General features: G+C 50.6%; 2 long non-coding RNA genes across 2 annotated transcripts in view; both read left to right on the forward strand.

Moving 5' to 3' along the window:
• The window catches only part of LOC307181220, an 11,386-nt gene extending 9,176 nt beyond the window's left edge, over nucleotides 1-2,210 (forward strand). Inside the window, exon 3 of the long non-coding RNA XR_013826123.1 lies at nucleotides 1,842-2,210. This is a non-coding gene — a long non-coding RNA (uncharacterized lncRNA). The remainder of the gene's footprint in view (nucleotides 1-1,841) is intronic.
• A 4,349-nt stretch (nucleotides 2,211-6,559) lies between these two features.
• On the forward strand, nucleotides 6,560-36,935 carry LOC307181219. The gene is made up of 4 exons (XR_013826122.1): nucleotides 6,560-6,641; nucleotides 8,140-8,225; nucleotides 29,922-29,986; nucleotides 33,550-36,935. It is a non-coding gene; the product is annotated as an uncharacterized lncRNA (long non-coding RNA).
• Nucleotides 36,936-69,645: the final 32,710 nt, after the last annotated feature.

The raw sequence follows: 69,645 nt of genomic DNA on the forward strand, positions 1-69,645 counted from the left end.
TGCGGTGTTGAGTCCATTTCGTTGAGCAAGGAGTAGCTCTTGTCTATTCCATATTTGGCTTAAGGAACTTTATCTGTGCTCATTTCAATCTCTGGTTTTATGCAGCACCCCAACTCACCTTTCCCCTTAAGCAAGCATAAGTTGATTTTCTAAATTTGAGACCCTGTTCTGTTCTGTAATTCAGTTCCTGTGTAGCCAAGTATACATTCCGTGTATTACTGATATCTTATGATGTTTCTTTTTCTGTGTGACTTATTTCAGTTAGAATCATCATACCTGAATCCACTCATTGTGCTGCTAAGGGCCTGATGACATAGATTTCATTGCTGAGTGATATTGCTTTGTAAGTAAATACCACAACTTCTTTATCCATTTTTCACTTTCTGCGATGTTGAACTTGTACTGTAAATGAGGTTCTTGTAAACATAGGCGTCCTAAACTTTGGGGTGGCTGTGTCTTTTTGATTTTAATTTCCCTAAGCTATAGGACCATAAGTGGAAGTGCTCTAGGGTCTGTTGCTTTGTTTTTTAGATGTTTCAGGAAACACCATACACTTCTCCCGAGTGTCTGTTGGCAATTTACATCCCGCCCATCAGCACAACAAGGCTCCCAGTTCTCCATGGCCTGTCCTGCCTTTCTGGATTTTACACTTTTTTCAGATGGCCCTTTTGACTGGGGCGAAGTGAGACTTCATTTTAGTGCAGATTTCCTTTGCAAGCTTGCTTGGTTGGCCAAAAAGGGCGTATGCGTTTTTTCCTGAATATATTCAGGAAAAAACGCATACGCCCTTTTTGGCCAAGTGCATCATTGTGGACGTTCTGCCTCTTTTCCTATGCTTTCAATGCAATTCCAGTCTACCTCCTGAAATCGGTTTCCTGCAATTCTGCCCCGCTTTCAAGTCCTCTTGGCAGCCTTACTTCAGTCTATTTTTGGACGATAGCTGTCATTTATAACTCTGCAGGTTTGTGAATTACAGTGCCCCTGAGCTCCTTTCTTCAACTCGCTTTCTTTTGAGCTGGCCGCAACACCGCAGGATGGCTTCAGGCCCTAATCTGGTTCTGGCACGGCACGCTGAGCCTTTGGTTATTTCCTCTTCCTGGTGGGAAATGAGAGTTATATTTGCCCGTCCAGACACCTCCAGCTAGTCTCTCATTGGTTCTCGCTATTCCTGTTCATCTTCCGCAGAAATTGCAAACTGGGCCAAACAGGAGGTTAAAGGCGCTGACTCTCCAAGTGGGGAGAGTGTTAGTAAAGCATGTGGAATGTTGCACCCGAGTGCCAGGGGAGGAAAACTGAGACATATTTGAACACGTCTCCCGTTCACACGGTTGATCATACTCTGGGTTCCACATGCATGTTTTAGCTGAAGGAAGAATACCTTAAACCTGGGTAGTTGAAACCCGTGGAATGGGTACCATGCAATATGACCTCACAGGGTCTTCATTTGCTCACCGAACCTCTCCAATCCTATCACTGCTGCGTTTATGCCCCTGCACGCACGCTTGATTCTCTTTTGGAGACATAGCAATCCATAGGTTTTAAGATACTTACTAGTCAGGTACATTCTTAGGCGTTTAATATGGGGTGTTGAGTCCATTTCGTTGAGCAAGGAGTAGCTCTTGTCTATTCCATATTTGGCTTAAGGAACTTTATCTGTGCTCATTTCAATCTCTGGTTTTATGCAGCACCCCAACTCACCTTTCCCCTTAAGCAAGCATAAGTTGGTTTTCTAAATTTGAGACCCTGTTCTGTTTTGGAATTCAGTTCCTGTGTAGCCAAGTTTACATTCCGTGTATTAGTGATATCTTATGATGTTTCTTTTTCTGTGTGACTTATTTCAGTTAGAATCATCATACCTGAATCCACTCACTCTGCTGTTAAGGGCCTGATGACATAGATTTCATTGCTGAGTGATATTGCTTTGTAAGTAAATACCACAACTTCTTTATCCATTTTTCACTTTATGCGATGTTGAACTTGTACTGTAAACGAGGTTCTTGTAAACCAAGGCGTCCCAAACTTTGGGGTGGCTGTGTCTTTTTGATTTTAATTTCCCTAAGCTATAGGACCATAAGTGGAAGTGCCCTAGGGTCTGTTGCTTTGTTTTTTAGAAGTTTCAGGAAACACCATACACTTCTACCAAGTGTCTGTTGGCAATTTACATCCCGCCCATCAGCATAACAAGGCTCCCAGTTCTCCATGGCCTGTCCTGCCTTTCTGGATTTTACACTTTTTTCAGATGGCCCTTTTGACTGGGGGGAAGTGAGACTTCATTGTAGTGCAGATTTCCTTTGCAAGCTTGCTTGGTTGGCCAAAAAGGGCGTATGCATTTTTTCCTGAAAAAAACGCATACGCCCTTTTTGGCCAAGTGCATCATTGTGGACGTTCTGCCTCTTTTCCTATGCTTGAAATGCAATTCCAGTCTACCTCCTGAAATTGGTTTCCTGCAATTCTGCCCCGCTTTCAAGTCCTCTTGGCAGCCTTACTTCAGTATATTTTTGGACCATAGCTGTCATTTATAACTCTGCAGGTTTGTGAATTACAGTGCCCCTGAGCTCCTTTCTTCAACTTGCTTTCTTGTGACCTTGCCGCAACACCGCAGGATGGCTTCAGGCCCTAATCTGGTTCCGGCACGGCATGCTAAGCCTTTGGTTAATTCCTCTTCCTGGTGGGAAATGAGAGTTAAATTTGTCAGTCCAGACACCTCCAGCTAGTCTCTCATTGGTTCTCGCTATTCCTGTTCATCTTCCGCAGAAATTGCAAACTGGGCCAAACAGGAGGTTAAAGGGACTGACTCTCCAAGTCGGGAGAGTGTTAGTAAAGCGTCTGGAATGTTGCACCCGAGTACCAGGGTACGAAAACTGAGACATATTTGAACACGTCTCCCGATCACATGGTTGATCATACTCTAGGTTCCACATGCATGTTTTAGCTGAAGGAAGAATACCTTAAACCTGGGTAGTTGAAACCCGTGGAATGGGTACCATGCAATATGACTTCAAAGGGTCTTCATTTGCTCACTGAACCTCTCCAATCCTATCACTGCTGCGTTTATGCCCCTGTACACATGCTTGATTCTCTTTCAGAGACATAGCAATCCATAGGTTTTAAGATACTCACTAGTCAGGTACATTCATAGGCGTTTAATATGCGGTGTTGAGTCCATTTCGTTGAGCAAGGAGTAGCTCTTGTCTATTCCATATTTGGCTTAAGGAACTTTATCTGTGCTCATTTCAATCTCTGGTTTTATGCAGCACCCCAACTCACCTTTCCCCTTAAGCAAGCATAAGTTGATTTTCTAAATTTGAGACCCTGTTCTGTTCTGTAATTCAGTTCCTGTGTAGCCAAGTATACATTCCGTGTATTACTGATATCTTATGATGTTTCTTTTTCTGTGTGACTTATTTCAGTTAGAATCATCATACCTGAATCCACTCATTGTGCTGCTAAGGGCCTGATGACATAGATTTCATTGCTGAGTGATATTGCTTTGTAAGTAAATACCACAACTTCTTTATCCATTTTTCACTTTCTGCGATGTTGAACTTGTACTGTAAATGAGGTTCTTGTAAACATAGGCGTCCTAAACTTTGGGGTGGCTGTGTCTTTTTGATTTTAATTTCCCTAAGCTATAGGACCATAAGTGGAAGTGCTCTAGGGTCTGTTGCTTTGTTTTTTAGATGTTTCAGGAAACACCATACACTTCTCCCGAGTGTCTGTTGGCAATTTACATCCCGCCCATCAGCACAACAAGGCTCCCAGTTCTCCATGGCCTGTCCTGCCTTTCTGGATTTTACACTTTTTTCAGATGGCCCTTTTGACTGGGGCGAAGTGAGACTTCATTTTAGTGCAGATTTCCTTTGCAAGCTTGCTTGGTTGGCCAAAAAGGGCGTATGCGTTTTTTCCTGAATATATTCAGGAAAAAACGCATACGCCCTTTTTGGCCAAGTGCATCATTGTGGACGTTCTGCCTCTTTTCCTATGCTTTCAATGCAATTCCAGTCTACCTCCTGAAATCGGTTTCCTGCAATTCTGCCCCGCTTTCAAGTCCTCTTGGCAGCCTTACTTCAGTCTATTTTTGGACGATAGCTGTCATTTATAACTCTGCAGGTTTGTGAATTACAGTGCCCCTGAGCTCCTTTCTTCAACTCGCTTTCTTTTGAGCTGGCCGCAACACCGCAGGATGGCTTCAGGCCCTAATCTGGTTCTGGCACGGCACGCTGAGCCTTTGGTTATTTCCTCTTCCTGGTGGGAAATGAGAGTTATATTTGCCCGTCCAGACACCTCCAGCTAGTCTCTCATTGGTTCTCGCTATTCCTGTTCATCTTCCGCAGAAATTGCAAACTGGGCCAAACAGGAGGTTAAAGGCGCTGACTCTCCAAGTGGGGAGAGTGTTAGTAAAGCATGTGGAATGTTGCACCCGAGTGCCAGGGGAGGAAAACTGAGACATATTTGAACACGTCTCCCGTTCACACGGTTGATCATACTCTGGGTTCCACATGCATGTTTTAGCTGAAGGAAGAATACCTTAAACCTGGGTAGTTGAAACCCGTGGAATGGGTACCATGCAATATGACCTCACAGGGTCTTCATTTGCTCACCGAACCTCTCCAATCCTATCACTGCTGCGTTTATGCCCCTGCACGCACGCTTGATTCTCTTTTGGAGACATAGCAATCCATAGGTTTTAAGATACTTACTAGTCAGGTACATTCTTAGGCGTTTAATATGGGGTGTTGAGTCCATTTCGTTGAGCAAGGAGTAGCTCTTGTCTATTCCATATTTGGCTTAAGGAACTTTATCTGTGCTCATTTCAATCTCTGGTTTTATGCAGCACCCCAACTCACCTTTCCCCTTAAGCAAGCATAAGTTGGTTTTCTAAATTTGAGACCCTGTTCTGTTTTGGAATTCAGTTCCTGTGTAGCCAAGTTTACATTCCGTGTATTAGTGATATCTTATGATGTTTCTTTTTCTGTGTGACTTATTTCAGTTAGAATCATCATACCTGAATCCACTCACTCTGCTGTTAAGGGCCTGATGACATAGATTTCATTGCTGAGTGATATTGCTTTGTAAGTAAATACCACAACTTCTTTATCCATTTTTCACTTTATGCGATGTTGAACTTGTACTGTAAACGAGGTTCTTGTAAACCAAGGCGTCCCAAACTTTGGGGTGGCTGTGTCTTTTTGATTTTAATTTCCCTAAGCTATAGGACCATAAGTGGAAGTGCCCTAGGGTCTGTTGCTTTGTTTTTTAGAAGTTTCAGGAAACACCATACACTTCTACCAAGTGTCTGTTGGCAATTTACATCCCGCCCATCAGCATAACAAGGCTCCCAGTTCTCCATGGCCTGTCCTGCCTTTCTGGATTTTACACTTTTTTCAGATGGCCCTTTTGACTGGGGGGAAGTGAGACTTCATTGTAGTGCAGATTTCCTTTGCAAGCTTGCTTGGTTGGCCAAAAAGGGCGTATGCATTTTTTCCTGAAAAAAACGCATACGCCCTTTTTGGCCAAGTGCATCATTGTGGACGTTCTGCCTCTTTTCCTATGCTTGAAATGCAATTCCAGTCTACCTCCTGAAATTGGTTTCCTGCAATTCTGCCCCGCTTTCAAGTCCTCTTGGCAGCCTTACTTCAGTATATTTTTGGACCATAGCTGTCATTTATAACTCTGCAGGTTTGTGAATTACAGTGCCCCTGAGCTCCTTTCTTCAACTTGCTTTCTTGTGACCTTGCCGCAACACCGCAGGATGGCTTCAGGCCCTAATCTGGTTCCGGCACGGCATGCTAAGCCTTTGGTTAATTCCTCTTCCTGGTGGGAAATGAGAGTTAAATTTGTCAGTCCAGACACCTCCAGCTAGTCTCTCATTGGTTCTCGCTATTCCTGTTCATCTTCCGCAGAAATTGCAAACTGGGCCAAACAGGAGGTTAAAGGGACTGACTCTCCAAGTCGGGAGAGTGTTAGTAAAGCGTCTGGAATGTTGCACCCGAGTACCAGGGTACGAAAACTGAGACATATTTGAACACGTCTCCCGATCACATGGTTGATCATACTCTAGGTTCCACATGCATGTTTTAGCTGAAGGAAGAATACCTTAAACCTGGGTAGTTGAAACCCGTGGAATGGGTACCATGCAATATGACTTCAAAGGGTCTTCATTTGCTCACTGAACCTCTCCAATCCTATCACTGCTGCGTTTATGCCCCTGTACACATGCTTGATTCTCTTTCAGAGACATAGCAATCCATAGGTTTTAAGATACTCACTAGTCAGGTACATTCATAGGCGTTTAATATGCGGTGTTGTGTCCATTTCGTTGAGCAAGGAGTAGCTCTTGTCTATTCCATATTTGGCTTAAGGAACTTTATCTGTGCTCATTTCAATCTCTGGTTTTATGCAGCACCCCAACTCACCTTTCCCCTTAAGCAAGCATAAGTTGGTTTTCTAAATTTGAGACCCTGTTCTGTTCTGTAATTCAGTTCCTGTGTAGCCAAGTTTACATTCCATGTATTACTGATATCTTATGATGTTTCTTTTTCTGTGTGACTTATTTCAGTTAGAATCATCATACCTGAATCCACTCATTGTGCTGCTAAGGGCCTGATGACATAGACTTCATTGCTGAGTGATATTGCTTCGTAAGTAAATACCACAACTTCTTTATCCATTTTTCACTTTCTGCGATGTTGAACTTGTACTTTAAATGAGGGTCTTGTAAACATAGGCGTCCTAAACTTTGGGGTGGCTGTGTCTTTTTGATTTTAATTTCCCTAAGCTATAGGACCATAAGTGGAAGTGCTCTAGGGTCTGTTGCTTTGTTTTTTAGATGTTTCAGGAAACACCATACACTTCTCCCGAGTGTCTGTTGGCAATTTACATCCCGCCCATCAGCACAACAAGGCTCCCAGTTCTCCATGGCCTGTCCTGCCTTTCTGGATTTTACACTTTTTTCAGATGGCCCTTTTGACTGGGGCGAAGTGAGACTTCATTGTAGTGCAGATTTCCTTTGCAAGCTTGCTTGGTTGGCCAAAAAGGGCGTATGCGTTTTTTCCTGAATATATTCAGGAAAAAACGCATACGCCCTTTTTGGCCAAGTGCATCATTGTGGACGTTCTGCCTCTTTTCCTATGCTTTCAATGCAATTCCAGTCTACCTCCTGAAATCGGTTTCCTGCAATTCTGCCCCGCTTTCAAGTCCTCTTGGCAGCCTTACTTCAGTATATTTTTGGACGATAGCTGTCATTTATAACTCTGAAGGTATGTGAATTACAGTGTCCCTGAGCTCCTTTCTTCAACTCGCTTTCTTTTGAGCTGGCCGCAACACTGCAGGATGGCTTCAGGCCCTAATCTGGTTCCGGCACGGCACACTGAGCCTTTGTTTATTTCCTCTTCCTGGTGGGAAATGAGAGTTAAATTTGCCGGTCCAGACACCTCCAGCTAGTCTCTCATTGGGTCTCCCTATTCCTGTTCATCTTCCGCAGAAATTGCAAACTGGGCCAAACAGGAGGTTAAAGGCACTGACTCTCCAAGATGGGAGAGTGTTAGTAAAGCGTCTGGAATGTTGCACCCGATTACCAGGGTACGAAAACTGAGACATATTTGAACACGTCTCCCGATCACACGGTTGATGATACTCTGGTTTCCACATGCATGTTTTTGCTGAAGGAAGAATCCCTTAAACCTGGAGAGTTGAGACCCGTGGAATGGGTACCATGCAATATGACTTCAAAGGGTCTTCATTTGCTCACCGAACCTCTCCAATCCTATCACTGCTGCGTTTATGCCCCTGTACACACGCTTGATTCTCTTTCGGAGACATAGCAATCCATAGGTTTTCAGATACTTACTAGTCAGGTACATTCTTAGGCGTTTAATATGGGGTGTTGAGTCTATTTCGTTGAGCAAGGAGTAGCTCTTGTCCATTCCATATTTGGCTTAAGGAAATTTATCTGTGCTCATTTCAATCCCTGGTTTTATGCAGCACCCCAACTCACCTTTCCTCTTAAGCAAGCATAAGTTGGTTTTCTAAATTTGAGACCCTGTTCTGTTTTGCAATCCAGTTCCTGTGTAGCCAAGTTTCCATTCCGTGTATTAGTGATATCTTATGATGTTTCTTTTTCTGTGTGACTTATTTCAGTTAGAATTATCATACCTGAATCCACTCATTATGCTGCTACGGGCCTGATGACATAGATTTCATTGTTGAGTGATATTGCATTCTACGTAAGTACCACAGCTTCTTTATCCATTTTTCACTTTGTGCGATATTGAACTTTTACCGTAAATGAGGTTCTTGTAAACAGAGCTGTCCCAAACTTTGGGGTGGCTGTGTCTTTTTGATTTTAATTTCCCTAAGCTATAGGACCATAAGTGGAAGTGCCCTAGGCTCTGTTGCTTTGTTTTTTAGATGTTTCAGGAAACACCATACAGTTCTCCCCGAGTGGCTGTTGGCAATTTACATCCCGCCCATCAGCATAACAAGGCTCCCAGTTCTCCATGGCCTGTCCTGCCTTTCTGGATTTTACACTTTTCTCAGATGGCCCTTTTAACCAGTGGGAAGTGAGACTTCATTGTAGTGCAGATTTCCTTTGCAAGCTTGCTTGGTTGGCCAAAAAGTGCATATGCGTTTTTTCCTGAATATATTCAGGAAAAAACACATACGCCCTTTTTGGCCAAGTGCATCATTGTCGACGTTCTGCCTCTTTTCCTATGCTTTAAATGCAATTCCAGTCTACCTCCTGAAATCGGTTTCCTGCAATTCTGCCTTTCTTTCAATGCCTCTTCATAGCCTTTCCTCAATATCCTTTTTGAAAATTGTTGGCCTTTATAACTCTGCACGTTTTTGAATTGCAGTGGCCCTGAGCTCCATTTTTCAGCTCTTATTTTTGTGATCTTGCCTCATAACCGCAGGATTCCTTCAGGCCCTATTGTTCTTGTGGGACACCTTGCTGTGCCTTTGGTTAATTCTTCTTACTGATGTGAAATTAGAGTGACATGTGCCCATTGAAACCACTACATTAGTTTCTCACTGGTTCCCCCTAACCCATTCATCCTCCGCACTATCTGCAGACTGTGCGGTACTGGGACTTAAAGGCATTGACTCTCCATGTGAGGTTGTTGTTAGTAAAGCGGCTGGAATGTCGATCCGGAGCCCCAGGAGAGGAACAATGAGGTGTGTTTTAGAAACCTTTCCTGATCATATGGTATACAAGTCGCTGGGTTTCCCAAGCATGGTTTAGCTGTAGGAAGATTCCCTTCAACCTGGAGTGTTGGGACCCTTGGAATGAGTAGCATGAAGTATTGCATTAAACTTTTGGCAGTTGCTCACCAAAGCTCACCAATCCTCTCAGCCCCAAGTGTCCAGCCTTATGTCTTATCCAGCTGTGGGTTTATATGTGGTCAATCCAGGTTGCATCACAGCCCCTGAGCGAATTTTGTAAGAATTTTTCTCTCTTTCATTGTTTCTGCGTTTTGTTTTTAAAATTTATTTCTATAATGGGGTTTAGCTCATCTTCACTGCTGTGTTTGTGCCGCTCTGCACACACTTGATTCCCTTATGGAGATATATCAATACATGGGTTTTAAGATTCTTATTACTCAGATATATTTCTCTGCGGTGTATAGGGTGTGTTGAGGCCAGTTCATTGAGCAAGGTGTAGATCTTGTCTAATACCTATTTGGTTTATTGAACGGTATCTGTGCTAATTTCAAACTCTGGTTTTATGCATCACCCCACCTCTCCTTTCCCCTTAAGCTGACATAAGTGTGTTTTCTAAATGTGAGACACTGTTCTGTTCTGTAATTCATTTCTTGTGCAGCCATATTTACCCTCCCTCTATAAGTGATATCTTATGATATGTTTCTTTTTCTGTTTGACTTATTTCAAGTAGTATTATCGGACCTAAATCCACTCTTTATCCTTCTACTAGCCTTATTACATTGATTTCATGGTGAAGAGATATTCCATTGTACATAAGTACCACATCTTCTTTATCCATTGTTCTCTTTCCTGGGATATTTAAGGTGTACTGAAGTTGAGGTTCTTGTAAACAGAGTAGCCCTAAACTGTGGTGTGCTTGTGTCTTGTTGATTTTTAGACTTCCCTAGATATACTCCCATGATTGGAAGTGTCCTATGCTCTGTAGCTCTGTTTTTTAGATGATTTAGGAACCACCATACACTCCTCCAGAGTGGCTCTCGGCAGTTCACACACTGCCCATCAGCGTATAAAGGCTCCCTGTTCTCCATGGCCTGTCCTGCATTTCTGGTTTTTACAATTTTTTAGGATGGCCCTTTTGACCGGTGGGAAGTGAGACTTCTTTGTTGTGCACATTTGCATTGCTTGCTTGGTTCCTTGCCCATAAGGTGCATATGCGTTTTTTCCTGGATATAATCAGGAAAAAACGCATATGCCCTTTTGGGCCAACTGCATCATTGTCGAAATTCTGCCGCTTTTCATGTGCTTTAAAGACGAGTCCAATCTATCTCTTGAAATCTGTTTCTTGCAATTCTGTCTTGCATTCAGATCCTCTTCTTTGCCTTACCTCAACATATTTTTGGACGTTAGTTTTCATTTATAACTCTGCAGGTTTGTGAATTGCAGTGACCCTGAGCTCCATTTTTTAAGCTGCTCTTTTGTGAGCTGGCCTCAAACCCACAGGATTGCTTCAGGCCCTATTTTGGCTCCGGCGAGGCAGGCTGAGCCTTTCTTTAATTCTTATTCTTAATGGGAAATTAGAGTGATATGTGCCCGTCCAAACCCCTACAACTCTTCTCTCATTGGTTCCACCTCTTCCCGTTCATCCTCCTCACAATTTGCAAAATGTGTGAAACAGAAGTTTAAATGTGCTGATTCTCCAAGTGGGGAGATTCTAAGTAGCGTGGCTGGAATGGTGAACAGGAGCACCAGGAGAGGATAAATGAGGTGCATTTTAGACACATCTCCCGATCACATGGTGTACAGTCCTCTGGGTTTTCCATGCATGTTTTAGCTGTAGGAAGATCCCTTGAACCTGCAGATTTGGGACCCATTGAATGGGCACCAGGTAGTATTACTTTAAAGGGTGTGCATTTCCTCACCCAAGCTCACATTTCTCTTAGCGCGAACAGTTTCCAGCCTTATGTCTCATCCTGCTGTGGGTCTAGACGTGTTCAATCCATGTTGCATCACCGTCCCTGAGGAAAAGTTGTAAGAGGTTTTCTCTGTCTCTCTGTCGTTTATTTTTTTCAATTTATTACTATATTGGTTACAGCTGATTTTCAAAGCTCTGTTTCTTGCTGCTGTACATCCACTTGATTCACGTACAGAGAGACATCAGTAAATTCTTTTTCAGATTCTTACCAGTCGTATATATTCTTTTCCGGTGACTTGAGTGTGCTGAGTGTAGTTCTTTTAGCTACCGTGTAGGCCTTGTTGATTATCAGTTTGGTATTTGGAATGGTATCTTTGCTAATTTCAACCTCCTGGATGATGCCTCACCCCTCCCCACCTTTCCCGTTTAGCAGCCTTATGCGTGTTTTCTACATATTTGACTATGTTTTTGTTTTGTAATTTATTTCATGTGTAGCTATTTTGGATTCCACCTTTAAGTGATATCTTATGATATGTGTCTTTTTCTTTTTGAATTCTGTCACTTAGAATGATCATACGTAACTCCTCCAGAGTTGTTACAACTGGCCATATTTCATTGATTTCCAGGCTGAGTAATATTCCACTCTACATAAGTACCTCATCTCTATCCATTTTTTCCCTCCAGAGACATTTAAGTTATATCCTAGTCGAGGATCTTTTAAACAGAGAGGGGGTAAACATTGGGGTGCCTGTGTCCTCTCGATTTTTGTTTTTCCCAAGATATACGCCCATGAGTGCAAGTGCCCTATGCTCTGTAGCTCATTTTTTAGATGCTTTAGTAAACACAATATACTTCTCCAGAATGGCCGTTGGCAATATACATTTCCACTATAAGTCTCACAGGGCTCCCTCTTCTCATTGCCCTGTCCTGCATTTCTGTTGTTTACGCTTTATGAGGATGGCTCTTCTGACTGATGCGAAGTGATATCTTTTGTAGTATTGATTTCCAGTGCCCACCTGTTTGGTTGGCTAAAAAAGTGTATGCCCTTTTCTTGAATATATACAGAAAAAAACGCATACACCCTTTTTGGCCAACTGCAATGTTGGCAATGTTCAGCTCCTTTTCTTGTGCTTAATGGCGAGTCCTTTCTACCTCCTCAAATCCCTTTCCTGCCATTCTCCCTTGCTTACAAGTCCTTTTCTCTGACTTTCCTCAAGACATTTTTCAGTGATGGATATTTTCAACTCTGCAGTTTCGTGAATTTTACTGCCCCTGAGTTCCATTGTTCAACTTGTGTTTATGGGAACTGGCCACAAAGCAGCGGGATTTCCTCAAGCCCTATACTGTTTCCATGGGCAACCCTAGCCTTTGGTCAATTCGTCTTCCTGATTGGAAATTAGAGTGACATGTGCCTGTCTGAACACCTAGGACTTGTCTCTCATTGTTCCTCATCCTTCCGCTTCATCCTCTGGACAAATTCCAAACTGTACGCAACAGGATGTTGACAGTGCTGACATCTCCAAGTGGGGAGACTGTTAGTAAAGACGCTGGAGGGGTGAACCCGAGCACCAGGAGATGAGGAGATGAGATGCCTTTTCCAAACTCTTCCCGATCAGACGGTATACCATCCTCTGGGTGTGACAGACATGTTTTAGCAGTAGGAAGAGTCCCATTCATGTAAGGAGAACACCAGGGCTTTTTCAAAATCAGTGTCTCCCCGAAACCCAAACTGGGGAATTTTTTAAGCTACGGCTACACATATGTTCATTAAGGGCCTTGGGAAGTAGGCAGAGTCCAAACTTTAGATGATTGAAGTCTTCAGGGTCAGAAGCACTCACCACCAGCTTCCCTTAGGCTACACTTTAACTGTCATTGATAGATGATGTCAATAAAAATATCTATTCTTTTTCAGATTATTTCCCCTTATAGGTTATTGCAAAATGTTGAGTGTAGTTCCCTGTGCTATACAGTAGTTCCTTGTTGATGATCTATTTTATACATAGCAGTGTGTATGTGTTAATCCCAAACTGTTAATTTATCCCTCCTCCCACCTTTCCCCTTTGGTAATAATAAATTATAAGATTTTATACTTCTCAGAAATGGGGGAGCTGAAAGAGAGGTATCATTTTCAATGGAAAAGCATTTAAAACAAGATTGAAGGTTTAACCAAGATTATTAGATGTACATCCTTGGAAAGAAATCACTTCGTTTCTCTAATATTGACCTGACAAATAAGACAAACCCTTTCACTGAACTTGCTTATAATAAAGTGATGGAAATATCAAATGGAAGTGTTAGAAACATCTTATTTTACCCGAGCCTTATACACTGTTCTATGTTAACTACAGTTTGGCTCACACATCTGTTCATTGAGGTTACAATAGTCTCAATTTCTGTTACTGATCCTCCAGAGTGGACCCCAACAAGTGTTCCCCTGCCCAGTGTCATTGGGGCCAACAGATCGAGACTGAGTTTGGTTCACAAGCAAAGGAAACTTTATATTTTGATCAGAGAATGGAGAGGTGAGAGCATGCACTACCCCGTGAGCTGTGGGCTGGGCTGCTGTGTAGAGATCCTGTCAGAGTCATTGGGAGGGAGGGGACAGAGCTTTCAAGGGCTGGGTTGGCTGCAGCTCAGGCTCTATATCGTGGAGTCTGCACTGGGCCCCAGGAGCTGAGGTGTCGACCCAGCCATTCTGCACTAGGAAATCTGGTCTGAAGTGGCGGGTGTGGAGCCTCTGCATGCGAGACCCTAGGAGTACGTGAAATTAGACAAAGCACAAAGGATAAAAAAGTTAGACTTGACTTTATTGCACAGATTCTATTTTTATCTCCCAGGGATTTTTAATGGGCTTTGCTGGGGACAAACCCCTCCTCTGCCTTTTGTCCCGTTCCTCATTCTTGGAGTTCTGAGGGTGCAGACCCTTCTTCTGTAACTGCTGAGTGCTGAGTTGGGAGCCCTCATACCCAGGGGCGAGGGTCAGAACTTCTCCCCAGCAGCCTCCAGGTGACGTTGATTTTCCCCAGGCCCCCTGCCTCCTTGCTCGTCCACCTGAACACCAGCATTGGAAGTGTTATAGATTCTAATGACCTTTAAGGGTCCAGGAAAGAGATGTGCAGAGACGTTGTGGGGGCCGGTTTCACCCCGCCCCACATTTGTTCGGCCACCTTAGGCTGACCGTTTCTGCCAGCCTAGATGCTCTGACCAGTAGTCTGTGCTTTCTTCAATTAGGCCCCTGAATTAACGTACAAACAGCACCAGGTGTCAGAGCCCTGCCCACTCAACTCCCAGACAGTCCAGGGTCAGTGGTGATCAAGGACCATGATGGCCACTGAGTCAACAGCCTTTTGAAGTAAACAGGAGTCCAGCCGGTCTTATTGGCCACCATCATCACGGTGTCTGTAGGCTTTTCTATAGTGACAGTGTGATATACGGTTCCCCCGCCAAGATTATTAGCTCCCCTCTGGGTGCAGTAAGTCCTGCAAGCAGTAGTCTACTCTTTTGGGACACACTCTTGTTGTTTTATGAGAAAAACTCCAGGTCAAGTGATGTTCACACGAGTCGTCATGGTGCCCTGTTGCCCCCGGTTATCTCTCTGGATGTTGGAGTTGGAAGGCCTCCTCACTCGAGGTCGGTGTGCCAACGGAACGAACCCTGCAACTTCAGGGCATGGTTGGTGGTTAGGATCACCACGTGGGGTCCTTTTCCCTTAGGAGGGAGGTGGCCTTTTGGGCTGCTGATTTCCAGGTTTTTAGATACCGCCAGTATCTTGGCCAGATGTGGCAGTGGGTCAAGCCCCTTGGTGACCATAGTTTATCCTACCTGGATGGCATTCTTGCATTGTTCCATTTCAAGTGGTCCCAGTTTTTGCACTAATTCTCCAATGGCGATTCACCTTTCACCGGGAATGTAAAGGTCAAAGGGTTTAGCTAAATTAGGGAGTTCCAGGGCAAGGGTCTGAATTGACTGCTCTTTCCATTCTTGAAAGGCCACTTCTGGATTCTATTCAAAAGGATCATCATCTTTTCCTTTCAGTGTTTCATATAGAGGCCCAGCTAGTAGACTGTAGTTAGGGATCCAGAAGCAGCAAACCCTGGCCTCCCCAGGAACCCCTAAGCTGTCTTCTAGTTTTAGAAAGGGGTAAGGCTGAAAATGGTTTCTTCCCTTTCCTGGGATGGGCTTCTCTGACCTTCTGTGAGAATGAAGCCCAGGCAGGTCACCGCAGTCTGTGATATTTGAGCTTCTTTTTGGACGACTTCTATCCTTTATTGGCTTGGTAGTTCAGAGGCCTCCTTAGTAGGGCTGGCGATCAGAATGTCATCTGCGTATTGAAGGAGGGTTTCCTTTTCCAGAGGTAGAACTTTTAGGTCTTTACCTAAGCTTTCCCCAAAGACGGTGTGGGAATTTTTGCACCCTTGGGGCAAGACGGCCCGGAAGTATTGTTTTAGTTGTATGTTGAGTCCTGCCACTCACAAGCCAAAATTTCTTGTGACTCTGGGACTAATGGAATACAAAAGAAGGCATCATTGAAGACTAATACAGAATACCATGTCCTGGTGGTTGGTAGAATGACCAGCAGGGTGTAGGAATTAGGAGCAGCTGGAGGTATATCCTCGGTGGCTTCACTGACTGTCCTGACATTCTTTACCAGGTCCCCAGCAGCCCATGGGGCTCTCGTGGTCAGACCAATCCCCGGATACAGAGCTACCCTTGCAGGTACCGTGGCAGGGCTGGGCACACAGGAACCATGCACATAGCCCTCATTGCAGAGCACCCCCAGCTCACCTGTCACTCAGAGCTGACACAGAGCACCTCAGAGCAGGACTTGAACTAACAAACAGCAGCTGCGACAGGTCTGTGACCCTGGTCATCACTCTGTACGGCCTCCCTCCACCTGGTCTTCCAGAGACTTCCACTGCACCCGGGGCACCAGGCCTCTGTCTCCAACCACCACCCACCCCTCCTCTCCCTGACTCCTGGGTTCCTCTCATTAGGAGAGTGTTTTCTTGAAGTTGTCTCCCACTCATGGGCCAGATAAAATGATTAGAAAACAAGCCAAAGCTGCAGCCCCTTGTCTATCTTGACTCTCAGGAGCCCACACCTGTTCCTTGGACCTGGCCGGTTCAGCAAGTTCCATTTTCTGCAACTGTGAGCCCCTGAGGGGTGATGATTGGCTGACCTGGGCAGCCTTACCGTGCCGGCCAGCCCTCCCCAGGTGTGCCTGGGTTGAGATCAATATAAATACCACTCCAGGCAGCAAGAGCCCCTGCAGCCGTGCCTGACGTCATTTTCTCTGCCCTGTCAGCAGTCTCGGGGCTGGGCTGGTGGGAGGGAGTGAGAGGCCACAGCTTTGTGGGTGGCCCAGTGTGAGTGGGGCTCTGTTGGACTTTCTGCAGCAGTTGCCAGGCTGCCACCTGCTAAGGAAGAGGATGTGTCACCCATACCTGCTGCTGGAATTTCTCCCTGGGCAGAGGTGAGGAAGGAAAAAAGCAGTGGGGGCAGGGACAGGACGGGTATCTCAGGCAGGGAAATGGAAATCTTCCAGAAGAGCACCCAGGGCCAGTACCATCCTGGCTGGCCTGCAGGCACCAAGTCGGCTGGCATGCTGTCACTCGTGTGGCTCCATGGCCCTTCCTCTAGGCTTTCAAGTCCTTGTACATATTCAGGTGTTTTACCTGGGAAGGTTGGGAACAGTTCAGCAGCAGCTGGCCTGGGGCTCATCTCACGTTTACTCACAGATGCCTCGGCACGGTCCCCCAGGCTTGTAATGAGGACACTCCTTGCGGGGGGGCTGCTGGCTGCATGCGAGATGATTCCCCACCTCTGACCAACTTCAGAATTGTCTACCACTGAAGCAAGTGCCCTGATAGGGTTTTCATCTGTATAACTGGTGGGTTCTGTTTTGTTTTTTCTTTTTTGTTTCAAGGTAGGTTTTATTCCTCTTTTTTGTACTTATGGATGTAAGCATGGAAATAATTCATTCATATAAATACATGTATGTGAAGGGAATAACTTTTTTCCGTTTTTTAAAAAATTTTATTTTTCATTTTATTTTATTTATTTTTATACAGCAGGTTCTTATTGGTTATCTATTTTATACATATAAATGTATACATGTCAATCCCAATCTCCCAACTCCTCCCACCGCCACCCCCCCCATGGTTTTCCCCTCTTTGTGTCCATACATTTGTTCTCTACATCTGTGTCTCTATTTCTGCCCTTCAAACTGGTTCATCTGTACCATTTTTCTAGGTTCCACATATATGCGTTAATATACAATATTTGTTTTTCTCTCTCTGACTTACTCCACTCTGTATGACAGTCTCTAGATCCATCGACGTCTCTACAAATGACACAATTTCATTCCTTTTTATGGCTAATAGTCCATTTTATATATGTACCACATCTTTATCCATTCGTCTGTCTGTGGGCATTTAGGTTGCTTCCATTACCTGGCTATTGTAAATAGTGCTGCAATGAACATTGTGGTGAATGTGTCTTTTTGATTTATGGTTTTCTCTGGGTATATGCCCAGTAGTGGGTTGCTGGATCATATGGTAATTCTATTTTTAGTTTTTTAAGGAACCTCCATACTGTTCTCCATAGTGACTATCAATTTACATTCCCACCAATCGTGGAAGAGGGTTCCTTTTCTCCACACCCTCTCCAGCATTTGTTGTTTGTAGATTTTCTGATGATGCCCATTCTAACAGGTGTGAGGTGATACCTCATTGTAGTTTTGATTTGCATTTCTCTAATAATTAGTGATGTAGAGCAGCTTTTCATGTGCTCCTTGGCCATCTCTACATCTTTTTGGAAGAAATGTCTATTTAGATCTTCTGCCCATTTTTGTATTGGGTTGTTTGTTTTTTTAATATTGAGCTGCATCAGCTGTTTATATATATTGGAGATTAATCCTTTGTCCATTGATTCAGTTGCAAATATATTCTCCCATTCTGAGGGTTGTCTTTTTGTGTTTGTAGTTTCCATTGCTTTGCAAAAGCTTTTACGTTTCATTAGGTCCCATTTGTTTAGTTTTCTTTTTTATGTCATTACTCTAGGAGGTGGATCAAAAAAGATCTTGCTGTGATTTATGTTAGAGTATTCTTCCTATGTTTTCCTCTAAGAGTTTTATACTGTCCGGTCTTACATTAAGGTCTCTAATCCATTTTGAATTTATTTTTGTGTATGGTGTTAGGGGGTGTTCTAATTTCATTCTTTTACATGTAGCTGTCCATTTTTCCCAGCACCACTGATTGAAGACACTGTCTTTTCTCCATTGTATAGTCTTGCCTACTTTGTCATAGATTAGTTGACCATAGGTGTGTAGGTTTATCTCTGGGCTTCTTTCTTTTTTATTTTCCTTTTACACCTTTATTGGAGTATAATTGCTTTACAATGGAGTGTTAGTTTCTGCTGTATAACAAAGTGAGTCAATTATACATATACATATATCACCATATCCCCTCCCTCTTACATCTCCCTCCCACCCTCCACATCCCACCCCTTTAGGTGGTCGCAAAGCACCGAGCTGATCTCCCTGTGCTATGTGGCTGCTTCCCAGTAGCTATCGATGTTACATTTGGTAATGTATATATGTCCATGGCACTCTCTCACTTCGTCCCAGCTTACCCTTCCCCCTCCCCGTGTCCTCAAGTCCTTTCTCTATGTCTGTGTCCTTAATCCTGTCCTGCCCCTAGGTTCTTCATAAACTTTTTTCTTTAGATTCCATATATCTCTGTTAGTACACGGTATTTATTTTTCTCTTTCTGACTTACTTCACTGTGTAGGACAGACTCTAAGTCCATCCCCCTCACTACAAATAACTCAGTTTTGTTTCTTTTTATGGCTGAGTAATATTCCATTTATATATGTGCCAGATATTCTTTATCCATTTATCTGTCGATGGACACTTAGGTTGCTTCCATGTCCTGGCTATTGTAAGTAGAACTGCAATGAACATTGTTGTATATAACTCTTTTTGAATTATGGTTTTCTCAGGGCAAATGCCCAGTAGTTGGATTGCTGGGTCGTATGGTACTTCTATTTTTAGTTTTTTCAGGAACCTCTATACTGTTATCCCTAGTGGGTATAGCAATTTACATTCCCAGCAACAGTGCAAGAACGTTCCCTTTTCTCCAGTAAATGCCTCTCCAGCATTTATTGTTTGTAGATTTTTTGATGATTGCCATTCTGACTGCTGGGAGTTGATACCTCACTGTAGTTTTGATTTGCATTTCTCTAATGATTAGTGATGTTCAGCATCCTTTCACGTGTTTATTGGCAATCTGTATATCTCCTTTGGAGAAATGTCTATTTAGGTCTTCTGCCCATTTTTGGATTGTGTTGTTTGTTTTTGTGATATTGAGCTACACGAGCTGCTTGTAAATTTTGGAGATTAATCTTTTGTCATTTGCTTCATTTGAAAACATTTTCTCCCATTCTGAGGGTTGTATTTTCGTCTTGTTTATGTTTTCCTTTGCTGTGCAAAAGCTTTGAAGTTTCATTAGGTCCCATTTGTTTATTTTTGTTTTTATTTCCACTTCTCTAGGAGGTGGGTCAAAAAGGATCTTGCTGTGATTTATGTCATAGAGTGTTCTGCCTATGTTTTCCTCTAATAATTTTATAGTGTCTGGTCTAACATTTAGATCTCTAATTCATTTTGAGTTTATTTTTGTGTATGGTGTTATGGAGTGTTCTAATTTCATTCTTTCACGTGCAGTTGTCCAGTTTTCCCAGCACCACTTACTGAAGAGACTGTCTTTTCTTCATTGTATATCTTTGCCTCCTTTGTCATAGATGAGTTAGCCATAGGTACGTAGGTTTATCTCTGGGCTTTCTATCTTGTTCAATTGATCTATATTTCTGTTTTTGTGCCAGTACCATATAGTCTTGATTAATGTAGCTTTGTAGTATAGTCTGAAGTTAGGAAGTCTGATTCCTCCAGCTCTTTTAATTTCCCTCAAGACTGCTTTGGCTATTCGGGGTCTTTTGTGTCTCCATACAAATTTTAAGATTTTTTTGTTCTAGTTCTGTAGAAAATGCCAGTGGTATTTGATAGGGATTGCATTGAATCTGTAGCTTGCTTTGGGTACTATAGTCATTTTCACAATATTGATTCTTCTAATCCAAGAACATGGTTTATACCTCCATATGTTTATATCATCTTTGATTTCTTTCAGCAGTGTCTTATAGTTTTCTGAGTACAGGTCTTTTACCTCCTTATGTAGGGTCATTCCTCCGTATTTTATTCTTTTTGTTGCAATGGTGAATGAGATTGTTTCCTTAATTTCTCTTTCTGATCTTTCATTGTTAGTGTATAGGAATGCAAGAGATTTCTGTGCATTAATTTTGTATCCTGCAACTTTACCAAATTCATTGATTAGCTCTGGTAGTTTTCTGGTGGCATCTTTAGGATTCACTATGTGTAGTATCGTGTCATTTGCAAACAGTGACAATTTTACTTCTTCTTTTCCAATTTGTATTCCTTTTATTTCTTTTTCTTCTCTGATTACTGTGTCTAGGACTTCCAAAAACTATGTTGAGTAATAGTGGTGAGAGTGGACATCCTTGTCTTGTTCCTGATCTTAGAGGAAATGCTTTTAGTTTTTCACTATTGAGAATGATGTTTGCTGTGGGTTTGTCATATACTGCCTTTATTATGTTGAGGTAGATTCCCTCTATGCCCACTTTTTGGAGACTTTTAATCATAAATTGGTGTTGAATTTTGTCAAAAGCTTTTCCTGCATCTATTGGGATGATCATATTTTTATTCTACAATTTGTTAATATGGTGTATCACATTGATTGATTTGTGTATATTGAAGAATTCTTGCATCCCTGGGATAAACCCCACCTGATCATGGTGCATGATCCTTTTAATGTGTTGTTTAATTCTGTTTCCTAGTATTTTGTTGAGGATTTTTACATCTATATTAATCAGTGATATTGGTCTTTAATTTTCTTTTTCTGTAGTATCTTTGTCTGGTTTTGGTATCAGGGTGATTGTGGCCTCATATAATGAGTTTGGGAGTGTTCCTTCCCCTGAAAAGTTCTGAAGAGTTTGAGAAGATTGGGTGTTAGCTCTTGTCTAAATGTTTGATAGAATTCACTTCTGATGCCATCTCGTTCTGGACTTTTGTTTGTTGGAAGATTTTTAATCACACTTTCAATTTCATTACTTGTGATTGGTCTGTTCATATTTTCTATTTCTTCCCGGTTCAGTCTTGGAAGGTTATACCTTTCTAAGAATTTGTCCATTTCTTCCAGGTTGTCCATTTTATTGGCATAGAGTTGCTTGTAGAGGTCTCTTAGGATGCTTTGTATTTCTGTGGTGTCTGTTACAACTTCTCCTGTTTCATTTCTAATTTTATTGATTTGAGTCCTCTCCCTCTTTTACTTGAGTCTGGCTAAAGGTTTATCATTTTTGTTTATCTTCTCAAAGAACCAGCTTTTAGTTTTATTGATCTTTGCTATTGTTTTTATTTCATTTATTTCTGCTCTGATCTTTATGATTTCTTTCCTTCTATTAACTTTGGGTTTTGTTCTTCATTCTCTAGTTCCTTTAGGTGTAGGGTTAGATTGTTTATTTGAGATTTTTCTGGTTTCTTGAGGTAGGCTTTTATTGCTATAAACTTCCCTCTTAGAACTGTTTTTGCTGCATCCCATAGGTTTTGGATCATCGTGTTTTTGTTGTCATTTGTCTCTAGGTATTTTTTGATTTCCTCTTTGATTTCCTCAGTGATCTCTTGGTTATTTAGAAATGTATTGTTTAGCCTCCATGTGTTTGTTTTTTACGTTACTTTCCCTGTAATTGATTTCTAATCTCATAGCATTGTGGTCGGAACAGCTGCTTGATATGATTTCAGTTTTCTTAAATTTACTGAGGCTTTATTTGTGACCCAAGATGTGATCTATCCCGGAGAATGTTCCGTGTGCCATTGAGAAGAACTTGTAGTCTGCTGTTTTTGGATGGAATGTCCTATAAATATCCATTAAATCTATCTGGTCTATTGTGTCATTTAAAGCTTGTGTTTCCTTATTAATTTTCTGTCTGGATGATCTCCATTGGTGTAAGTGAGGTGTTAAAGTCCCTTGCTATTATTGTGTTACTGTTGATTTCCTCTTTTATAGCTGTTAGCAGTTGCCTTATGTATTGAGGTGTTCCTGTGTTGGGTACATATATATTTATAATTGTTATATCTTGGATTGATCCCTTGATCATTATGTAGTGTCCTTCCTTGTCTCTTGTAACATTCTTTATTTTAAAATCTATTTTATCTGATATGAGTATTGCTACTCCAGCTTTCTTTTGATTTTCATTTGCATGGAATATATTTTTCCATCCTCTCACTTTCAGTCTGTATGTGTCCCTAGGTCTGAAATGGGTCTCTTGTAGACAGCATATATATGGATCTTGTTTTTGTATCCATTCAGTGAGCCTGTGTCATTTGGTTGGAGCATTTAATCCATTCACGTTTAAGGTAATTATCAATATGTATGTTCCTATTATTATTTTCTTAATTGTTATGGGTTTGTCTTAGTGGGTCCTTTTCTTCTCTTGTGTTTCCCACTTAGAGAAGTTCCTTTAGCATTTGTTGTAGAGCTGGTTTCGTGGTGCTGAATTCTCTTAGCTTTTGCTTGTCTGTAAAGCTTTTGATTTCTCCATCAAATCTGAATGAGATACTTGCTGGGTGGAGTACTCTTGGTGGTAGGTTCTTCCCTTTCATCACGTTAAATTTATCATGCCACTCCCTTCTGGCTTGTAGATTTTCTGCTGAGAAATCAGCTGTTAACCTTATGGGAATTCCGTTGTATGTTGTCATTTTTCCCTTGTTGCTTTCAATAATTTTTCTTTGTCTTTAATTTTTTCAATTTGATTACTGTGTGTCTCGGCATTTTTCTCCTTTGGTTTATCCTGCCTGGGACTCTCTGCGCTTCGTGGACTTCGGTGGCTATTTCTTTTCCCATGCTAGGGAAGTTTTCAACTATAATCTCTTCAGATATTTTCTCGAGTCCTTTCTCTCTCTGTTCTCCATCTGGGACCCCTATAATGCGAATGTTGTTGCATTTAATGTTGTCCCAGAAGTCTCTTAGGTTGTCTTCATTTATTTTCATTCTTTTTCTTTATTTTGTTCCATGGCAGTGATTTCCACCTTTCTGTCTTCCAGGTCACTTATCCGTTCTTCTGTCACAGTTATTCTGCTACTGATTCCTTCTAGTGTATTTTTCATTTCAGTTATTGTATTGTTCATCTCTGTTTGTTTGTTCTTTAATTCTTCTAGGTGTTTGTTCCTTAATTCTTCTAGGTCTTTGTTAAGCATTTCTTGCATCTTCTCGATCTTTGCCTCCATTATTTTTCTAAGGTTTTGGATCATCTTCACTATCATTATTCTGAATTCTTTTACTGGAAGGTTACCTATCCCCACTTCATTTCGTTGTTTTTCTGAGGATTTATCTTGTTCCTTGATCTGGTATAAAGTCCTCTGCCTTTTCATTTTCTCTATCTTTCTGTGAATGTGGTTTTCCTTCCACAGGCTGCAGAATTGTAGTTCTTCTTGCTTCTGCTGTCTGCTCTCCAGTGATTGAGTCTATCTGAGAGGCTTGTGCAAGCTTCCTTATGCGAGGGACTGGTGGTGGGTAGAGCTGGGTGTTGTTCTGGTGGGCAGAGCTTTAATCTGCTTGTCTGTGGATTAAATAAAAGTTTAATAAAAAGTTTAATCCACTTGTCTGCTAATGCATGGGGCTGGGTTCCCTCCCTGTTGGTTGTTTGGACTGAGGCGACCCAGCACTGGAGCCTACCTTGCTCTTGGTGGGGCTAATGGTGGACTCTGGGAGAGTTCACGCCAAGGAGTATTTCCCAGAACTTCTGCTGTCAGTGTCGTTGTCCCCATGGTGAGCTGCAGCCACACCCCACCTCTGCAGGAGACCCTCTAAAACTAGCAGCTAGGTATGATCATTCACCTACGGGGTGACTGCTCCTTCCCTTGGGTCCTGATGTGCACACTACTTTGTGTGTGTCCTCCAAGAGTGGAGTCTCTGTTGAGACTCTGAGTCTCTGAATGCAGTTGAGACTCTGAGTGGAGTCGCACAGACTCTGGGTCCTGTGAAGCTTCGATGTTTTGTGGTTCTAGAAATCCTATAGGAGACAGTCCACAGCAGGTGAAGCTAATGCTGTCATAGAGGTGGTGAAACCAAAGATCTGCAGTTCCGACTAGAGGTGCTGATGTACAAACAGGACAAAATCATCTCATGTGAATGTAGTTCAGGCACGTTTAAAATGAATGCAGTCATGTTAATGCCTAACATCTTCTATCTTGTGCCTCTCCTCAAGGACCCCCTCCTCAGTTCCTGAGGCTCCTGTAAGTCATGTACAGGGGAATGGAGAGTGGGCTCTGTCCAGTCTGAGCCCTGAGTTACCCTGTGTGTATCTTAGGATACTTTGTATTTCTGTGGTGGCTCTTGTAACATCATCTCTTTCAGTTCTGATTTATTTGGCCCCTCTCTTTAAAAAAAATACTACTGTTGTCTTTTATTCTTTACAGAAGTTTAATAAGTGTTTGATCTACTACCCTTACTCTATGTATACTTTTTGCCGTGAGATTTTTACTTTTGTTTGTTTTCTTGTTACTGTCAATAATTAGTGAGAATTCTTTTAAGCTACCTTCAACATTGCTTATAAAGCTGCTTTATTAGTGATGACAGAGCTTTAATGGAAGTCGTGTTCTGGTTGTAAATTAGAATGCAATGTGCCAGCAAAAAGCCCCTTAAGTGTATGTCTCATTACTTCTCGTTCTTTTTTTCCCCTTTTTTTCTCTCTTTTTTTTCTTGTTCTTTTTTTAATGTTTATTTTTTATCAGAGCAAATTTGATTAAAATGTTTTGTTTGTTCTAGGTGTGTAAGATGTTGTTCTTTTACACATATACATGTATCTATACTTCTTCAGATCGTTTTCTCATGTAGCTTGTGACACAATGTTGAGTAGTCTTCTCTTGGTATTCCATAGGTCTTTGGTGATTATATATTTCACATGTGTTTCTATATCTATGTTAACCCCAATATCCTAATGTATCCAGTCCTCACACCTTTCCATTTGGTGAACCATAACTTTGTTTAATGAATCTGTGATTGCCTTTCTCTGTGGAAATATCTTCATTGGTATCAATTTTTAACTAACACCTATAAGTGATATTATAGGATATGTGTCTTTTGCTGTCTGACTTAGTACAATTTGCCTGATTACCTCTAGAATCATCTACGGTGCTGCAAATGGCATTGTTTCATTTTTTTCCCTAGATAATATTCCATCTGTACATGTACCAGTTCTTCTTTGTCCACTCACCTGTTGATGGACTTTTTGGTTGCCTCCATGTCTTGGCTATTGTAATACTGCTGCACTGCACATTTGCCTGCCTGTGTCTTTACAATTCTGTCTTCTTATGTTATAGGCCCAGGAGTGGGCATCCTGTATCATATGGTATCTCGGGGTTTACCGTTTAAATGCACCACGATTCTGTGCTCATTATTGGCTCTTTCCAGGTTACATCCCACTTAAAGTTGAGGGTATGCATTTCTCCACAACACCTTCAGCATTTATTTATTTATTTATTTTTAATATCTTTATTGAAGTATAATTGCTTTACAATGGTGTGCTAGCTTGTGCTTTACAACAAAATGAATCAGTTATACATATACATATGTTCCCATATCACTTCCCTCTTGCGTCTCCCTCCCTCCCACCCTCCCTCCCCTCCAGGCGGTCACAAAGCACGGAGCTGATCTCCCTGTGCCATGCTGCTGCTTCCCACTAGCTATCTACCTTACGTTTGGTAGTGTATATATGTCCATGCCTCTCTCTCCCTTTGTCACAGCTTACCCTTCCCCCTCCCCATATCCTCAAGTCCATTCTCTAGTAGATCTCTGTCTTTATTCCTGTTTTACCCCTAGGTTCTTCATGACATTTTTTTCCCTTAAATTCCAGGTATATGTGTTAGCATACGGTATTTGTCTCTCTCTTTCTGACTTACTTCACTGTGTATGACAGACTCTAGGTCTATCCACCTCATTACAAATAGCTCAATTTCGTTTCTTTTTATGGCTTCAGCATTTATTGTTTGTAGTTTTCTTGCTGATGGATATTCTGACTGGTGTGAGCTGATACCTCTTTGTGGTTGAATTTGCATATGACTCATAATCCTTTGAAATTGAGCTTTAAGTCATGTCCTTTTTATTTTTCAAACTGTGATTACAGCTTAGCTCTTCAAAGTGTTTTCTAAAGTATGTGTTACATTTTGAAATTTATTGGCCATTACCTCCCTCAAAACATTTTGAGGGCAGGTTTCATTTACAGCCCTGCAGTACTTGTTCACATGAAGTGACCATTAGCACAGGCTTTAAAGCTGCTTTTGCAGGTAACGGCCAGATTGCGGCAGCCTTTCTTTGTTCCCCATGCTGGTACTAGGGAAACAGAGCTTCCGGCCGGTGGTCTTCCTCGGTTATAAATTAGAGTGGAATGTGCCCGGATAAACCCCCAAAGGCTGATGTCTCCTTACTTTTGTTTGTTTTTTTAATTTAATTTATATTTTTATCGGAATAATATTCCATTTTGTATATGGACCACTTCTTGGTGCATTGCTCTGTTGAGGGACATTTTCGTTGCTTCCAAGTGTTGGCTATATTAAATATTGCTGGAGTGCAAGATTGCCAGCTTGTGACTTTTTGATTCTCATTTTCTCAGGTGATAGTCCCAGCAGTGGGTATGACTGATTGACTAGTAGCTCAATGTTTACCTTTTCAAAGCACCTCCATTGTGTTTTCATTAGTGGCTCTTACCATGTCTCCCTTAGAGCCGAGGGTACGAACTTCTCCACAATCCCTTCAGCATTTATAGTTTGCAGCATTTTTGCTAATGGCCAATCTGACTGTTGTGACCTGATAGGTTTTTGTAATTTGGGTTTGCATGACTTTAAAAATTCCTAAAATTCATCATTTTCCACGCCTTTTTCCTTTCTGTTAAAAATCAAGTGTGAGTACAATCTATCTCTTGAAGCTGTCTTCTTGGAAGGTTGCCCTCTTTTGAATTTTTGGTGGATATTCGACCCCAGGATTTTTTTGGAGGGCAGATGTCATTACAGAACTGCAAGTTTGGTGAATATTTAGTGACCATTAGCACTGGGTTTAAAGCTGCTGTTGTGGGAAACGGCCACAAGGAGGCAGCATTTGTCCTTTCCCAAATCTGGGTACTAGGGCAGCAGAGCCTTTCTGGAAGTCGTGGTCCTAGCTTTTAAGTTAGAATGGAATGTGCCAGGAGGAACGCCCATAAGTTTATGTCTCATTACATCTTGGTTTTTAAAATTTATTTAATCGGGGTAATGATTAGATATTGTTTGTCCAGATGTACACAATCTGGTTCATTTGTACAATATATATGTCTATTCATGTTCAGATCCTCTTCCCATGTAAAATATTACAGTGTTCCATAGACCTCCCTTGCTATATGGTCCGTCTTTTTGATATATGTTTATTATATGTATTTGTATACGTATGGTAACGTTAATCTTAATTTATCCATTCTGCCCACCTTTCCTTTTAGATAAGCATACTTAATTTCTAAGTCTGTGAGTGTCTTTCTCTGTGGAAATATGTTCATTTGTGTTAGTTATTAGATAACGCCTATAAGTGATATCATAGGATATAGGTCTTTTGCTTTCTGACTTACCTCATATTCTGTGATTATCTCCAAGCTCATCTATGGCACCTCAAATAGCAGTGTTTCATTGTTTTCCATGGCTAATATTCTATTGTGAACGTGGACCACTTCTTCTTCATCCATACATCTGTTGATGGACATTTTGGTGGCTTCACTGTCTTGGCTATTGTGAATAAGGCTGCAGTGCAGCTTTTGCAGCCCGCGTCTTCTCGATTCTGGTCTTCTCAGGTGAGAGGCCCAGTGGTGTGACTGCTGCATCGAATGGTACCTCAACTTTTACTTTTAATCGTAGCTCCTTTCTGTTCTCATTATTGGCTCTTACCACGTTACATCTCACCAGCAGCTAGAGGGTACACAGTTCTCTAAAACCCCTTCAGAATTTATTGTTTGTAGACCTTTTGCTGATGGTCAGTCGACTGGTGTGAGTTGAAACCTTTTTGTACATTAGATTTGCATGAGTCTAATAATTCCTGAGGTTGAGCTTTCACCCATTTTCCTTTTTTTAAACAAGAGAGTGAGTCAAACTTACCTCTTCATACTATCGTCTTGAAAAATTTGCCAGTTTTGAATTTTATTGTCCATTCCCTACCTCAGCACAGTTGTTTAGGGCAGGTGTCCTTTGCAGCCCTGAGTCCTTGTGAATGTTAAGAGAACATTAGCTGTGGGCTTAACGCCGCTCTTGCGGAAAACGGCCACAAGGCAGCAGAATTTCTACATTTCCAACTCTGGGTTTTTGGGCAGCAGAGCCTTCCTGGAAATCGTGTTAGTAGGCTGCAAATTAGAGTGGAATGTGCCAGAGCACATCCCCAAGAGCTTATATCTCCTTACTTCTTGTTTGTTTTATAAATTTAATTTTTATTAATTATCAGAGCAAACTTGATAAAAATATTTTGTTTCTCCTAGGTGTACAGAATCTCGTTCATTATATCAATGTATCTGTCATTTATCTTTGCATTCTTTACCATGTAGGTTATTACAGAGTGTTGCCTAGACCTCTCTTGGTATTCCATAGGTATTTTGTGATTATATATTTCATATGTATTAGTACATGTCTGTTAACCCTCATATCCTAATTCACACATTCCTTACACTTTTCCATTGGTTAAACATAATTTTTTTTTCTTAATCCATGCTTTTCCTTCTCTTGGAAATAAGTTCATGAGTATCAACTTTTAGGTAACACCTAGAAGTGATGTCATAGGATATCTGTCTTTCACTTTCTTTCTTTAATTTGAGTGATTATCTCTAGGTCCTTATATGGTGGTGCAAACGGCACTGTTTCATTGTTTTCCATGGCTTATATTCCATTGTTTACATGGACCACTTCCTCTTTGTGCATTTTTCTGTTGATGGACATTTTGGTTTCTTCCAAGTCTTGGCTATGTTAAATATTCCTGCAGTGCAGGATTGCCAGTCTGTGTCTTTTCCATTCTGCTCTGCTCAGGTGATAGGCACATCAAAGGACCTACCAGATCACATGGTAGCTCAATTTTTACCCTTAAACGCACCTCCATTATGTTCTCACTACTGGCTGTTACCAGTTTACATCCCCCCCAGCAGCTGGAGGGTACACAGTTCTCTGAAACCCCTTCAGCATTTATTCTTTGTAGACTTTTTGCTGAAGAACATTCTGACGGCTGTGAGGTGAACATTTCTGTAATTGGATTTGCATGGCTTTATTCATTGCTGATGTTGCGCATTTTTCAATTCCCTTTTATTTTAAAGAGAAAAAAAAGAAAAGACAAAATGTGCGTAAAATATGCCTCTTGACATTGTCTTCTTGAAATGTTGACGTCTTTTGAATTTTCTGGTCGATTACGACCCCAGGACATTTTTGAGGCCCGGTGTCCTTTACAGTGCTGCACATATTTTGAATATTAAGTGACCATTACCTCTTGGTTTAAAGCTGCTGTTGTGTGAAACAGTCACAAGGCGGCAGCATTTCTCCTTTACCAAATCTGGTTACCAGGGCAACAGAGCCTTAATGGAAGTCCTGTTCTAGGTTGAAAATTAGAATGGGATGTGCCAGGAAAAATTCCTTTCAGTTTATGTCTCATTATTTCTTGTTCATATTTTTAATTTAATTTTTATTTTTTATCGCAGCAAATTTGATTACAATGTTTTTTTTTTTTTGTTCTAGGTGTGCAAGATGTGGTTCTTTCACACACATACATATATCTATTCTTCTTCAGAACCTTTTCCCAGGTAGGTTATGACACAATGTTGAGTAGTCTTGTCTTGGTATTCCGTAGGTCTTTGGTGATTATATATTTCACATGTGTTTCTATATCTATGTTAACCCCAATATCGTAATGTATCCAATCCTCACACCTTTCGATTTGGGGAACCATAAGTTTGTTCAATGAATCTGTGATTGCCTTTCTCTGTGGAAATATCTTCATTGTTATCAATTTTCAGGTAACACCTATAAGTGATATACGTTAGGTGTCTTTCGCTTTCTCACTTACTACAAGTTGCATGGTTACCTCTAGACTCATCTATGGTGCTGCAAATGGCATTGTTTCACTTTTTTCCCGAGCTAATATTCCATCTCTACATGTAACAGTTCCTCTTTGTCCACTCATCTGTTGATGGACTTTTGGTTGCTTCCATGTCTTGGCTATTGTAATACTGCTGCAGTGCAGATTTGCCTGCCTGTGTCTTTCCAATTCTGTCTTCTTATGTTATAGGCCCAGGAGTGGGCCTGCTGGATCATATAATAGCTCAATATTTACCTTTTAAAGGCACCTCCACCCTGTTCCCATTAGTGACTCTTACCAGGTTACGTCCCACTTCAAATTAAGGGTATGCATTTCTCCACAACCTCTTCAGCATTGATCGTTTGTAGTTTCTTTCCTGATGGTTATTCTGAATGGTGTGAGCTGATACCTCTGTGTGGTTGGATTTGCATGTGTCTCATAATCCTTTGAAACTGAGCTTTCAGGCATGTCCTTTTATTTTTCAAACGGTTATTACAGCTTAGTTCTTCAAATGGTTTTCTTGAAATATGTGCCACATTTTGAAATACTTTGGCCTTTACCTCCCGCAAGACATGATGAAGGCAGGTTTCCTTTACAGCCCTGCAGGACTTGTTCATATGAAGTGACAATTAGCATAGGTTTTAAAGCTGTTTTTTCAGGTAATGGCCAGAGGGTGGAGCATTTCATAATTCTATGAAACGTAACTGAACACACAATATATATTTTTTCTTTTAAATTTCCATTGTTACTTTTTTAAAGTACAATTATAATTGAAGTTCTTTGTAACAAGTGAAATTTAAAAAATTAAAGGAAAAGATAATATTTTACCACTTGCCATCCTTTCCCATTTACTGAAACGACCAGCATAATGTGTAGATTTCTCATTTTATCCAGGTGTTCTATACATCTGGAATATCATGCTTCTCACTGTAGAAAAACAGATTTAGCTCTCACACTTTTTATAGGCTACATAACATTCCATAGAACAGAAGTACCAACTATTTCAGACTTAGCTTTTTGAGGGACACTCAGGTTACTTTCTGTTTTATTTTGTTGTTCTTTTTTTGGGGGGGGGTAGGAGTTTATTATTTATTTATTTATTTTTGTTGTGTTGGGTCTGAGTTTCCGTGTGAGGGCTTTCTCTAGTTGTGGCAAGTGGGGGGCCACTCTTGATCTCGGTGCGCAGGCCTCTCACTATTGCGGCCTCTCTTGTTGCAGAGCACAGGCTCCAGATGCGAGGGCTCACTGGTTGTGGCTTATGGGCCTAGTTGCTCCATGGCATGTGGGATCCTCCCAGACCAGGGCTCGAACCTGTGTCCCCTGCATTAGCAGGCAGATTCTAACCACCGCACCACCAGCAAAGCCCTCTATTTTGTTGTTCTGCTAGTTTGTTTTAACCCAAGAAAATATTTTTTTAAATACAAAAAAACAAAATTAAGCTAAGGGTAAGGATTAGGGTTTAGGGTAAGATTTAGGGTTAGGGTACGGGTTAGGATTATTGTATGGCTTAGAGTATGGTTTAGGGTTATGGTTATGGTACGGGTTAGTGTTAGGGTACAGTTTAGGGTATGGCTATGGTTTAGTGTTAGGGTACGGGTTAAGGTATGGGTTAGTGTTAGGGTATGGGTTAGGATTCAGGTACGGTTTATGTTCAGGGTTATGGTTAGGTTTAGTGTATGGGTTAGTGTTAGGTACGGGTTAGGGTTAGGTTTAGTGTTAAGGAAGGGGTAGAGTTTAGGGTACAGGATAGGGAACAACAAAGGGTTAGGGTTAGGGTACGTGTTAGGGTACAGTTTAGTGTTAGTGTACGGGTTAGGATTAGGGTACGGTTTAGGGTAAGGTTTAGAGTTAGGGTTAGGGGACGGGTATGGTTTGGGGTACAGTTTAGGGTATGACCACGGGTTAGGAGTAGGGTAAGTGTTAGGGTACGGTTTAGTGTTAGTGTACAGGTTAGGATTATGGTACGGGATAGTGTAAGGGTTAGGGTTAGGGAATGGGTACAGATTAGGTTGCAGGTTAGGGGATGACAACGGGTTAAGGTTAGGGTACGTGTTAGTGTATGGGTTAGGATTAGGGTACGGGTTAGGTTATGGGTTAGTGTTAGGGGATGGGTTAGGATTAGGATACGGGTTATGGTACGGTTTAGGGAAAGGGTTAGGATACGGGGTAGGGTTAGGATAAAGTTTAGTGTATGGCTATGTGTTACTGTTAGGGTACATGTTAGCGTACGGGTTAGTGTTCGTGTACAGCTTAGGGTAAGGGTTAGGGTTAGGGAACGGGTATGGTCTCAGGTACAGGTTAGGGTATGGTAGCGGGATAAGGATAGTGTACGTGTTAGGATGAGACTTCTTTGTAGTGCAGATTTGAATTTCCCGCTTGCTTGGTGGGCCAAAAAGTGTGTATGCATTTTATCCTGAATATACTCAGGAAAAAACGTATACGCCCTTTTTGGCCAAGTGCATCGCTGCCAAACGATGTGCCAAACAGGAGGTTACAAGCACTGACTCTCCAAGTGGGGAGATTGTTAGTAAAGCGTCTGGAATGGCGAACCCGAGTACCAGAGGACGAATAATGAGATGCGTTTTAGAAACCTTGCCCGATCACACTGTGGACCATCCTCTGGGTTTCCCACGCATGTTTTAGCTGTAGGAAGAATCCCTTAAACCTGGAGGGTTGGGACCCATGGAATGGGTAGCACGCAGTACTACTTCAAAGGGTCTGCATTTGCTCACCGAACCTCACCAATCCTCACAGCCCCAAGTGTCCAGCCTTATGCCTCACTCAGCTGTGGGTGTAGATGTGGTAAATCCAGGTTTCATCACAAGCCTGAACGAGTTATTTAAGAATTTCTCTCTCTTTCACTGTCTTTGTGTTTTGATTTTGAAATTTATTTTTATAATGGGGTTTAGCTGATTTGCACTGCTGTGTTTATGCCGCTCGATGCACACTTGATTCTCTTACGGAGACATATAAATACATAGGTTTTAAGATTCTTACTACTCAGATATATTCCTCTGCGGTGAATAGGGGGTGTTGAGTCCACTTCGTTGAACAAGGAGTATATCTTGTCTATTACTGGCTTATGGAACGGTATCTGTGCTCATTTCAATCTCTGGATTTATGCAGCACCCCAACTCACCTTTCCCCTTAGGCAAGCATAAGTTGGTTTTCTAAATGTGAGACTCTGTTCTGTTTTGTAATTCAGTTCATGTGTAGCCAAGTTTACATTCCCTCTATAAGTGTTATCTTATGACTAGTTTCTTTTTCTGTGTGACTTATTTCACTCAGAATCATCGAACCTAAATCCACTCATTATGCTGCTACGGGCCTGATGACATTGATTTCATTGCGGAGTGATATTCCATTGTATGTAAGTACCACAACTTCTTTATCCATTTTTCTCTTTCTGGGATATTTAAGTTGTTCCGTTGTCGAGGTTCTTGTAAACACAGCAGCCCTAAACTTTGGGGTGGCTGTGTCTTTTTTATTTTAATTTCCCTAAGCTATAGGACCATAAGTGGAAGTGCCCGAGTCTCTGTAGCTTTGTTTTTTAGATGTTTCAGGAAACACCATACACTTCTCCAGAGTGGCTGTTGGCCATTTACATCCCGCCCATCAGCATAACAAGGCTCCCAGTTCTCCATGGCCTGTCCTGCCTTTCTGGATTTTACACTTTTTTCAGATGGCCCATTTAACCGGTGGGAAGTGAGACTTCATTGTAGTGCGGATTTCCATTGCACGCTTCCTTGGTTGGCAAAAATGGCTGTATGCGTTTTTTCCTGGATATATTCAGGAAAAAACGCATATGCATTTTTTGGCCAAGTGCATCATTGTCGAAGTTCTGCCGCTTTTCATGTGCTTTAAATGCAATTCCAATCTACCTCCTGAAATCTGTTTCCTGCAATTGTGCCTTGCTTTCAAGTCCTCTTCACAGCCTTACCTCAATATATTTTTGGACGATAGTTGTCCTTTATAACTCTGCAAGTTTGTGAATTGCAGTGACCCTGAGCTCCTTTTTCCAACTCGCTTTTTTGTGAGCTGGACGCAAAACGGCAGGATTGCTTCAGGCCCTAATCTGGTTCCAGCATGGCACGCTGAGCCTTTGGTTAATTCTTCTTCTTGGTGGGAAATTAGAGTGAAATGTGCCCGTCCAAACAACTACAGCTAGTCTCTCATTGGTTCTCCCTATTCCCGTTCATCCTCCGCAGAAATTGCAGAGTGTGCCAAACAGGAGGTTACAAGCACTGACTCTCCAAGTGGGGAGATTGTTACTAAAGCGTCTGGAATGGCGAACCCGAGTACCAGAGGACGAATAATGAGATGCGTTTTAGAAACCTTGCCCGATCACACTGTGGACCATCCTCTGGGTTTCCCACGCATGTTTTAGGTGTAGGAAGAATCCCTTAAACCTGGAGAGTTGGGACCCATGGAATGGGTAGCACGCAGTACTACTTCAAAGAGCCTGCATTTGCTCACCGAATCTCACCAATTCTCTCAGCCCCAAGTGTCCAGCCTTATGTCTCACCCAGCTGTGGGTGTAGATGTGGTAAATCCAGGTTTCATCACAAGCCTGAACGAATTATTTAAGAATTTCTCTCTCTTTCACTGTCTTTCTGTTTTGTTTTTGAAGTTTATTTTTATAATGGGGTTGAGCTAATTTTCACTGCTGTGTTTATGCGTCTGTACACACACTTGATTCTCTTACGGAGACATATAAATACATAGATTTTAAGATTCTTACTAGTCAGATATATTCCTCTGCGGTGAATAGGGGGTGTTGAGTCCACTTCGCTGAGCAAGGAGTAGGTCTTGTCTATTACATATTTGGCTTATGGAACGGTATCTGTGCTCATTTCAATCTCTGGATTTATGCAGCACCCCAACTCACCTTTCCCCTTAAGCAAACATGTTTGTTTTCTAAATGTGAGACTCTGTTCTGTTTTGTAATTCAGTTCATGTGTAGCCAAGTTTACATTCCCTCTATAAGTGATATCTTATGATAAGTTTCTTTATCTGTGTGACTTATTTCCTTAGAATCATCGTACCTAAATTCACTCATTATGCTCCTACGGGCCTGATGATATTGATTTCATTGCTGAGTGATATTTCATTGTACATAAGTACCACAACTTCTTTATCCCTTTTCCTCTTTCTGGGATATTTAAATTCTACCATAGTTGAGGTTCTTGTAAACACAGCAGCCCTAAACTTTGGGGTGGCTGTGTCTTGTTGATTTTAATTTTCCTAAGCTATAGGACCATAAGTGGAAGCAACCTAGGCTCTGTAGCTTTGTTTTTTAGAGGTTTCAGGAAACACCATACACTTCTCCAGAGTGGCTGTTGGCAATTTACATCCCGCCCATCAGCATAACAAGGCTCCCAGTTCTCCATGGCCTGTCCTGCCTTTCTGGTTTTTACACTTTTTTCAGATGGCCCTTTTGACCGGTGGGAAGTGAGACTTCATTGTAGTGCAGATCTCCGTTGCAGGCTTGCTTATTTGGACAAAAAGAGCATATGCGTTTTTTCCTGCATGTATTCAGGAAAAAAACGCATACGCCCTTTTTGGCCAAGTGCATCATTGTCAAAGTTCTGCCGCTTTTCATATGCTTTAAATGCAGTTTCCATCTACCTCCTGAAATATATTTCCTGCAATTGTGCCATGCTTTCAAGTCCTCTTCGCAGCCTTACCTCAATATATTTTTGGACGATAGCTGTCATTTATAACTCTGCAGGTTTATGAATTACAGTGCCCCTGAGGTCCTTTCTTCAACTCGCTTTCTTGTGCGCTGGCCGCAGAACTGCAGGATTGCTTCAGGCCCTAATCTTGTTTCATCACGGCACGCTGAGCCTTTTGTTAATTCCTCTTCCTGGTGGGAAATTAGAGTGAAATGTGACCGTCCAAACACCTACAGCTAGTCTCTCATTGGTTCTCCCGATTCCCGTTCAACCTCCGCAGAAATTGCTAACTGTGCCAAACAGGAGTTTTAAGGCACTGACTCTCCACGTGGGGAGATGTTTAGTAAAGCGTCTGGAATGGCGAACCCGTGTACCAGGGGACAAAAAATGAGATGGGTTTTAGAAACGTTGCCCGATCACATGGTGTACAATCCTCTGGGTTTCCCATACATGTTTTAGCTGTAGGAAGAATCCCTTAAACCAGGAGAGTTGGGACCCAGGGAATGGGTAGCATACAGTATTACTTCAAAGGGTCTGCATTTGCTCACCGAACCTCACCAATCCTCTCAGCCCCAAATGTCCTGCCTTATGTCTCACCCAGCTGTGGGTGTAGATGTGGTAAATCCAAGTTTCATCACAAGCCCTGAACGAATTATTTAAGAACTTTCTCTCCTTCACTGTCTTTGTTTTTGAAATTTATTTTAATAATGGGGTTTAGTTGATTTTTCACGGCTGTGTATACTGCTCTACACACACTTGATTCTCTTACAGAGACATATAGATACATATGTTTTAATATTCTTATTGTCAGATATATTCCTCTGCGGTGAATAGGTGGTGTTGAGTCTAATTCGTTGAGCAAGGAGTATATCTTGTCTATTATATATTTGGCTTATGGAATAGTATCTGTGCTCATTTCAATCTCTGGTTTTACGCAGCACCCCAACTCACCATTCCCCTTAAGAAAGCATAAGTTTGTTTTCTAAATGTGAGACTCTGTTCTGTTTTGTAATTCAGTTCATGTGTAGCCAAGTTTACATTCCCTCTATAAGTGTTATCTTATGATAAGTTTCTTTTTCTGTGTGACTTATTTCCTTTGAATCATCGTACCTAAATCCATTCATTATGCTTGTACGGGCCTGACGACATTGATTTCATTATTGAGTGATATTCCATTGTACGTAAGTACGAAAACTTCTTTATCCATTTCTCTCTGTCAAGGATATTTAATTTGTACCGTAGTCGAGGCTCTTGTAAACAGAGCAGCCCTAAACTTTGCGGTGGTTGTTTCTTGTTATTTTAATTTTCCTGAACTATAGTGCAATAAGTGGGTTTAGGGTAGGGTTAAGGTTAGCATTAGGGAACGGGTATGGTTTAGGATGCGACAATGGTTTAGGGTGAGCGAAAGTGTTAGGGTACAGGTCAGTGTTAGTGTACCGTTTAGGATTAGGGTAAGTGTTAGGGTAATGCTTCGGGTTAGGGTTACAGTTAGGGAACGGGGACGGTTTAGGGTACAGGTTAGGGTACGACAACAGTTTAGGGATAGCGTACATGTAGGGTAAGATTTAGTGTTAGCGTACGGGTAAGGATTAGGGGACGGGTGAGGGTCAGGCTTCGGGGAAGGGTTAGGGTTAGGGTTCGGGCTAGGGTTAGGGTTAGGGGACGGGGACGGTTTAGGGTCCAGGTGAGGGTACGGCAACGCTTTAGGGGGAGCGTGCGTGTGAGGGCGCGGGTTAGTGTTAGCGTACGGGTTAGGATTAGGGGACGGGTGAGGGTCAGGCTTCGGGGAAGGGTTAGGGTTAGGGTTCGGGCTAGGGTTAGGGTTAGGGGACGGGGACGGTTTAGGGTCCAGGTGAGGGTACGGCAACGCTTTAGGGGGAGCGTGCGTGTGAGGGCGCGGGTTAGTGTTAGCGTACGGGTTAGGATTAGGGGACGGGTGAGGGTCAGGCTTCGGGGAAGGGTTAGGGTTAGGGTTCGGGCTAGGGTTAGGGTTAGGGGACGGGGACGATTTAGGGTCCAGGTGAGGTTACGGCAACGCTTTAGGGGGAGCGTGCGTGTGAGGGCGCGGGTTAGTGTTAGCGTACGGCTTAGGATTTGGGGACGGGTGAGGGTCAGGCTTCGGGGAACGGTTAGGGTTAGGGTTCGGGCTAGGGTTAGGGTTAGGGGACTGGGACGGTTTAGGGTCCAGGTGAGTGTACGGCAACGCTTTAGGGGGAGCGTGCGTGTGAGGGCGCGGGTTAGCGTTAGCGTACGGGTTAGGATTAGGGGACGGGTGAGGGTCAGGCTTCGGGGAAGTTTTAGTGTTAGGGTTCGGGCTAGGGTTAGGGTTAGGGGACGGGGACGGTTTAGGGTCCAGGTGCGGGTACGGCAACGCTTTAGGGGGAGCGTGCGAGTGAGGGCGCGGGTTAGTGTTAGCGTACGAGTTAGGATTAGGGGACGGGAGAGGGTCAGGCTTCGGGGAAGGGTTAGGGTTAGGGTTCGGGCTAGGGTTAGGGTTAGGGGACGGGGACGGTTTAGGGTCCAGGTGAGGGTACGGCAACGCTTTAGGGGGAGCGTGCGTGTGAGGGCGTGGGTTAGTGTTAGCCTACGGGTTAGGATTAGGGGACGGGTGAGGGTCAGGCTTCGGGGAAGGGTTAGGGTTAGTGTTCGGGCTAGGGTTAGGGTTAGGGGACGGGGACGGTTTAGGGTCCAGGTTAGGGTACGGCAACTCTTTAGGGGGAGCGTGCCTGTGAGGGCGCGGGTTAGTGTTAGCGTACGGGTTAGGATTAGGGGACGGGTGAGGGTCAGGCTTCGGGGAAGGGTTAGGGTTAGGGTTCGGGCTAGGGTTAGGGTTAGGGGACGGGGACGGTTTAGGGTCCAGGTGAGGGTACGGCAACGCTTTAGGGGGAGCGTGCGTGTGAGGGCGCGCGTTAGTGTTAGCGTACGGCTTAGGATTAGGGGACGGGTGAGGGTCAGGCTTCGGGGAAGGGTTAGGGTTAGGGTTCGGGCTAGGGTTAGGGTTAGGGGACGGGGACGGTTTCGGGTCCAGGTGAGGGTACGGCAACGCTTTAGGGGGAGCGTGCGTGTGAGGGCGTGGGTTAGTGTTAGCGTCCGGCTTAGGATTAGGGGACGGGTGAGGGTCAGGCTTCGGGGAAGGGTTAGGGTTAGGGTTCAGGCTAGGGTTAGGGTTAGGGGACGGGGACGGTTTCGGGTCCAGGTGAGGGTACGGCAACGCTTTAGGGGGAGCGTGCGTGTGAGGGCGCGGGTTAGTGTTAGCGTACGGGTTAGGATTAGGGGACGGGTGAGGGTCAGGCTTCGGGGAAGGGTTAGGGTTAGGGTTCGGGCTAGGGTTAGGGCTAGGGGACGGGGACGGTTTAGGGTCCAGGTGAGGGTACGGCAACGTTTTAGGGGGAGCGTGCGTGTGAGGGCGCGGGTTAGTGTTAGCGTACGTGTTAGGATTAGGAGACGGGTGAGGGTCAGGCTTCGGGGAAGGGTTAGGGTTAGGGTTCGGGCTAGGGTTAGGGTTAGGGGACGGGGACGGTTTAGGGTCCAGGTGAGGGTACGGCAACGCTTTAGGGGGAGCGTGCGTGTGAGGGCGCGGGTTAGTGGTAGCGTACGGCTTAGGATTAGGGGACGGGTGAGGGTCAGGCTTCGGGGAAGGGTTAGGGTTAGGGTTCGGGCTAGGGTTAGAGTAAGGGTACGGGGACGGTTTAGGGTCCAGGTGAGGGTACGGCAACGCTTTAGGGGGAGCGTGCGTGTGAGGGCGTGGGTTAGTGTTAGCGTACGGGTTAGGATTAGGGGACGGGTGAGGGTCAGGCTTCGGGGAAGGGTTAGGGTTAGGGTTCGGGCTAGGGTTAGGGTTAGGGGACGGGGACGGTTTAGGGTCCAGGTGAGGGTACGGCAACGCTTTAGGGGGAGCGTGCGTGTGAGGGCGCGGGTTAGTGTTAGCGTACGGGTTAGGATTAGGGGACGGGTGAGGGTCCGGCTTCGGGGAAGGTTTAGGGTTAGGGTTCGGGCTAGGGTTAGGGTTAGGGGACGGGGACGGTTTAGGGTCCAGGTGAGGGTACGGCAACGCTTTAGGGGGAGCGTGCGTGTGAGTGTGCGGGTTAGTGTTAGCGTACGGGTTAGGATTAGGGGACGGGTGAGGGTCAGGCTTCGGGGATGGGTTTGGGTTAGGGTTCGGGCTAGGGTTAGGGTTAGGGGACGGGGATGGTTTAGGGTCCAGGTGAGGGTACGGCAACGCTTTAGGGGGAGCGTGCGTGTGAGGGCGCGGGTTAGTGTTAGCGTACGGGTTAAGATTAGGGGACGGGTGAGGGTCAGGCTTCGGGGAAGGGTTAGGGTTCGGGCTAGGGTTAGGGTTAGGGGACGGGGACGGTTTAGGGTCCAGGTGAGGGTACGGCAACGCTTTAGGGAGAGCGTGCGTGTGAGGGCGCGGGTTAGTGTTAGCGTACGGGTTAGGATTAGGGGACGGGTGAGGGTCAGGCTTCGGGGAAGGGTTAGGGTTAGGGTTCGGGCTAGGGTTAGGGTTAGGGGACGGGGACGGTTTCGGGTCCAGGTGAGGGTACGGCAACGCTTTAGGGGGAGCGTGCGTGTGAGGGCACGGGTTAGTGTTAGCGTACGGGTTAGGATTAGGGGACGGGTGAGGGTCAGGCTTCGGGGAAGTTTTAGTGTTAGGGTTCGGGCTAGGGTTAGGGTTAGGGGACGGGGACGGTTTAGGGTCCAGGTGCGGGTACGGCAACGCTTTAGGGGGAGCGTGCGTGTGAGGGCGCGGGTTAGTGTTAGCGTACGATTTAGGATTAGGGGACGGGAGAGGGTCAGGCTTCGGGGAAGGGTTAGGGTTAGGGTTCGGGCTAGGGTTAGGGTTAGGGGACGGGGACGGTTTAGGGTCCAGGTGAGGGTACGGCAACGCTTTAGGGGGAGCGTGCGTGTGAGGGCGTGGGTTAGTGTTAGCCTACGGGTTAGGATTAGGGGACGGGTGAGGGTCAGGCTTCGGGGAAGGGTTAGGGTTAGGGTTCGGGCTAGGGTTAGGGTTAGGGGACGGGGACGGTTTAGGGTCCAGGTTAGGGTACGGCAACTCTTTAGGGGGAGCGTGCCTGTGAGGGCGCGGGTTAGTGTTAGCGTACGGGTTAGGATTAGGGGACGGGTGAGGGTCAGGCTTCGGGGAAGGGTTAGGGTTAGGGTTCGGGCTAGGGTTAGGGTTAGGGCACGGGGACGGTTTAGGGTCCAGGTGAGGGTACGGCAACGGTTTAGGGGGAGCGTGGGTGTGAGGGCGCGGGTTAGTGTTAGCGTACGGGTTAGGATTAGGGGACGGGTGAGGGTCAGGCTTCGGGGAAGGGTTAGGGTTAGGGTTCGGGCTAGGGTTAGGGTTAGGGGACGGGGACGGTTTCGGGTCCAGGTGAGGGTACGGCAACGCTTTAGGGGGAGCGTGCGTGTGAGGGCGCACGTTAGTGTTAGCGTATGGCTTAGGATTAGGGGACGGGTGAGGGTCAGGCTTCGGGGAAGGGTTAGGGTTAGGGTTCAGGCTAGGGTTAGGGTTAGGGGACGGGGACGGTTTAGGGTCCAGGTGAGGGTACGGCAACGCTTTAGGGGGAGCGTGCGTGTGAGGGCGCGGGTTAGTGTTAGCGTATGGCTTAGGATTAGGGGACGGGTGAGGGTCAGGCTTCGGGGAAGGGTTAGGGTTAGGGTTCGGGCTAGGGTTAGGGTTAGGGGACGGGGACGGTTTCGGGTCCAGGTGAGGGTACGGCAACGCTTTAGGGGGAGCGTGCGTGTGAGGGCGCGGGTTAGTGTTAGCGTACGGGTTAGGATTAGGGGACGGGTGAGGGTCAGGCTTCTGGGAAGGGTTAGGGTTAGGGTTCGGGCTAGGGTTAGGGTTAGGGGACGGGGACGGTTTAGGGTCCAAGTGAGGGTACGGCAACGCTTTAGGGGGAGCGTGCGTGTGAGGGCGCGGGTTAGTGTTAGCGTACGGCTTAGGATTAGGGGACGGGTGAGGGTCAGGCTTCGGGGAAGGGTTAGGGTTAGGGTTCGGGCTACGGTTAGGGTTAGGGGACGGGGAAGGTTTAGGGTCCAGGTGAGGGTACAGCAACGCTTTAGGGGGAGCGTGCGTGTGAGGGCGCGTGTTAGTGTTAGCGTACGGGTTAGGATTAGGGGACGGGTGAGGGTCAGGCTTCGGGGAAGGGTTAGGGTTAGGGTTCGGGCTAGGGTTAGGGTTAGGGGATGGGGACGGTTTAGGGTCCAGGTGAGGGTACGGCAACGCTTTAGGGGGAGCGTGCGTATGAGGGCACGGGTTAGTGTTAGCGTACGGGTTAGGATTAGGGGACGGGTGAGGGTCAGGCTTCGGGGAATGGTTAGGGTTAGTGTTCGGGCTAGGGTTAGGGTTAGGGGATGGGGAAGGTTTAGGGTCCAGGTGAGGGAACGGCAACGATTTAAGGGGAGCGTGCGTGTGAGGGCGCGGGTTAGTGTTAGCGTACGGGTTAGGATTAGGGGACGGGTGAGGGTCAGGCTTCGGGGAAGTGTTAGGGTTAGGGTTCGGGCTAGGGTTAGGGTTAGGGGACGGGGGCGGTTTCGGGTCCAGGTGAGGGTACGGCAACGCTTTAGGGGGAGCGTGCGTGTGAGGGCGCGGGTTAGTGTTAGCGTACGGGTTAGGATTAGGGGACGGGTGAGGATCAGGCTTCGGGGAAGGGTTAGGGTTAGGGTTCGGGCTAGGGTTAGGGTTAGGGGACGGGGACGGTTTAGGGTCCAGGTGAGGGTACGGCAACGCTTTAGGGGGAGCGTGCGTGTGAGGGCGTGGGTTAGTGTTAGCGTACGGGTTAGGATTAGGGGACGGGTGAGGGTCAGGCTTCGGGGAAGGGTTAGGGTTAGGGTTCGGTCTAGGGTTAGGGTTAGGGGATGGGGACGGTTTAGGGTCCAGGTGAGGGTACGGCAACGCTTTAGGGGGAGCGTACGTGTGAGGGCGCGGGTTAGTGTTAGCGTACGGGTTAGGATTAGGGGACGGGTGAGGGTCAGGCTTCGGGGAAGGGTTAGGGTTAGGGTTTGGGCTAGGGTTAGGGTTAGGGTACGGGGACGGTTTAGGGTCCAGGTGAGGGTACGGCAACGCTTTAGGGGGAGCGTGCGTGTGAGGGCGCGGGTTAGTGTTATCGTACGGGTTAGGATTAGGGGACGGGTGAGGGTCAGGCTTCGGGGAAGGGTTAGGGTTAGGGTTCGGGCTAGGGTTAGGGTTAGGGGACGGGGACGGTTTAGGGTCCAGGTGAGGGTACGGCAACGCTTTAGGGGGAGCGTGCGTGTGAGGGCGCGGGTTAGTGTTAGCGTACGGGTTAGGATTAGGGGATGGGTGAGGGTCCGGCTTCGGGGAAGGGTTAGGGTTAGGGTTCGGGCTAGGGTTAGGCTTAGGGGACGGGGACGGTTTAGGGTCCAGGTGAGGGTACGGCAACGCTTTAGGGGGAGCGTGCGTGTGAGGGCGCGGGTTAGTGTTAGCGTACGGGTTAGGATTAGGGGACGGGTGAGGGTCAGGCTTCGGGGAAGGGTTAGGGTTAGGGTTCGGGCTAGGGTTAGGGTTAGGGGATGGGGACGGTTTAGGGTCCAGGTGAGGGTACGGCAACGCTTTAGGGGGAGCGTGCGTGTGAGGGCGCGGGTTAGTGTTAGCGTACGGGTTAGGATTAGGGGACGGGTGAGGGTCAGGCTTCGGGGAAGGGTTAGGGTTAGGGTTCGGGCTAGGGTTAGGGTTAGGGGACGGGGACGGTTTAGGGTCCAGGTGAGGGTACGGCAACGCTTTAGGGGGAGCGTGCGTGTGAGGGCGCGCGTTAATGTTAGCGTATGGCTTAGGATTAGGGGACGGGTGAGGGTCAGGCTTCGGGGAAGGGTTAGGGTCAGGGTTCGGGCTAGGGTTAGGGTTAGGGGACGGGGACGGTTTATGGTCCAGGTGAGGGTACGGCAACGCTTTAGGGGGAGCGTGCGTGTGAGGGCGCGGGTTAGTGTTAGCGTACGGGTTAGGATTATGGGACGGGTGAGGGTCAGGCTTCGGGGAAGGGTTAGGGTTAGGGTTCGGGCTAGGGTTAGGGTTAGGGGACGGGGACGGTTTAGGGTCCAGGTGAGGGTACGGCAACGCTTTAGGGGGAGCGTGCGTGTGAGGGCGTGGGTTAGTGTTAGCGTACGGGTTAGGATTAGGGGACGGGTGAGGGTCAGGCTTCGGGGAAGGGTTAGGGTTAGGGTTCGGGCTAGGGTTAGGGTTAGGGGACGGGGACGGTTTCGGGTCCAGGTGAGGGTACGGCAACGTTTTAGGGGGAGCGTGCGTGTGAGGGCACGCGTTAGTGTTAGCGTACGGGTTAGGATTAGGGGACGGGTGAGGGTCAGGCTTCGGGGAAGGGTTAGGGTTAGGGTTCGGGCTAGGGTTAGGGTTAGGGGATGGGGACGGTTTAGGGTCCAGGAGAGGGTACGGCAACGCTTTAGGGGGAGCGTGCGTGTGAGGGCGCGCGTTAGTGTTAGCGTACGGCTTAGGATTAGGGGACGGGTGAGGGTCAGGCTTCGGGGAAGGGTTAGGGTTAGGGTTCGGGCTAGGGTTACGGTTAGGGGACGGGGACGGTTTAGGGTCCAAGTGAGGGTACGGCAACGCTTTAGGGGGAGCGTGCGTGTGAGGGCGCGCGTTAGTGTTAGCGTGCGGCTTAGGATTAGGGGACGGGTGAGGGTCAGGCTTCGGGGAAGGGTTAGGGTTAGGGTTCGGGCTAGGGTTAGGGTTAGGGGACGGGGACGGTTTAGGGTCCAGGTGAGTGTACGGCAACGCTTTAGGGGGAGCGTGCGTGTGAGGGCGCGGGTTAGTGTTACCGTACGGCTTAGGATTAGGGGACGGGTGAGGGTCAGGCTTTGGGGAAGGGTTAGGGTTAGGGTTTGGGCTAGGGTTAGGGTTAGGGGACGGGGACGGTTTAGGGTCCAGGTGAGGGTACGGCAACGCTTTAGGGGGAGCGTGCGTGTGAGGACGCGGGTTAGTGTTAGCGTACGGGTTAGGATTAGGGGACGGGTGAGGGTCAGGCTTCGGGGAAGGGTTAGGGTTAGGGTTCGGGCTAGGGTTAGGGTTAGGGGACGGGGACGGTTTAGGGTCCAGGTGAGGGTACGGCAATGCTTTAGGGGGAGCGTGCGTGTGAGGGTGCGCGTTATTGTTAGCGTGCGGCTTAGGATTAGGGGACGGGTGAGGGTCAGGCTTCGGGGAAGGGTTAGGGTTAGGGTTCGGGCTAGGGTTAGGGTTAGGGGACGGGGACGGTTTAGGGTCCAGGTGAGGGTACGGCAACGCTTTAGGGGGAGCGTGCGTGTGAGGGCGCGGGTTAGTGTTAGCGTACGGGTTAGGATTAGGGGACGGGTGAGGGTCCGGCTTCGGGGAAGGTTTAGGGTTAGGGTTCGGGCTAGGGTTAGGGTTAGGGGACGGGGACGGTTTAGGGTCCAGGTGAGGGTACGGCAACGCTTTAGGGGGAGCGTGCGTGTGATTGCGCGGGTTAGTGTTAGCGTACGGGTTAGGATTAGGGGACGGGTGAGGGTCAGGCTTCGGGGATGGGTTTGGGTTAGGGTTCGGGCTAGGGTTAGGGTTAGGGGACGGGGATGGTTTAGGGTCCAGGTGAGGGTACGGCAACGCTTTAGGGGGAGCGTGCGTGTGAGGGCGCGGGTTAGTGTTAGCGTACGGGTTAAGATTAGGGGACGGGTGAGGGTCAGGCTTCGGGGAAGGGTTAGGGTTCGGGCTAGGGTTAGGGTTAGGGGACGGGGACGGTTTAGGGTCCAGGTGAGGGTACGGCAACGCTTTAGGGAGAGCGTGCGTGTGAGGGCGCGGGTTAGTGTTAGCGTACGGGTTAGGATTAGGGGACGGGTGAGGGTCAGGCTTCGGGGAAGGGTTAGGGTTAGGGTTCGGGCTAGGGTTAGGGTTAGGGGACGGGGACGGTTTCGGGTCCAGGTGAGGGTACGGCAACGCTTTAGGGGGAGCGTGCGTGTGAGGGCACGGGTTAGTGTTAGCGTACGGGTTAGGATTAGGGGACGGGTGAGGGTCAGGCTTCGGGGAAGTTTTAGTGTTAGGGTTCGGGCTAGGGTTAGGGTTAGGGGACGGGGACGGTTTAGGGTCCAGGTGCGGGTACGGCAACGCTTTAGGGGGAGCGTGCGTGTGAGGGCGCGGGTTAGTGTTAGCGTACGATTTAGGATTAGGGGACGGGAGAGGGTCAGGCTTCGGGGAAGGGTTAGGGTTAGGGTTCGGGCTAGGGTTAGGGTTAGGGGACGGGGACGGTTTAGGGTCCAGGTGAGGGTACGGCAACGCTTTAGGGGGAGCGTGCGTGTGAGGGCGTGGGTTAGTGTTAGCCTACGGGTTAGGATTAGGGGACGGGTGAGGGTCAGGCTTCGGGGAAGGGTTAGGGTTAGGGTTCGGGCTAGGGTTAGGGTTAGGGGACGGGGACGGTTTAGGGTCCAGGTTAGGGTACGGCAACTCTTTAGGGGGAGCGTGCCTGTGAGGGCGCGGGTTAGTGTTAGCGTACGGGTTAGGATTAGGGGACGGGTGAGGGTCAGGCTTCGGGGAAGGGTTAGGGTTAGGGTTCGGGCTAGGGTTAGGGTTAGGGCACGGGGACGGTTTAGGGTCCAGGTGAGGGTACGGCAACGGTTTAGGGGGAGCGTGGGTGTGAGGGCGCGGGTTAGTGTTAGCGTACGGGTTAGGATTAGGGGACGGGTGAGGGTCAGGCTTCGGGGAAGGGTTAGGGTTAGGGTTCGGGCTAGGGTTAGGGTTAGGGGACGGGGACGGTTTCGGGTCCAGGTGAGGGTACGGCAACGCTTTAGGGGGAGCGTGCGTGTGAGGGCGCACGTTAGTGTTAGCGTATGGCTTAGGATTAGGGGACGGGTGAGGGTCAGGCTTCGGGGAAGGGTTAGGGTTAGGGTTCAGGCTAGGGTTAGGGTTAGGGGACGGGGACGGTTTAGGGTCCAGGTGAGGGTACGGCAACGCTTTAGGGGGAGCGTGCGTGTGAGGGCGCGGGTTAGTGTTAGCGTATGGCTTAGGATTAGGGGACGGGTGAGGGTCAGGCTTCGGGGAAGGGTTAGGGTTAGGGTTCGGGCTAGGGTTAGGGTTAGGGGACGGGGACGGTTTCGGGTCCAGGTGAGGGTACGGCAACGCTTTAGGGGGAGCGTGCGTGTGAGGGCGCGGGTTAGTGTTAGCGTACGGGTTAGGATTAGGGGACGGGTGAGGGTCAGGCTTCGGGGAAGGGTTAGGGTTAGGGTTCGGGCTAGGGTTAGGGTTAGGGGACGGGGACGGTTTAGGGTCCAAGTGAGGGTACGGCAACGCTTTAGGGGGAGCGTGCGTGTGAGGGCGCGGGTTAGTGTTAGCGTACGGCTTAGGATTAGGGGACGGGTGAGGGTCAGGCTTCGGGGAAGGGTTAGGGTTAGGGTTCGGGCTACGGTTAGGGTTAGGGGACGGGGAAGGTTTAGGGTCCAGGTGAGGGTACAGCAACGCTTTAGGGGGAGCGTGCGTGTGAGGGCGCGTGTTAGTGTTAGCGTACGGGTTAGGATTAGGGGACGGGTGAGGGTCAGGCTTCGGGGAAGGGTTAGGGTTAGGGTTCGGGCTAGGGTTAGGGTTAGGGGATGGGGACGGTTTAGGGTCCAGGTGAGGGTACGGCAACGCTTTAGGGGGAGCGTGCGTATGAGGGCACGGGTTAGTGTTAGCGTACGGGTTAGGATTAGGGGACGGGTGAGGGTCAGGCTTCGGGGAATGGTTAGGGTTAGTGTTCGGGCTAGGGTTAGGGTTAGGGGATGGGGAAGGTTTAGGGTCCAGGTGAGGGAACGGCAACGATTTAAGGGGAGCGTGCGTGTGAGGGCGCGGGTTAGTGTTAGCGTACGGGTTAGGATTAGGGGACGGGTGAGGGTCAGGCTTCGGGGAAGTGTTAGGGTTAGGGTTCGGGCTAGGGTTAGGGTTAGGGGACGGGGGCGGTTTCGGGTCCAGGTGAGGGTACGGCAACGCTTTAGGGGGAGCGTGCGTGTGAGGGCGCGGGTTAGTGTTAGCGTACGGGTTAGGATTAGGGGACGGGTGAGGATCAGGCTTCGGGGAAGGGTTAGGGTTAGGGTTCGGGCTAGGGTTAGGGTTAGGGGACGGGGACGGTTTAGGGTCCAGGTGAGGGTACGGCAACGCTTTAGGGGGAGCGTGCGTGTGAGGGCGCGGGTTAGTGTTAGCGTACGGGTTAGGATTAGGGGACGGGTGAGGGTCAGGCTTCGGGGAAGGGTTAGGGTTAGGGTTCGGGCTAGGGTTAGGGTTAGGGGATGGGGACGGTTTAGGGTCCAGGTGAGGGTACGGCAACGCTTTAGGGGGAGCGTACGTGTGAGGGCGCGGGTTAGTGTTAGCGTACGGGTTAGGATTAGGGGACGGGTGAGGGTCAGGCTTCGGGGAAGGGTTAGGGTTAGGGTTTGGGCTAGGGTTAGGGTTAGGGTACGGGGACGGTTTAGGGTCCAGGTGAGGGTACGGCAACGCTTTAGGGGGAGCGTGCGTGTGAGGGCGCGGGTTAGTGTTATCGTACGGGTTAGGATTAGGGGACGGGTGAGGGTCAGGCTTCGGGGAAGGGTTAGGGTTAGGGTTCGGGCTAGGGTTAGGGTTAGGGGACGGGGACGGTTTAGGGTCCAGGTGAGGGTACGGCAACGCTTTAGGGGGAGCGTGCGTGTGAGGGCGCGGGTTAGTGTTAGCGTACGGGTTAGGATTAGGGGATGGGTGAGGGTCCGGCTTCGGGGAAGGGTTAGGGTTAGGGTTCGGGCTAGGGTTAGGCTTAGGGGACGGGGACGGTTTAGGGTCCAGGTGAGGGTACGGCAACGCTTTAGGGGGAGCGTGCGTGTGAGGGCGCGGGTTAGTGTTAGCGTACGGGTTAGGATTAGGGGACGGGTGAGGGTCAGGCTTCGGGGAAGGGTTAGGGTTAGGGTTCGGGCTAGGGTTAGGGTTAGGGGATGGGGACGGTTTAGGGTCCAGGTGAGGGTACGGCAACGCTTTAGGGGGAGCGTGCGTGTGAGGGCGCGGGTTAGTGTTAGCGTACGGGTTAGGATTAGGGGACGGGTGAGGGTCAGGCTTCGGGGAAGGGTTAGGGTTAGGGTTCGGGCTAGGGTTAGGGTTAGGGGACGGGGATGGTTTAGGGTCCAGGTGAGGGTACGGCAACGCTTTAGTGGGAGCGTGCGTGTGAGGGCGCGCGTTAATGTTAGCGTATGGCTTAGGATTAGGGGACGGGTGAGGGTCAGGCTTCGGGGAAGGGTTAGGGTCAGGGTTCGGGCTAGGGTTAGGGTTAGGGGACGGGGACGGTTTATGGTCCAGGTGAGGGTACGGCAACGCTTTAGGGGGAGCGTGCGTGTGAGGGCGCGGGTTAGTGTTAGCGTACGGGTTAGGATTATGGGACGGGTGAGGGTCAGGCTTCGGGGAAGGGTTAGGGTTAGGGTTCGGGCTAGGGTTAGGGTTAGGGGACGGGGACGGTTTAGGGTCCAGGTGAGGGTACGGCAACGCTTTAGGGGGAGCGTGCGTGTGAGGGCGTGGGTTAGTGTTAGCGTACGGGTTAGGATTAGGGGACGGGTGAGGGTCAGGCTTCGGGGAAGGGTTAGGGTTAGGGTTCGGGCTAGGGTTAGGGTTAGGGGACGGGGACGGTTTCGGGTCCAGGTGAGGGTACGGCAACGTTTTAGGGGGAGCGTGCGTGTGAGGGCACGCGTTAGTGTTAGCGTACGGGTTAGGATTAGGGGACGGGTGAGGGTCAGGCTTCGGGGAAGGGTTAGGGTTAGGGTTCGGGCTAGGGTTAGGGTTAGGGGATGGGGACGGTTTAGGGTCCAGGAGAGGGTACGGCAACGCTTTAGGGGGAGCGTGCGTGTGAGGGCGCGCGTTAGTGTTAGCGTACGGCTTAGGATTAGGGGACGGGTGAGGGTCAGGCTTCGGGGAAGGGTTAGGGTTAGGGTTCGGGCTAGGGTTACGGTTAGGGGACGGGGACGGTTTAGGGTCCAAGTGAGGGTACGGCAACGCTTTAGGGGGAGCGTGCGTGTGAGGGCGCGCGTTAGTGTTAGCGTGCGGCTTAGGATTAGGGGACGGGTGAGGGTCAGGCTTCGGGGAAGGGTTAGGGTTAGGGTTCGGGCTAGGGTTAGGGTTAGGGGACGGGGACGGTTTAGGGTCCAGGTGAGGGTACGGCAACGCTTTAGGGGGAGCGTGCGTGTGAGGGCGCGGGTTAGTGTTAGCGTACGGGTTAGGATTAGGGGATGGGTGAGGGTCAGGCTTCGGGGAAGGTTTAGGGTTAGGGTTCGGGCTAGGGTTAGGGTTAGGGGACGGGGACGGTTTAGGGTCCAGGGGAGGGTACGGCAACGCTTTAGGGGGAGCGTGCGTGTGAGGGCGCGGGTTAGTGTTAGCGTACGGGTTAGGATTAGGGGACGGGTGAGGGTCAGGCTTCGGGGAAGGGTTAGGGTTAGGGTTCGGGCTAGGGTTAGGGTTAGGGGACGGGGACGGTTTAGGGTCCAGGTGAGGGTACGGCAACGCTTTAGGGAGAGCGTGCGTGTGAGGGCGCGGGTTAGTGTTAGCGTACGGTTTAGGATTAGGGGACGGGTGAGGGTCAGGCTTCGGGGAAGGGTTAGGGTTAGGGTTCGGGCTAGGGTTAGGGTTAGGGGACGGGGACGGTTTCGGGTCCAGGTGAGGGTACGGCAACGTTTTAGGGGGAGCGTGCGTGTGAGGGCACGGGTTAATGATAGCGTACGCGTTAGGATTAGGGGACGGGTGAGGGTCAGGCTTCGGGGAAGGGTTAGGGTTAGGGTTCGGGCTAGGGTTAGGGTTAGGGGACGGGGACGGTTTAGGGTCCAGGTGAGGGTACGGCAACGCTTTAGGGGGAGCGTGCGTGTGAGGGCGCGGGTTAGTGTTAGCGTACGGGTTAGGATTAGGGGACGGGTGAGGGTCAGGCTTCGGGGAAGGGTTAGGGTTAGGGTTCGGGCTAGGGTTAGGGTTAGGGGACGGGGACGGTTTCGGGTCCAGGTGAGGGTACGGCAACGTTTTAGGGGGAGCGTGCGTGTGAGGGCACGGGTTAATGATAGCGTACGGGTTAGGATTAGGGGACGGGTGAGGGTCAGGCTTCGGGGAAGGGTTAGGGTTAGGGTTCGGGCTAGGGTTAGGGTTAGGGGACGGGGACGGTTTCGGGTCCAGGTGAGGGTACAGCAACGCTTTAGGTGGAGCGTGCGTGTGAGGGCGCGGGTTAGTGTTAGCGTACGGGTTAGGATTAGGGGACGGGTGAGGGTCAGGCTTCGGGGAAGGGTTAGGGTTAGGGTTCGGGCTAGGGTTAGGGTTAGGGGATGGGGACGGTTTAGGGTCCAGGTGAGGGTACGGCAACGCTTTAGGGGGAGCGTGCGTGTGAGGGCGCGGGTTAGTGTTAGCGTACGGGTTAGGATTAGGGGACGGGTGAGGGTCAGGCTTCGGGGAAGGGTTAGGGTTAGGGTTCGGGCTAGGGTTAGGGTTAGGGGACGGGGACGGTTTAGGGTCCAGGTGAGGGTACGGCAACGCTTTAGGGGGAGCGTGCGTGTGAGGGCGTGGGTTAGTGTTAGCGTACGGGTTAGGATTAGGGGACGGGTGAGGGTCAGGCTTCGGGGAAGGGTTAGGGTTAGGGTTCGGGCTAGGGTTAGGGTTAGGGGACGGGGACGGTTTCGGGTCCAGGTGAGGGTACGGCAACGTTTTAGGGGGAGCGTGCGTGTGAGGGCACGCGTTAGTGTTAGCGTACGGGTTAGGATTAGGGGACGGGTGAGGGTCAGGCTTCGGGGAAGGGTTAGGGTTAGGGTTCGGGCTAGGGTTAGGGTTAGGGGACGGGGACGGTTTAGGGTCCAGGAGAGGGTACGGCAACGCTTTAGGGGGAGCGTGCGTGTGAGGGCGCGCGTTAGTGTTAGCGTACGGCTTAGGATTAGGGGACGGGTGAGGGTCAGGCTTCGGGGAAGGGTTAGGGTTAGGGTTCGGGCTAGGGTTACGGTTAGGGGACGGGGACGGTTTAGGGTCCAAGTGAGGGTACGGCAACGCTTTAGGGGGAGCGTGCGTGTGAGGGCGCGCGTTAGTGTTAGCGTGCGGCTTAGGATTAGGGGACGGGTGAGGGTCAGGCTTCGGGGAAGGGTTAGGGTTAGGGTTCGGGCTAGGGTTAGGGTTAGGGGACGGGGACGGTTTAGGGTCCAGGTGAGTGTATGGCAACGCTTTAGGGGGAGCGTGCGTGTGAGGGCGCGGGTTAGTGTTAGCGTACGGCTTAGGATTAGGGGACGGGTGAGGGTCAGGCTTCGGGGAAGGGTTAGGGTTAGGGTTTGGGCTAGGGTTAGGGTTAGGGGACGGGGACGGTTTAGGGTCCAGGTGAGGGTACGGCAACGCTTTAGGGGGAGCGTGCGTGTGAGGACGCGGGTTAGTGTTAGCGTACGGGTTAGGATTAGGGGACGGGTGAGGGTCAGGCTTCGGGGAAGGGTTAGGGTTAGGGTTCGGGCTAGGGTTAGGGTTAGGGGACGGGGACGGTTTAGGGTCCAGGTGAGGGTACGGCAATGCTTTAGGGGGAGCGTGCGTGTGAGGGTGCGCGTTAGTGTTAGCGTGCGGCTTAGGATTAGGGGACGGGTGAGGGTCAGGCTTCGGGGAAAGGTTAGGGTTAGGGTTCGGGCTAGGGTTAGGGTTAGGGGACGGCGACGGTTTAGGGTCCAGGTGAGGGTACGGCAACGCTTTAGGGGGAGCGTGCGTGTGAGGGCGCGGGTTAGTGTTAGCGTACGGGTTAGGATTAGGGGACGGGTGAGGGTCAGGCTTCGGGGAAGGGTTAGGGTTAGGGTTCGGGCTAGGGTTAGGGTTAGGGGACGGGGACGGTTTAGGGTCCAGGTGAGGGTACGGCAACGCTTTAGGGGGAGCGTGCGTGTGAGGGCGCGGGTTAGTGTTAGCGTACGGGTTAGGATTAGGGGATGGGTGAGGGTCAGGCTTCGGGGAAGGGTTAGGGTTAGGGTTCGGGCTAGGGTTAGGGTTAGGGGACGGGGACGGTTTCGGGTCCAGGTGAGGGTACGGCAACGTTTTAGGGGGAGCGTGCGTGTGAGGGCACGGGTTAATGATAGCGTACGGGTTAGGATTAGGGGACGGGTGAGGGTCAGGCTTCGGGGAAGGGTTAGGGTTAGGGTTCGGGCTAGGGTTAGGGTTAGGGGACGGGGACGGTTTAGGGTCCAGGTGAGGGTACGGCAACGCTTTAGGGGGAGCGTGCATGTGAGGGCGCGGGTTAGTGTTAGCGTACGGGTTAGGATTAGGGGACGGGTGAGGGTCAGGCTTCGGGGAAGGGTTAGGGTTAGGGGACGGGGACGGTTTAGGTTCCAGGTGAGGGTACGGCAACGCTTTAGGGGGAGCGTGCGTGTGAGGGCGCGGGTTAGTGTTAGCGTACGGGTTAGGATTAGGGGACGGGTGAGGGTCAGGCTTCGGGGAAGGGTTAGGGTTAGGGTTCGGGCTAGGGTTAGGGTTAGGGGACGGGGACGGTTTAGGGTTCAGGTGAGGGTACGGCAACGCTTTAGGGGGAGCGTGCGTGTGAGGGCGCGGGTTAGTGTTAGCGTACGGCTTAGGATTAGGGGACGGGTGAGGGTCAGGCTTCGGGGAAGGGTTAGGGTTAGGGTTCGGGCTACGGTTAGGGTTAGGGGACGGGGAAGGTTTAGGGTCCAGGTGAGGGTACGGCAAGGCTTTAGGGGGAGCGTGCGTGTGAGGGCGCAGGTTAGTGTTAGCGTACGGGTTAGGATTAGGGGAAGGGTGAGGGTCAGGCTTCGGGGAAGGGTTAGGGTTAGGGTTCGGGCTAGGGTTAGGGTTAGGGGACGGGGACGGTTTAGGGTCCAGGTGAGGGTACGGCAACGCTTTAGGGGGAGCGTGCGTGTGATGGCCCGGGTTAGTGTTAGCGTACGGGTTAGGATTAGGGGATGGGTGAGGGTCAGGCTTCGGGGAAGGGTTAGGGTTAGGGTTCGGGCTAGGGTTAGGGTTAGGGGACGGGGACGGTTTAGGGTCCAGGTGAGGGTACGGCAACGCTTTAGGGGGAGCGTGCGTGTGAGGGCGCGGGTTAGTGTTAGCGTACGGGTTAGAATTAGGGGACGGGTGAGGGTCAGGCTTCGGGGAAGGGTTAGGGTTAGGGTTCGGGCTAGGGTTAGGGTTAGGGGACGGGGACGGTTTAGGGTCCAGGTGAGGGTACGGCAACGCTTTAGGGGGAGCGTGCGTGTGAGGGCGCGGGTTAGTGTTAGCGTTCGGCTTAGGATTAGGGGACGGGTGAGGGTCAGGCTTCGGGGAAGGGTTAGGGTTAGGGTTCGGGCTAGGGTTAGGGTTAGGGGACGGGGACGGTTTAGGGTCCAGGTGAGGGTACGGCAACGCTTTAGGGGGAGCGTGCGTGTGAGGGCGCGCGTTAGTGTTAGCGTACGGCTTAGGATTAGGGGACGGGTGAGGGTCAGGCTTCAGGGAAGGGTTAGGGTTAGGGTTCGGGCTAGGGTTAGGGTTAGGGGACGGGGACGGTTTAGGGTCCAGGTGAGGGTACGGCAACGCTTTAGGGGGAGCGTGCGTGTGAGGGCGCGGGTTAGTGTTAGCGTCCGGCTTAGGATTAGGGGACGGGTGAGGGTCAGGCTTCGGGGAAGGGTTAGGGTTAGGGTTCAGGCTAGGGTTAGGGTTAGGGGACGGGGACGGTTTCGGGTCCAGGTGAGGGTACGGCAACGCTTTAGGGGGAGCGTGCGTGTGAGGGCGTGGGTTAGTGTTAGCGTACGGGTTAGGATTAGGGGACGGGTGAGGGTCAGGCTTCGGGGAAGGGTTAGGGTTAGGGTTCGGGCTAGGGTTAGGGCTAGGGGACGGGGACGGTTTAGGGTCCAGGTGAGGGTACGGCAACGCTTTAGGGGGAGCGTGCGTGTGAGGGCGCTGGTTAGTGTTAGCGTACGTGTTAGGATTAGGAGACGGGTGAGGGTCAGGCTTCGGGGAAGGGTTAGGGTTAGGGTTCGGGCTAGGGTTAGGGTTAGGGGACGGGGACGGTTTCGGGTCCAGGTGAGGGTACGGCAACGCTTTAGGGGGAGCGTGCGTGTGAGGGCGTGGGTTAGTGTTAGCGTACGGGTTAGGATTAGGGGACGGGTGAGGGTCAGGCTTCGGGGAAGGGTTAGAGTTAGGGTTCGGACTAGGGTTAGGGTTAGGGGACGGGGACGGTTTAGGGTCCAGGTGAGGGTACGGCAACGCTTTAGGGGGAGCGTGCGTGTGAGGGCGCACGTTAGTGTTAGCGTATGGCTTAGGATTAGGGGACGGGTGAGGGTCAGGCTTCGGGGAAGGGTTAGGGTTAGGGTTCGGGCTAGGGTTAGGGTTAGGGGACGGGGACGGTTTCGGGTCCAGGTGAGGGTACGGCAACGCTTTAGGGGGAGCGTGCGTGTGAGGGCGCGGGTTAGTGTTAGCGTACGGGTTAGGATTAGGGGACGGGTGAGGGTCAGGCTTCTGGGAAGGGTTAGGGTTAGGGTTCGGGCTAGGGTTAGGGTTAGGGGACGGGGACGGTTTAGGGTCCAGGTGAGGGTACGGCAACGCTTTAGGGGGAGCGTGCATGTGAGGGCGCGGGTTAGTGTTAGCGTACGGCTTAGGATTAGGTGACGGGTGAGGGTCAGGCTTCGGGGAAGGGTTAGGGTTAGGGATCGGGCTAGGGTTAGGGTTAGGGGACGGGGAAGGTTTAGGGTCCAGGTGAGGGTACAGCAACGCTTTAGGGGGAGCGTGCGTGTGAGGGCGCGTGTTAGTGTTAGCGTACGGGTTAGGATTAGGGGACGGGTGAGGGTCAGGCTTCGGGGAAGGGTTAGGGTTATGGTTCGGGCTAGGGTTAGGGTTAGGGGATGGGGACGGTTTAGGGTCCAGGTGAGGGTACGGCAACGCTTTAGGGGGAGCGTGCGTATGAGGGCGCGGGTTAGTGTTAGCGTACGAGTTAGGATTAGGGGACGGGTGAGGGTCAGGCTTCGGGGAATGGTTAGGGTTAGTGTTCGGGCTAGGGTTAGGGTTAGGGGATGGGGAAGGTTTAGGGTCCAGGTGAGGGAACGGCAACGATTTAAGGGGAGCGTGCGTGTGAGGGCGCGGGTTAGTGTTAGCGTACGGGTTAGGATTAGGGGACGGGTGAGGGTCAGGCTTCGGGGAAGGGTTAGGGTTAGGGTTCGGGCTAGGGTTAGGGTTAGGGGATGGGGACGGTTTAGGGTCCAGGTGAGGGTACGGCAACGCTTTACGGGGAGCGTGCGTGTGAGGGCGCGGGTTAGTGTTAGCGTACGGGTTAGGATTGGGGACGGGTGAGGGTCAGGCTTCGGGGAAGGGTTAGGGTTAGGGTTTGGGCTAGGGTTAGGGTTAGGGTACGGGGACGGTTTAGGGTCCAGGTGAGGGTACGGCAACGCTTTAGGGGGAGCGTGCGTGTGAGGGCGCGGGTTAGTGTTATCGTACGGGTTAGGATTAGGGGACGGGTGAGGGTCAGGCTTCGGGGAAGGGTTAGGGTTAGGGTTCGGGCTAGGGTTAGGGTTAGGGGACGGGGACGGTTTAGGGTCCAGGTGAGGGTACGGGAACGCTTTAGGGGGAGCGTGCGTGTGAGGGTGCGCGTTAGTGTTAGCGTGCGGCTTAGGATTAGGGGACGGGTGAGGGTCAGGCTTCGGGGAAAGTTTAGGGTTAGGGTTCGGGCTAGGGTTAGGGTTAGGGGACGGCGACGGTTTAGGGTCCAGGTGAGGGTACGGCAACGCTTTAGGGGGAGCGTGCGTGTGAGGGCGCGGGTTAGTGTTAGCGTACGGGTTAGGATTAGGGGACGGGTGAGGGTCAGGCTTCGGGGAAGGGTTAGGGTTAGGGTTCGGGCTAGGGTTAGGGTTAGGGGACGGGGACGGTTTAGGGTCCAGGTGAGGGTACGGCAACGCTTTAGGGGGAGCGTGCGTGTGAGGGCGCGGGTTAGTGTTAGCGTACGGGTTAGGATTAGGGGACGGGTGAGGTTCAGGCTTCGGGGAAGGGTTAGGGTTAGGGTTCGGGCTAGGGTTAGGGTTAGGGGACGGGGACTGTTTAGGGTCCAGGGGAGGGTACGGCAACGCTTTAGGGGGAGCGTGCGTGTGAGGGCGCGGGTTAGTGTTAGCGTACGGGTTAGGATTAGGGGACGGGTGAGGGTCAGGCTTCGGGGAAGGGTTAGGGTTAGGGTTCGGGCTAGGGTTAGGGTTAGGGGACGGGGACGGTTTAGGGTCCAGGTGAGGGTACGGCAACGCTTTAGGGGGAGCGTGCGTGTGAGGGCGCGGGTTAGTGTTAGCGTTCGGCTTAGGATTAGGGGACGGGTGAGGGTCAGGCTTCGGGGAAGGGTTAGGGTTAGGGTTCGGGATAGGGTTAGGGTTAGGGGACGGGGACGGTTTAGGGTCCAGGTGAGGGTACGGCAACGCTTTAGGGGGAGCGTGCGTGTGAGGGCGCGCGTTAGTGTTAGCGTACGGCTTAGGATTAGGGGACGGGTGAGGGTCAGGCTTCGGGGAAGGGTTAGGGTTAGGGTTCGGGCTAGGGTTAGGGTTAGGGGACGGGGACGGTTTAGGGTCCAGGTGAGGGTACGGCAACGCTTTAGGGGGAGCGTGCGTGTGAGGGCGCGGGTTAGTGTTAGCGTCCGGCTTAGGATTAGGGGACGGGTGAGGGTCAGGCTTCGGGGAAGGGTTAGGGTTAGGGTTCAGGCTAGGGTTAGGGTTAGGGGACGGGGACGGTTTCGGGTCCAGGTGAGGGTACGGCAACGCTTTAGGGGGAGCGTGCGTGTGAGGGCGTGGGTTAGTGTTAGCGTACGGGTTAGGATTAGGGGACGGGTGAGGGTCAGGCTTCGGGGAAGGGTTAGGGTTAGGGTTCGGGCTAGGGTTAGGGCTAGGGGACGGGGACGGTTTAGGGTCCAGGTGAGGGTACGGCAACGCTTTAGGGGGAGCGTGCGTGTGAGGGCGCGGGTTAGTGTTAGCGTACGTGTTAGGATTAGGAGACGGGTGAGGGTCAGGCTTCGGGGAAGGGTTAGGGTTAGGGTTCGGGCTAGGGTTAGGGTTAGGGGACGGGGACGGTTTAGGGTCCAGGTGAGGGTACGGCAACGCTTTAGGGGGAGCGTGTGTGTGAGGGCGCGGGTTAGTGGTAGCGTACGGCTTAGGATTAGGGGACGGGTGAGGGTCCGGCTTCGGGGAAGGGTTAGGGTTAGGGTTCGGGCTAGGGTTAGAGTAAGGGTATGGGGACGGTTTAGGGTCCAGGTGAGGGTACGGCAACGCTTTAGGGGGAGCGTGCGTGTGAGGGCGCGGGTTAGTGTTAGCGTACGGGTTAGGATTAGGGGACGGGTGAGGGTCAGGCTTCGGGGAAGGGTTAGGGTTAGGGTTCGGGCTAGGGTTAGGGTTAGGGGATGGGGACGGTTTCGGGTCCAGGTGAGGGTACGGCAACGTTTTAGGGGGAGCGTGCGTGTGAGGGCGCGGGTTAGTGTTAGCGTACGGGTTAGGATTAGGGGACGGGTGAGGGTCCGGCTTCGGGGAAGGTTTAGGGTTAGGGTTCGGGCTAGGGTTAGGGTTAGGGGACGGGGACGGTTTAGGGTCCAGGTGAGGGTACGGCAACGCTTTAGGGGGAGCGTGCGTGTGAGGGCGCGGGTTAGTGTTAGCGTACGCGTTAGGATTAGGGGACGGGTGAGGGTCAGGCTTCGGGGATGGGTTTGGGTTAGGGTTCGGGCTAGGGTTAGGGTTAGGGGACGGGGATGGTTTAGGGTCCAGGTGAGGGTACGGCAACGCTTTAGGGGGAGCGTGCGTGTGAGGGCGCGGGTTAGTGTTAGCGTACGGGTTAAGATTAGGGGACGGTGAGGTTCAGGCTTCGGGGAAGGGTTAGGGTTCGGGCTAGGGTTAGGGTTAGGGGACGGGGACGGTTTCGGGTCCAGGTGAGGGTACGGCAACGCTTTAGGGAGAGCGTGCGTGTGAGGGCGCGGGTTAGTGTTAGCGTACGGGTTAGGATTAGGGGACGGGTGAGGGTCAGGCTTCGGGGAAGGGTTAGGGTTAGGGTTCGGGCTAGGGTTAGGGTTAGGGGACGGGGACGGTTCCGGGTCCAGGTGAGGGTACGGCAACGCTTTAGGGGGAGCGTGCGTGTGAGGGCGCGGGTTAGTGTTAGCGTACGGGTTAGGATTAGGGGACGGGTGAGGGTCAGGCTTCGGGGAAGGGTTAGAGTTAGGGTTCGGGCTAGGGTTAGGGTTAGGGGACGGGGAAGGTTTAGGGTCCAGGTGAGGGTACGGCAACGCTTTAGGGGGAGCGTGCGTGTGAGGGCGCGCGTTAGTGTTAGCGTATGGCTTAGGATTAGGGGACGGGTGAAGGTCAGGCTTCGGGGAAGGGTTAGGGTTAGGGTTCGGGCTAGGGTTAAGGTTAGGGGACGGGGACGGTTTAGGGTCCAGGTGAGGGTACGGCAACGCTTTAGGGGGAGCGTGCGTGTGAGGGCGCGGGTTAGTGTTAGCGTATGGCTTAGGATTAGGGGACGGGTGAGGGTCAGGCTTCGGGGAAGGGTTAGGGTCAGGGTTCGGGCTAGGGTTAGGGTTAGGGGACGGGGACGGTTTCGGGTCCAGGTGAGGGTACGGCAACGCTTTAGGGGTAGCGTGCGTGTGAGGGCGCGGGTTAGTGTTAGCGTACGGGTTAGGATTAGGGGACGGGTGAGGGTCAGGCTTCGGGGAAGGTTTAGGGTTAGGGTTCGGGCTAGGGTAAGTGTTAAGGGACGGGGACGGTTTAGGGTCCAGGTGAGGGTACGGCAACACTTTAGGGGGAGCGTGCGTGTGAGGGCGTGGGTTAGTGTTAGCGTACGGGTTGGGATTAGGGGACGGGTGAGGGTCAGGCATCGGGGAATGGTTAGGGTTAGGGTTCGGGCTAGGGTTAGGGTTAGGGGACGGGGACGGTTTAGGGTCCAGGTGAGGGTACGGCAACGATTTAGGGGGAGCGTACGTGTGAGGGCGCGGGTTAGTGTTATCGTACGGGTTAGGATTAGGGGATGGGTGAGGGTCAGGCTTCGGGGAAGGGTTAGGGTTAGGGTTCGGGCTAGGTTTAGGGTTAGGGGACGGGGATGGTTTAGGGTCCAGGTGAGGGTACGGCAACGCTTTAGGGGGAGCGTGCGTGTGAGGGCGCGGGTTAGTGTTAGCGTACGGGTTAGGATTAGGGGACGGGTGAGGGTCAGGCTTCGGGGAAGGGTTAGGGTTAGGGTTCGGGCTAGGGTTAGGGTTAGGGGACGGGGACGGTTTCGGGTCCAGGTGAGGGTACGGCAACGCTTTAGGAGGTGCGTGCGTGTGAGGGCGCGGGTTAGTGTTAGCGTACGGGTTAGGATTAGGGGACGGGTGAGGGTCAGGCTTCGGGGAAGGGTTAGGGTTAGGGTTCGGGCTAGGGTTAGGGTTAGGGGACGGGGATGGTTTAGGGTCCAGGTGAGGGTACGGCAACGCTTTAGGGGGAGCGTGCGTGTGAGGGCGCGGGTTAGTGTTAGCGTACGGGTTAGGATTAGGGGACGGGTGAGGGTCAGGCTTCGGGAAAGGGTTAGGGTTAGGGTTCGGGCTATGGTTAGGTTTAGGGGACGGGGACGGTTTAGGGTCCAGGTGAGGGTACGGCAACGCTTTAGGGGGAGCGTGCGTGTGAGGGCGCGGGTTAGTGTTAGCGTACGGGTTAAGATTAGGGGACGGGTGAGGGTCAGGCTTCGGGGAAGGGTTAGGGTTAGGGTTCGGGCTAGGGTTAGGGTTAGGGGACGGGGACGGTTTCGGGTCCAGGTGAGGGTACGGCAACGCTTTAGGGGGAGCGTGCGTGTGAGGGCGCGGGTTAGTGTTAGCGTACGGGTTAGGATTAGGGGACGGGTGAGGGTCAGGCTTCGGGGAAGGGTTAGGGTTAGGGTTCGGGCTAGGGTTAGGGTTAGGGGACGGGGACGGTTTCGGGTCCAGGTGAGGGTACGGCAACGCTTTAGGGGGAGCGTGCGTGTGAGGGCGTGGGTTAGTGTTAGCGTACGGGTTAGGATTAGGGGACGGGTGAGGGTCAGGCTTCGGGGAAGGGTTAGAGTTAGGGTTCGGGCTAGGGTTAGGGTTAGGGGACGGGGACGGTTTAGGGTCCAGGTGAGGGTACGGCAACGCTTTAGGGGGAGCGTGCGTGTGAGGGCGCACGTTAGTGTTAGCGTATGGCTTAGGATTAGGGGACGGGTGAGGGTCAGGCTTCGGGGAAGGGTTAGGGTTAGGGTTCAGGCTAGGGTTAGGGTTAGGGGACGGGGACGGTTTAGGGTCCAGGTGAGGGTACGGCAACGCTTTAGGGGGAGCGTGCGTGTGAGGGCGCGTGTTAGTGTTAGCGTATGGCTTAGGATTAGGGGACGGGTGAGGGTCAGGCTTCGGGGAAGGGTTAGGGTTAGGGTTCGGGCTAGGGTTAGGGTTAGGGGACGGGGACGGTTTCGGGTCCAGGTGAGGGTACGGCAACGCTTTAGGGGGAGCGTGCGTGTGAGGGCGCGGGTTAGTGTTAGTGTACGGGTTAGGATTAGGGGACGGGTGAGGGTCAGGCTTCTGGGAAGGGTTAGGGTTAGGGTTCGGGCTAGGGTTAGGGTTAGGGGACGGGGACGGTTTAGGGTCCAGGTGAGGGTACGGCAACGCTTTAGGGGGAGCGTGCATGTGAGGGCGCGGGTTAGTGTTAGCGTACGGCTTAGGATTAGGGGACGGGTGAGGGTCAGGCTTCGGGGAAGGGTTAGGGTTAGGGATCGGGCTAGGGTTAGGGTTAGGGGACGGGGAAGGTTTAGGGTCCAGGTGAGGGTACAGCAACGCTTTAGGGGGAGCGTGCGTGTGAGGGCGCGTGTTAGTGTTAGCGTACGGGTTAGGATTAGGGGACGGGTGAGGGTCAGGCTTCGGGGAAGGGTTAGGGTTAGGGTTCGGGCTAGGGTTAGGGTTAGGGGATGGGGACGGTTTAGGGTCCAGGTGAGGGTACGGCAACGCTTTAGGGGGAGCGTGCGTATGAGGGCGCGGGTTAGTGTTAGCGTACGGGTTAGGATTAGGGGACGGGTGAGGGTCAGGCTTCGGGGAATGGTTAGGGTTAGTGTTCGGGCTAGGGTTAGGGTTAGGGGATGGGGAAGGTTTAGGGTCCAGGTGAGGGAACGGCAACGATTTAAGGGGAGCGTGCGTGTGAGGGCGCGGGTTAGTGTTAGCGTACGGGTTAGGATTAGGGGACGGGTGAGGGTCAGGCTTCGGGGAAGGGTTAGGGTTAGGGTTCGGGCTAGGGTTAGGGTTAGGGGACGGGGACGGTTTCGGGTCCAGGTGAGGGTACGGCAACGCTTTAGGGGGAGCGTGCGTGTGAGGGCGCGGGTTAGTGTTAGCGTACGGGTTAGGATTAGGGGACGGGTGAGGATCAGGCTTCGGGGAAGGTTTAGGGTTAGGGTTCGGGCTAGGGTTAGGGTTAGGGGACGGGGACGGTTTAGGGTCCAGGTGAGGGTACGGCAACGCTTTAGGGGGAGCGTGCGTGTGAGGGCGCGGGTTAGTGTTAGCGTACGGGTTAGGATTAGGGGACGGGTGAGGGTCAGGCTTCGGGGAAGGGTTAGGGTTAGGGTTCGGGCTAGGGTTAGGGTTAGGGGACGGGGAAGGTTTAGGGTCCAGGTGAGGGTACGGCAACGCTTTAGGGGGAGCGTGCGTGTGAGGGCGCGCGTTAGTGTTAGCGTACGGGTTAGGATTAGGGGACGGGTGAAGGTCAGGCTTCGGGGAAGGGTTAGGGTTAGGGTTCGGGCTAGGGTTAAGGTTAGGGGACGGGGACGGTTTAGGGTCCAGGTGAGGGTACGGCAACGCTTTAGGGGGAGCGTGCGTGTGAGGGCGCGGGTTAGTGTTAGCGTATGGCTTAGGATTAGGGGACGGGTGAGGGTCAGGCTTCGGGGAAGGGTTAGGGTCAGGGTTCGGGCTAGGGTTAGGGTTAGGGGACGGGGACGGTTTAGGGTCCAGGTGAGGGTACGGCAACGATTTAGGGGGAGCGTACGTGTGAGGGCGCGGGTTAGTGTTATCGTACGGGTTAGGATTAGGGGATGGGTGAGGGTCAGGCTTCGGGGAAGGGTTAGGGTTAGGGTTCGGGCTAGGGTTAGGGTTAGGGGACGGGGACGGTTTCTGGTCCAGGTGAGGGTACGGCAACGCTTTAGGGGGAGCGTGCGTGTGAGGGTGCGGGTTAGTGTTAGCGTACGGGTTAGGATTAGGGGACGGGTGAGGGTCAGGCTTCGGGGAAGGGTTAGGGTTAGGGTTCGGGCTAGGTTTAGGGTTAGGGGACGGGGATGGTTTAGGGTCCAGGTGAGGGTACGGCAACGCTTTAGGGGGAGCGTGCGTGTGAGGGCGCGGGTTAGTGTTAGCGTACGGGTTAGGATTAGGGGACGGGTGAGGGTCAGGCTTCGGGGAAGGGTTAGGGTTAGGGTTCGGGCTAGGGTTAGGGTTAGGTGACGGGGACGGTTTCGGGTCCAGGTGAGGGTACGGCAACGCTTTAGGGGGAGCGTGCGTGTGAGGGCGCGGGTTAGTGTTAGCGTACGGGTTAGGATTAGGGGACGGGTGAGGGTCAGGCTTCGGGGAAGGGTTAGGGTTAGGGTTCGGGCTAGGGTTAGGGTTAGGGGACGGGGATGGTTTAGGGTCCAGGTGAGGGTACGGCAACGCTTTAGGGGGAGCGTGCGTGTGAGGGCGCGGGTTAGTGTTAGCGTACGGGTTAGGATTAGGGGACGGGTGAGGGTCAGGCTTCGGGAAAGGGTTAGGGTTAGGGTTCGGGCTAGGGTTAGGTTTAGGGGACGGGGACGGTTTAGGGTCCAGGTGAGGGTACGGCAACGCTTTAGGGGGAGCGTGCGTGTGAGGGCGCGGGTTAGTGTTAGCGTACGGGTTAAGATTAGGGGACGGGTGAGGGTCAGGCTTCGGGGAAGGGTTAGGGTTAGGGTTCGGGCTAGGGTTAGGGTTAGGGGACGGGGACGGTTTCGGGTCCAGGTGAGGGTACGGCAACGCTTTAGGGGGAGCGTGCGTGTGAGGGCGCGGGTTAGTGTTAGCGTACGGGTTAGGATTAGGGGACGGGTGAGGGTCAGGCTTCGGGGAAGGGTTAGGGTTAGGGTTCGGGCTAGGGTTAGGGTTAGGGGACGGGGACGGTTTCGGGTCCAGGTGAGGGTACGGCAACGCTTTAGGGGGAGCGTGCGTGTGAGGGCGTGGGTTAGTGTTAGCGTACGGGTTAGGATTAGGGGACGGGTGAGGGTCAGGCTTCGGGGAAGGGTTAGAGTTAGGGTTCGGGCTAGGGTTAGGGTTAGGGGACGGGGACGGTTTAGGGTCCAGGTGAGGGTACGGCAACGCTTTAGGGGGAGCGTGCGTGTGAGGGCGCACGTTAGTGTTAGCGTATGGCTTAGGATTAGGGGACGGGTGAGGGTCAGGCTTCGGGGAAGGGTTAGGGTTAGGGTTCAGGCTAGGGTTAGGGTTAGGGGACGGGGACGGTTTAGGGTCCAGGTGAGGGTACGGCAACGCTTTAGGGGGAGCGTGCGTGTGAGGGCGCGTGTTAGTGTTAGCGTATGGCTTAGGATTAGGGGACGGGTGAGGGTCAGGCTTCGGGGAAGGGTTAGGGTTAGGGTTCGGGCTAGGGTTAGGGTTAGGGGACGGGGACGGTTTCGGGTCCAGGTGAGGGTACGGCAACGCTTTAGGGGGAGCGTGCGTGTGAGGGCGCGGGTTAGTGTTAGTGTACGGGTTAGGATTAGGGGACGGGTGAGGGTCAGGCTTCTGGGAAGGGTTAGGGTTAGGGTTCGGGCTAGGGTTAGGGTTAGGGGACGGGGACGGTTTAGGGTCCAGGTGAGGGTACGGCAACGCTTTAGGGGGAGCGTGCATGTGAGGGCGCGGGTTAGTGTTAGCGTACGGCTTAGGATTAGGGGACGGGTGAGGGTCAGGCTTCGGGGAAGGGTTAGGGTTAGGGATCGGGCTAGGGTTAGGGTTAGGGGACGGGGAAGGTTTAGGGTCCAGGTGAGGGTACAGCAACGCTTTAGGGGGAGCGTGCGTGTGAGGGCGCGTGTTAGTGTTAGCGTACGGGTTAGGATTAGGGGACGGGTGAGGGTCAGGCTTCGGGGAAGGGTTAGGGTTAGGGTTCGGGCTAGGGTTAGGGTTAGGGGATGGGGACGGTTTAGGGTCCAGGTGAGGGTACGGCAACGCTTTAGGGGGAGCGTGCGTATGAGGGCGCGGGTTAGTGTTAGCGTACGGGTTAGGATTAGGGGACGGGTGAGGGTCAGGCTTCGGGGAATGGTTAGGGTTAGTGTTCGGGCTAGGGTTAGGGTTAGGGGATGGGGAAGGTTTAGGGTCCAGGTGAGGGAACGGCAACGTATTAAGGGGAGCGTGCGTGTGAGGGCGCGGGTTAGTGTTAGCGTACGGGTTAGGATTAGGGGACGGGTGAGGGTCAGGCTTCGGGGAAGGGTTAGGGTTAGGGTTCGGGCTAGGGTTAGGGTTAGGGGACGGGGACGGTTTCGGGTCCAGGTGAGGGTACGGCAACGCTTTAGGGGGAGCGTGCGTGTGAGGGCGCGGGTTAGTGTTAGCGTACGGGTTAGGATTAGGGGACGGGTGAGGATCAGGCTTCGGGGAAGGTTTAGGGTTAGGGTTCGGGCTAGGGTTAGGGTTAGGGGACGGGGACGGTTTAGGGTCCAGGTGAGGGTACGGCAACGCTTTAGGGGGAGCGTGCGTGTGAGGGCGTGGGTTAGTGTTAGCGTACGGGTTAGGATTAGGGGACGGGTGAGGGTCAGGCTTCGGGGAAGGGTTAGGGTTAGGGTTCGGGCTAGGGTTAGGGTTAGGGGACGGGGACGGTTTAGGGTCCAGGTGAGGGTACGGCAACGCTTTAGGGGGAGCGTGCGTGTGAGTGCGCGGGTTAGTGTTAGCGTACGGGTTAGGATTGGGGACGGGTGAGTGTCAGGCTTCGGGGAAGGGTTAGGGTTAGGGTTTGGGCTAGGGTTAGGGTTAGGGTACGGGGACGGTTTAGGGTCCAGGTGAGGGTACGGCAACGCTTTAGGGGGAGCGTGCGTGTGAGGGCGCGGGTTAGTGTTATCGTACGGGTTAGGATTAGGGGACGGGTGAGGGTCAGGCTTCGGGGAAGGGTTAGGGTTAGGGTTCGGGCTAGGGTTAGGGTTAGGGGACGGGGACGGTTTAGGGTCCAGGTGAGGGTACGGCAACGCTTTAGGGGGAGCGTGCGTGTGAGGGCGCGGGTTAGTGTTAGCGTACGGGTTAGGATTAGGGGACGGGTGAGGGTCCGGCTTCGGGGAAGGGTTAGGGTTAGGGTTCGGGCTAGGGTTAGGGTTAGGGGACAGGGACGGTTTAGGGTCCAGGTGAGGGTACGGCAACGCTTTAGGGGGAGCGTGCGTGTGAGGGCGCGGGTTAGTGTTAGCGTACGGGTTAGGATTAGGGGACGGGTGAGGGTCAGGCTTCAGGGATGGGTTAGGGTTAGGGTTCGGGCTAGGGTTAGGGTTAGGGGACGGGGACGGTTTAGGGTCCAGGTGAGGGTACTGCAACGCTTTAGGGGGAGCGTGCGTGTGAGGGCGTGGGTTAGTGTTAGCGTACGGGTTAAGATTAGGGGACGGGTGAGGGTCAGGCTTCGGGGAAGGGTTAGGGTTAGGGTTCGGGCTAGGGTTAGGGTTAGGGGACGGGGACGGTTTCGGGTCCAGGTGAGGGTACGGCAACGCTTTAGGTGGAGCGTGCGTGTGAGGGCGCGGGTTAGTGTTAGCGTACGGGTTAGGATTAGGGGACGGGTGAGGGTCAGGCTTCGGGGAAGGGTTAGGGTTAGGGTTCGGGCTAGGGTTAGGGTTAGGGGACGGGGACGGTTTAGGGTCCAGGTGAGGGTACGGCAACACTTTAGGGGGACCGTGCGTGTGAGGGCGCGGGTTAGTGTTAGCGTACGGGTTAGGATTAGGGGACGGGTGAGGGTCAGGCTTCGGGGAAGGGTTAGGGTTAGGGTTCGGGCTAGGGTTAGGGTTAGGGGACGGGGACGGTTTAGGGTCCAGGTGAGGGTACGGCAACGCTTTAGGGGGAGCGTGCGTGTGAGGGCGCGCGTTAATGTTAGCGTATGGCTTAGGATTAGGGGACGGGTGAGGGTCAGGCTTCGGGGAAGGGTTAGGGTTAGGGTTCGGGCTAGGGTTAGGGTTAGGGGACGGGGACGGTTTAGGGTCCAGGTGAGGGTACGGCAACGCTTTAGGGGGAGCGTGTGTGTGAGGGCGCGGGTTAATGTTAGCGTACGGGTTAGGATTAGGGGACGGGTGAGGGTCAGGCTTCGGGGAAGGGTTAGGGTTAGGGTTCGGGCTAGGGTTAGGGTTAGGGGACGGGGACGGTTTAGGGTTCAGGTGAGGGTACGGCAACGCTTTAGGGGGAGCGTGCGTGTGAGGGCGCGGGTTAGTGTTAGCGTACGGCTTAGGATTAGGGGACGGGTGAGGGTCAGGCTTCGGGGAAGGGTTAGGGTTAGGGTTCGGGCTACGGTTAGGGTTAGGGGACGGGGAAGGTTTAGGGTCCAGGTGAGGGTACGGCAACGCTTTAGGGGGAGCGTGCGTGTGAGGGCGCGGGTTAGTGTTAGCGTACGGGTTAGGATTAGGGGACGGGTGAGGGTCAGGCTTCGGGGAAGGGTTAGGGTTAGGGTTCGGGCTAGGGTTAGGGTTAGGGGACGGGGACGGTTTAGGGTCCAGGTGAGGGTACGGCAACGCTTTAGGGGGAGCGTGCGTGTGAGGGCCCGGGTTAGTGTTAGCGTACGGGTTAGGATTAGGGGATGGGTGAGGGTCAGGCTTCGGGGAAGGGTTAGGGTTAGGGTTCGGGCTAGGGTTAGGGTTAGGGGACGGGGACGGTTTAGGGTCCAGGTGAGGGTACGGCAACGCTTTAGGGGGAGCGTGCGTGTGAGGGCGCGGGTTAGTGTTAGCGTACGGGTTAGAATTAGGGGACGGGTGAGGGTCAGGCTTTGGGGAAGGGTTAGGGTTAGGGTTCGGGCTAGGGTTAAGGTTAGGGGACGGTTACGGTTTAGGGTTCAGGAGAGGGTACGGCAACGCTTTAGGGGGAGCGTGCGTGTGAGGGCGCGGGTTAGTGTTAGCGTACGGCTTAGGATTAGGGGACGGGTGAGGGTCAGGCTTCGGGGAAGGGTTAGGGTTAGGGTTCGGGCTACGGTTAGGGTTAGGGGACGGGGACGGTTTAGGGTCCAGGTGAGGGTACGGCAACACTTTAGGGGGAGCGTGCGTGTGAGGGCACGGGTTAGTGTTAGCGTACGGGTTAGGATTAGGGGACGGGTGAGGGTCAGGCTTCGGGGAAGCGTTAGGGTTAGGGTTCGGGCTAGGGTTAGGGTTAGGGGACGGCGACGGTTTAGGGTCCAGGTGAGGGTACGGCAACGCTTTAGGGGGAGCGTGCGTGTGAGGGCGCGGGTTAGTGTTAGCGTACGGGTTAGGATTAGGTGACGGGTGAGGTTCAGGCTTCGGGGAAGGGTTAGGGTTAGGGTTCGGGCTAAGGTTAGGGTTAGGGGACGGGGACGGTTTAGGGTCCAGGTGAGGGTACGGCAACGCTTTAGGGGGAGCGTGCGTGTGAGGGCGCGGGTTAGTGTTAGCGTACGGGTTAGGATTAGGGGACGGGTGAGGTTCAGGCTTCGGGGAAGGGTTAGGGTTAGGGTTCGGGCTAGGGTTAGGGTTAGGGGACGGGGACGGTTTAGGGTCCAGGTGAGGGTACGGCAACGCTTTAGGGGGAGCGTGCGTGTGAGGGCGCGGGTTAGTGTTAGCGTACGGGTTAGGATTAGGGGACGGGTGAGGGTCAGGCTTCGGGGAAGGGTTAGGGTTAGGGTTCGGGCTAGGGTTAGGGTTAGGGGACGGGGACGGTTTAGGGTTCAGGTGAGGGTACGGCAACGCTTTAGGGGGAGCGTGCGTGTGAGGGCGCGGGTTAGTGTTAGCGTACGGCTTAGGATTAGGGGACGGGTGAGGGTCAGGCTTCGGGGAAGGGTTAGGGTTAGGGTTCGGGCTACGGTTAGGGTTAGGGGACGGGGAAGGTTTAGGGTCCAGGTGAGGGTACGGCAACGCTTTAGGGGGAGCGTGCGTGTGAGGGCGCGGGTTAGTGTTAGCGTACGGGTTAGGATTAGGGGACGGGTGAGGGTCAGGCTTCGGGGAAGGGTTAGGGTTAGGGTTCGGGCTAGGGTTAGGGTTAGGGGACGGGGACGGTTTAGGGTCCAGGTGAGGGTACGGCAACGCTTTAGGGGGAGCGTGCGTGTGAGGGCCCGGGTTAGTGTTAGCGTACGGGTTAGGATTAGGGGATGGGTGAGGGTCAGGCTTCGGGGAAGGGTTAGGGTTAGGGTTCGGGCTAGGGTTAGGGTTAGGGGACGGGGACGGTTTAGGGTCCAGGTGAGGGTACGGCAACGCTTTAGGGGGAGCGTGCGTGTGAGGGCGCGGGTTAGTGTTAGCGTACGGGTTAGAATTAGGGGACGGGTGAGGGTCAGGCTTTGGGGAAGGGTTAGGTTTAGGGTTCGGGCTAGGGTTAAGGTTAGGGGACGGTTACGGTTTAGGGTTCAGGTGAGGGTACGGCAACGCTTCAGGGGGAGCGTGCGTGTGAGGGCGCGGGTTAGTGTTAGCGTACGGCTTAGGATTAGGGGACGGGTGAGGGTCAGGCTTCGGGGAAGGGTTAGGGTTAGGGTTCGGGCTACGGTTAGGGTTAGGGGACGGGGACGGTTTAGGGTCCAGGTGAGGGTACGGCAACACTTTAGGGGGAGCGTGCGTGTGAGGGCACGGGTTAGTGTTAGCGTACGGGTTAGGATTAGGGGACGGGTGAGGGTCAGGCTTCGGGGAAGGGTTAGGGTTAGGGTTCGGGCTAGGGTTAGGGTTAGGGGACGG

This window comes from Stenella coeruleoalba (assembly GCF_951394435.1).
Source record: "Stenella coeruleoalba genome assembly, contig: scaffold_242, whole genome shotgun sequence".
Taxonomy (NCBI): Eukaryota; Metazoa; Chordata; class Mammalia; order Artiodactyla; family Delphinidae; genus Stenella; species Stenella coeruleoalba.